Raw genomic sequence first — 58,507 nt, 5'->3', positions numbered from 1 at the left:
CCCGGGCCTGGCACACAGCACGCAGCAGTCCCCACAACTCTGACAACCACAGGCCTCATGCTCTCCAGTATCCTGTCATTTTCCCATCCCCGTAAATCAAAGTATTTCAGAAATTTCAACCAAGCCTCCCACTTGGAGGGATTCATATAATCCTCTCAGGCCACATGACCCCAGTTGGGGTTTGCAGAATAAACATGGTCCTGCAGCCACAAACAAATAAAACAGAGAGGACCAGCTCAAGGGCTGGGGCTCTGGAACATTCCACGGGAAGCCTGCGTCCATACTCCCTCAAGAAGCCAAGGGCTCAGGGTGCAACCTGAGGAGGACAGCCGTCCTCTATCTTGAAGGACATGGTAGCATGTACCCTTGATTTCAGTTCAAGTCAGTTTTACAAAGTACACACACGCTCCACTGGATTTCCAGTTTCTTTTGAAAAATGCAAAGATCTGGCCCCACTGGGCCCACATCCCACAGGCTACAGTTTACTTGGGTGAGGGACAACCTCCCCCTCTGGTTGCAGTGTATCTACCCCAGTTCACCCCAGTCCCCACCACCCAGGTGTCCTGACACCAAGGCAGCCTGACGGGGCCGCCCCGCAGGACGCATCCAGCCTGGATTCCCCTGTGTCACCTGCCTGGCCCCCGAAAGGCGCTGGAGCTGGTGACTCCAGCGGCAGGTCAACAGGCCCGTCAGGAAGGAGACGGTCAGAGGCGTCCGTCTGGTCCCTCTGGGAAGGAGGGAGAGACTGGTCCCTGCAGAAGAAGGCGTCCTGCCCAGGGGCAGGGAGAGAGGGGCCAGGGCCCCCGGCAGTGGACAGCCCCTCCACGCCCTCCTGGGTCAGCGGAGATGCCAGCCAAGAGGCACAGCGGAGGCAGGGAAGAAGGTAGGCCTGGCAAGGGGAGGGTGGCCCAGGGCTGCAAGGCACTGGCAGCTGAGGTGGTCTCTGTTTATTGTCAGTGAGGAAAACCCTCTCAAGTTAATACAGTGTGATCTTTCCCCAGAGGCGTGCTGAGGGAAGGGCCCTAAAGGCACCCCGGAAATAGCTTATGGCAACAGTGCTTTGCCCCAAGAGCTGCTGGGCACGTCCCCTGGGGCGAAGGTGCTGGTCCCCATCGGCTCCTCCTCTCCCACAGCCGTCTCGGGGTGAGCGGCCATTAGTCCTTCGGAGGCGACAAAGTCGGGAGGGAACAGACAACAGGCGCATGTGAGGAGACAGGCTGGCGCTGACCACCCAGGGGCGGGTCCGCCGCACCCCAGCCCTGGGGTGGCGGGGAGAGCCTACAGGAGGGGCCGGGGGCCACGGTGTGGGGTGAAGGGCCAGGGTTAGCACCTACAGGCAGCACGCCCGCCTGCTGCTGGTCTGGGGCCCGCCCGCCTCCCCCGAGGCCCTCCCTTGGGGGGCTCAGCTCTCAGGCACCCCACCCACCCCAGCACCCTGTCTCGGGCAGGGACACTTCCTGCGGAATGAGGGGAGGTGAGGGATGCACCTCCTAAGACTTCAAGGAACAAAGTGAGGGGTCTGTCCATCAGGCCCCTTCGGGTCTTGAGGACACAGTAACTACCTCCAACTTTAATAAAGAGACTTCATAAATAGAGCTCCTGAGCACGGAGAAAGAGAGGCAAGGCCGCCTGCCCTGACAGGACGACAGGGACTCAGACCCAGGACGGGGGGGAGCGGGAAGGGGCCAGTGTGGCCGAGCCTGGCTTGCTGACCTGCCCAGAGGGCAGAAGACCCAGGCCAGAGGGTCCACCACGGGCAGACCCCCATGGGCAGACAGACCCTCCGCTCCCCTCTGCACGTGGCACAGGAGCCAAGCAGGACCAAGGGCAGGGGCTCGTGGGATGAGACTCTGCTCGCTCCTGGGGTCAGTCACAGCATCTGGAGTCAGGGGAGCCAGGCAGGGGGCTCAGAGGAGAGGGAAGAAAAACTCTTTGGCTCAGACCAGCCAGAGGACCCTGAGGAAGGAGAGGCCATCACCCAGAGGCTCCCTCCCCTAAGTCATCTTTCCTCTCGACTGATCCTGAAGGGACACAGAAGCCCCACCCCCGCCCCACAGAGCGCAGCCAGTGGAGGGTGGTATCCCCGGCTGGCAGCCCTCGACGTTAGCTCCTGTCTCCGGGGCACTTGCTCTTGGTATCACGCTTGTTTCCTAGCAGCTTCAGCACCTTCATGGTCTTGAACTTGCCCTTCTTCTTGCCCTCGGGCTCAGTCTCCTTCTGGAACTCTGCAGAAGGGAAAGCGCAGTCGATTGGGGCAGGAAAGGGCAGTCGATTGGGGCGGGAAAGGGCAGTTGATTGGAGCGGGCCAGGGAGTGGTAGTGATGGCCAGGGAGTGGCAGCCAACAGTCTCAGCCCACCACCACCACCTCCACGTCGCCTGAAACTGTGGACCTGTCCCTTCATCCTTTTGCGTCTCCAGTTCTTCACCTCTAGGACGGGACCCCACCCCTTCCCAGAATTTCGGCAGGGATCGGGAGATGAGCACTCATGAAGGCATTTGGGGAGCCCTAGAGCACGGCTGATGTTTTATCTCTAAAAGCCTCTATTCCCCTATAGCTCTGTGGCTCACAACACAAACACTGACTGTCAGAGCTAGAAGAAACCGCAGAAATCATCTGGCCCAGTCCCTCACTTATTATGGACAAGGAAAATGTGAGTTTGAAACAGATTACCACCAACCAAGCTCTTTGTGGGTGCCAGGCCATGGCTAAGTGGTTTATACAGGTTATCTCAGTCATCCTCAGCACCCACCCAGGAGGTGGGTGCCTCTGTCACCCCCATCCTGCAGACAAGGATAGTGAGGCCTGGAGGGGTGAAGCGCTGGCACAAAGCCACCAAGCTGGGACGCGTCAGAGCTGGGACCAGAATCCAGTCTAACTGGAGCCCAGACGGAACCACAAGGCCGCAAAATGAGTCACTGGGGGAACCAAGATAAGGCCCAGGCCTCCTGACTCCCAGTCCAGTGCTCTCTCAACAATTCTGGGCACTATCTTCTCCAAGGGCTGGGGGGGCGGGGGGGTGACTGCTCTTTGAACCCACAGACCCCTCCTGAACCAGCTATGGATCTCAAAGAGGAATGCACAGCTCAAGGCAGACATGCCCTGGGAAATGGCCCTATAAGCCACCACCCTCCTTGTTGGTACCGTGGCATCCCACACCCATCTTCCTGGCCAAAGATGGCCTTCTTGGCAAAAGAAAGGCTTGCACACACTGTCCCTATGGGTGCCCCTTCCAACTCTGTGTTCAACCGGCTCCCCCCCTACCCTGCAAGAGTTCAAACAGGCCAGAGCCCCAGGAGGGGCCTCACCTTTTTTCTTGATCATGGCTTCCAACATCTTATCTTCCTCTTCCTCCCTGAAATGAGACAGGGAAGCTGAGTGTCCCACAGGAGGAAGGGCCAGATAATCTCTCAGGCCCCTCCAGACTCTCTGAGTCCACACAGGTTGAGCAAGGGGGAGCTGGGATGGTTGGCAGTGAAGGTTTCATCCCCAAAGAAGCCCCGGGAACCCCGCCCCCAGCCAAGTCACCTCTGCCGGTCCTCATCCAGGCAGTTGACGATGGCGTTGCGCTGCTCGATGAGGGTCACGAGCTCTTGCATCAGCACCTTCTCTCGGCCCCGGTCCTCCTCTGTCCAGTCCTTTTCTGCTCAAAGAGAAAAGCCGGGGACATGAGGCCCAGGAAGCGAGGAACCTACGCCTAAGTGCTAAGGTGGCTGCAGACCAGCCCCACACTGGACATCATGAGGACAAGGAGGAGCCCAGATGAGTGGAGATTACAGTTTTTGGAGAAATAGAGGTTGCTGCAGAAGAGACAAAGAATACCAGTCTGCCTACCAAAGAAACTCTCCCAGGGGGGCTCCAAGAGGACCAGTACAATACAGGCTCTGCGAACAGAGACCACCACAGGCCCAAGAGTTTCCCATTTATGTTCATGCGTTCATGCAACCAGTGTTCACCAAGTCGTTTCTTGGGGGAGGCAGGATTCAGGCTGGGCCTGCTGAGAGTTTCCGATGGCGGGCTGGCTGGAGTGGGGAGATATCAGGGAACCCCAGGGAGAACACATAGGAGAAGCAGTGTGACCCAAGAGGCATCCTCGGACACCCATCTAATGCCAGGAAGGAGGGTGGACTAGAACGGACCCTGGGGGTTGGGAGACCTGCCAGGAAGTGTCCCTGATATCTCAGACACCTGCTGCCCTCCCCGCCAGTCTCCTGATTTCAAGAACCCAGGCCATCCCATAGAACCACAGCCTCAGAGACCCACCTGCTCCTTGGTATTCCTCTGACCCAGCCTGCAGACTTCTGGGGGACGGATGCCCCCACATATGACCTTCCTTCTACAACATCTGCCACTACAGGCCTCCTCACCCCTCAGCCATGCCCCAAACCCACACCGCCTCCTCTTGCCAAAACAGACCAATGGCACAGCATAGTTCTGGGGACAATGTGGGTTTCAGAGTCATCACTCCAGTTCAAAACCTACTCTGCTGTTTCTCGAATCTGGGTAAGTTATGTCTGCAACCTACATGGGGGAAAACTGAGGCTCAGGGAAGCTAAGTCCTTGACCAGTGTCACACTGCAAGGGTGGAGCCAGTGCCTATTTCCGGGCAGCCCCATGTCCCCAAGCTACAGCCCTTACAGTGTCTTACGGATCTCCAGCCCACCTGGGGCCTTTAAACCAGTATCACCCTCCAAAGGCGACAACCAGGACAGGAAGACAAGCCCAGGATGCACTGCCGTCTCACACAGGACTGCAGTAGTAACACACACACAAAAAGCCCAGGGCCAGGCTGGCCTGGAGAACAGAGGTGCGGGCCCCTCTCTGGCCACAAGGTGTCGCTGCGGCTCCCTCGGCATGGTGGCCACGCCCCAGCCTCCGGAGATTTGGGAATGACTCACAGAGGGCAGTGGAGGGCTGGGACATTCTGTGACTTCCCCAGGGGCATTCCTGACTCTGGGTCTCATCCAGCCTCCAGAGCTGCCCAGTCAATGGGAAAGCAGGGCTACCATCCCAGCCAGGAGGAGGGACTGCGTGTGTGCAGGCACACGGCCAAGTCAGACTCGGAAAGAAGCCCGGCTTCCCCACCAAGGAGATAGACTCAAACTCTCTGGCTCTCCATTTCCTCATCTGTTCAATGGGAAACAATGATTCCTATCCACCTGGGCCAGAGGAAGTGGTCAAAAGCCCTGGCTCCTGCCTCTGAACGTGCCACAGTCCTGCGGTCTCTCTCAGCCCACATCAGTGCTTCACACCATGTCGTGGCCAGACCCCAACTTGGTCATGTAGTAAGCATCAGCCCCTCTGAGGGCGCAGTGCATTTCTACATCCCATCTTCTGGTCCTGAGAACACCCTCCCAGGTGGGCACCTCTGTTCCTGTGTCACACGTGGAGCCACTGAGACTGCGTGCCAAGCCTGGGATGTGCAGCCAACACACATCATAAGGGCACCAGCAAGTCCCCGCAGCGCACAGGACGGTGTGGCTCCACGCCCAGCCCCTCCCCCATCCCTCCCTCCCAGAGTCGCTCTGAGCCACGCTGTGCAGGGGGCCCTCCCACTGGCCCTCCCTGCACCAGCAGAGTCCTGCCACGCTCTGACCTAACAGCCATGAGCCCAGAGCTGCCCCAGGACAGACACATGCTCTCCCTCACCCATTGAGGCAGCCCAGGGCCCTGGAGGCTGACCGCCCCCAACCCTACACCCCAGGACCTACCCACCCACACCTTCCGGAGGGGGAGGGGGCCAAAAAAGGTCAGTCTGCTCCTGGCCTTGGAGAGCTCCCTGCAGGCCTGTCATCTGACACACAGATGTCACAGCCCCATGCGGGTCCCCTCTCCCGTCTTGGCTTGAGTCTATTAACCCCCTATTAGGACCCAGACAGCACCTTCTGCCATGTCCTCTGGCCCTCTCCCACAGTCTGCCCAGGCCTCCCCATCAGCGCTCTGTCCATCCTTCCCCAGCCCACGCCTCCGTGTCACCAGGCCCCAGGGCAGGTGACCGGGGTCGGGGAGTGGCCGCCATCACCTGGCTTGTTGAGAAGGCACCGGAGCTCGTACTCCACGTCGGCCTGCCGCTGCTCCAGGTTCTGCTGCTTGAAGCTGGAAGGTGGGAAGAAGGTGACTGTTAGTTCTGCCCTGGCTGCCTGCCCTGCCCTGAGCTGATGCGGCAAGAAAGCGAAGATTCTCAGTCCTGAGCTCTGTGGATTCAGGGTCAGGAGAGCCAGGCAGGGACGGAGGGGAGGCAGGACTCACACGTAGATGAGCTCGGACTCCCGCCGAACCAGCAGGTGCTTCTCGTGGATGAGCTTGAACCAGTCCACCAGCATGTCATCTTCACGGCCCTCTGCAAGCCAGGTGCTCACTGAGGCCAGGGCTGGCAATCGTCCCCATCCTCGAAGGAGCCATGGAGGCTCCCACCCTGGGGAAGAGGCTTCCCCCACCTGAGTGCCCCCCACCCCCTGCCAAGCCCCCCACAGCCCCCACACCGTTCACTCCGCCACGCAGCTTCTCCTCCAGCAGGACCCCACGGTGTTCCAGGGCATCCAGCTGGCGCTCGATGGTGTCTATCTCTCCATGGATATCCTCCTCGGGGATGTACTGGTCGGACTGGACCTGCCCAACAGTGCCCAGTCACCTGCGATCAGCCCGCCCTCCCACCTGTCTGCCACCAGGAGCTTCCCTCTGGCCAGTGCTGGCCTCCCAGGCTCTGTCCCACACCCCATGCCCTGGGTCCCAGTGCCATCAGGCATGCCCAGAGGGTGACACAACTTTCTGCCTCTCTTGGCAATTTCCTCCCCTCCTCTGCCACTCCAGAAAGGACATCATAATATGAGAAAGTGACCCAAAGGAGAGAGAAACCAAGAACACTCTTAAGCTGTTTAAGTAGAAGTATGTCATGTGAACGCTTTGATCCTTGCACTATTATTAGTAACCATTTAAATGGATCACCCAGTGCTTTTGGTCAGAGCAGGTGATGTGCTCAAAATTCTCCCTGGCTGCAAGTCAGATCTCCCACCTGGGCCTCCCAGGCACGCCCCCTCCCACCTCTCAGGGAAGCTGCCCAGACGGACCACCCTGTCACAGGGTCCCACAGGAAGCCTGAGGCCGCCAAGGCACGGGGCCAGAGCCCAGGCAGACAGGTATCTGGGGCTCCCAGCAGATACCTTGCGTTTGATGAGTGGGAAGCCATGTCCTGGGGCAGGTGGTCTCGCTGGCTTTGAGCCCTTGGTGGCCTTCTTTACACTTGGGGATGCTGTAGGTGATGGTTTCCGGTTAAAAGGATTCTCCTTGCAAGAAGACTAAAGGCAGGGAAACATGACAGAAGATATTAATAAGTCAGGAAGGAGCAGTAGGACCCTGGGAGCTTGATCACGTGGGACCGTGGAAAGCAGGGCGGGTGGGAATCAGGCAGAATCTCCCAGCATCCACTCTGAGGCTCCCCGTCATTCAACAAAGACTTCCACTTCCCAGCACCTCTCACGTGCAGCTGCCACACTGGGTACTTTTCTCCATGCCTGTCTAATTCCCACAACCACTCCACAAAGTGGGTCGTGTCTGCCCATCTTACAGGTGAGGAAACTCAAGTTTGGAGGGGTTAAGTAACTGGCCCATGGTCATGTTCTTCCCAAGGGCCCAAGCTGGAGTGTGACTTGGTCTGTTTCAGGCCAGGCAGCCCTCCGGCACTGAGGGCAGTGGTCAGGACGTGCAATTTAGGGCAGGACGAAGCAACAGTAGCTCACCCAGGCCTCACAAACACCCCTTTCCCAGCAGGGATTATGGGGCTCAGCGCCTTGCCCAGGGTCGCCCAGCCAGGAAGTACAAAAGTGGGATCCCACTTTCAGTAGAGGGAGGCAGCCTCTGTCCTACCCAGGAAAGGCCCCCATCCTACACTGCTCCTCCCCAGGGAGATCTCTGTCCTTTCTGAGGCCAGCAGAGCAGGCAGGCCCAGCACAGAAACAGGCCCTGCCTGCCATGAGGGCAGTGCCAGCATCTTCCCACCACTTTCCCCAGCTCATCGGAAACAGGTGTCCCTGAGGCCACGGAGTGCTCCCAGGAGTGCGGACCTGGCTTTCCAAGAGCTGGGGGAGGAGGGGGGAGGGGAGAGCTGCTCACCTCACCTGTGCCAGCCGCTCAGGTGGGGGACGGGGAGTTCTTTGAGGCTGGAAGTTGCTCTGGGAGCTGACGCAGGAGTCCAGGTGCGGCTGGGAGGAGACAGTCTGGTCCCCACAGGGTAGCACCCACCCAAGGGCCTTGTCTCCTGCCCTCACTGTCTCAGATTCCCTCCGAGTCCTACGGTGAGGGTAATGGATGGGGCACCCCAGAAGGACGCCCCCCTGGGGCTCTGCCCTCACCCTCCACAATCGCACCTGGAGCAGCTCAGCAAGGTCAGACAGCCCGAAGGCCCCAAGTCCCTCAAAGGTTCTCGGCCACAGAACTTCAAACCAACCCTTCACACACCCCAGGGCAGGAAATGGGCAGCTGCCTGTAGGGGGGATGGGGGGATTCAAAATCAGCTCTCTCCTCCACCCCCTGACCAAAGAACCCTGGGACCCTTAAGAGCATATGGAGGCCCAGAGAAAAGGCGGGACCTTGTCCAAGTCACACAGCAGGTGGTGACAGTTGGGCTGGGGGTGGTCACCCAGACCAAAGAAGGGTAAATGACATTTGAAAGGTGCACAAACCAACAGCTCAGGCTCCTCTGCAGACTTATCCTGTCAGGCTGGTCAGATCAGGACTACAGCCGGCCTGGAGCCACCCTCCATTCAGGGCGGGTGAGCCCCGGGCCCTCAGAGGACTGCAGAGTGCGGGAGAAAGTGCAGGATCAGAACCTGCTGGTGGACTTCCCCGGTGGTCCAGTGGTTAAGAATCCGTTTACCAATGCAGGGGACTCGGGTTCGATCCCTGGTCCAGGAAGATTCCACATGCCTCGGAGCAGCCGAGCCTGTGCACCACAACTACCGAAGCCCACACTCTTGGGCCCGCGTTCTGCAACACCTGAAGCCCATGCGCCTAGAGCCTGCGCTCGGCCACAAGAGAAGCCACCGCACTGAGAAGCCGGCACATCGCAACAGAGTAGCCCCCGCGCCTGCAACTGGAGAAAGCCTGGGCGCAGCAAAAAAGACCCAATACAACCAAAAATAATTAATAGTTTTTTAAAAAAGAACCTGGTGGCTCCGGGACTTCCCTATTGGTTCAGTGGCTAAGACTCTGCAGGGGGGCCCAGGCGCGATCTCTGGTCAGAGAACTCGATCCCACATGAAGCAACGAAGAGTTTGCATGGCGCAACTAAAGACCCCACGTGTCGCAGCTAAGACCTGGCACAGCCAAATAAATAAATATTAAAAAAAAAAAAAAAAAAAAGACCCTGGTGGCACAAAGGGACTCTGGTCCTTTAATAAATATTAAAAAAAAAAAAAAAGAAAAGACCCTGATGGCGCAAAGAGAGACCTCTTGGTAAACTAGGTGCCCAGAGGAGTGTCCTGCCCCTGGTGACCCCTGGTTCTTGGCAGGGCTCTGAGAAACAGGTGCTCCACCAGTCACAAAGGTCATCTGGAAAATGAGCTGCCAGGGGTGGGTGCCCACTGCAGCCCCCAGAGGGGACAGAGTGTGGGGCCGGTCTGGGAGGGGGCCTGGGAAGGGAGCGGCAGCAGGGGTAGTCTGTACCCCCGCAGTGGCCACCGCAGAAGCTCCCAGTAAAGCCATTTCCTGGGCCCTCTGCCTGTTGAGAGCTGACCCCTCCTCTACAAGTCCATCCCACTACAAACTCCATACAAGGCACAGTCGTCTCGGTAGCCCACCCCCAACTTGGCTGTGAGCGCCTGGGGACAAGGACCACCACAACCATCACCCCGGGAGCCCAGGCCAGCCCATGCACACAGGAGCCACTCCATGAACACCATCAGCCCCGTTCTATAGGAGGGGAGACTGGGGTCTCTGGAGAAGGAACACCACCCCAAGAAGAGCATCATCCCCTCCCCTCTGTGCTCTCTACCCCAGGTGGATGGACAATCGTCTAGGCCTGTCCCCCTGAGCAGAGGGTGAGCCCCTGGAGGGCAAGGACAGGGTCTCAATGATGCTGTGCCAGGTTCTGGCACAAATAGGGCTTCAGTGAATGGAAAGCAGACAGAGGATGTGTGGGTGAGTGGAGGCTGGTGTGCGTGTCTCCAACGGGCATGTGCATGGGCTCGGCAGGTAAATTAGAGCTGGATGCCTCAAGACATGGAAGGTCGGGCAAGTGGACAGCTGAACAGATGAACAGGAGGTCTGGCCAGCGGATGAAAGGATGTTGAGAGGGAGCTGTGCCTCAATGCATGGAGTGATGAATGGCCAGATGGCAGAGCCAAGGTCACCCCACACGTCAGGGCCAGCGACGATGGCCAGCCCTGGACATTCCTGCCCCGAGACCAGGCCCACATCCACCAGACAGGACAGCAGACACTCACCTTCACCTGCAACTGCGGGGATGAGGTTCCAGGGGAAGGTGCAGGGCTCTTGTCTCCAACCAGCACGAGGCGGGTGGGGGCAGTGCCACTGCAGGGCTTGGCTGGCGGGGGACCCGGGCTGCCCCTGCTATTGGGGGCAAGCCCAGGGCTGGCTTGAGGCGTCCGGTCCATGCTGGGCTGCACCAGCTCCCCGGAAGAGGACAGGGAGGAGTTGGCAGAGAGGCTGGCAGAGGTCCCAGGGGTGCCAGGGGCGTGGACAGCAGGCTCTGAGGAGCTCTTGGGCACGACGGGCGGTTCCAGGAGCTCCTCACTGGGGGCCTGGCTGGAGCTCTCGGACGACAGGCTCTCCACGCTGAGGGCTGGCGACGGGGTAGCCGAGGGTGGCTCCGAGCGGGACAGGCGGGAGGCATGGAGAGCTGCACAAACCAAACCGCAAGTGGGTGCCGAGCGAGGGGCCAGAGACAGGCCCTCTGGCCTCGCCTGACACTTCGCTCTCGACGTGAAGTGAGAGGTGGCCCAGGAAACCCAAGTCCTCCACATCCAGGCAGGCAGGCCGGAGCCTCAAGGATAGCAAAGGTGGGACAGGACCAAGGTCACTGGCAGGCAGATCACCCAAATTCATCCCGCACACTCTGGGCTCTGGCCTGTGCCTCGTGGTGCAGCTGTAGCCCTGGTTTCCTTATGGCTCTTGCTTCTTTCTCTAGCGTGGCTGCAGCCTCCGCTTCCCCTCCCACGTCTGATCTGACCCAAAGCAAGCCGAATTGAAAAGGCAAAAAGGCCTCGCACTGAGCAGAGGTGGAGGGAAAGCAACAGGGGAGGAGGAGCAGGCGGCTCCCGGCCAGGCACTGCCCTGCGCCACTTTCAGCCTCAAGGATGACGGATGCCACACTTCAAAGTATCATCTGTGCTTTCCAGGTGAGAGGACAGACTTGGAGAGAAAGGCTGGGATTGGACCCAGCTGTGTCTGACTCAGAGCTCATCCCATTGGCTGCCTCCACCATCCGCCCACCACCTCCAATCAGCCAACCCACCAGGCTCAGCTGGAGGGTCCCAGGGCCCTAGCAGGGGTTGGGGGGGGCCTGGACCACTTGAGCACCGGCCTCCTGTCATCTCTAGAGTGCTCTCGGCCTCACTGTCTGAGGAACTCCCACTGAGGTCTCCAAGGCAGCTGGAGCCCCGCCGTGATGGAAGGGGACCGGCACTGGGCCCGAGAAGACTGCAGGATGGTGAGAGGGAGGGCCAGGCGGAGGGCCAGGCTGGCCCACCACCTCCATCTTCCGGGGAGGCTGAGGACACACACAGGGGACGAACCGCTCAGAGTCACTAGCGCCCGAGTCCCACAGCCAGGTCAGAGCCTCAGGCGCCTGGAACTGGAGGGCAGAGACTGGACGGGCAGGACTGGAGCTAACCCTGTCGCGCACCGTCCCCAAGCCTGACTCTGTGTTAATAAGCACATCAATGGCTAACACAGTTAATTCTCACAACCGTCCTACAAGGTGGGTTATGAAGGGTTTAGAGTAGAGTTGAGAGCCTGGGTTCAAATTCTGCCTCCACTGCTTAAGTGCTGTGCGGCTTTGAGCAAGTCACTCACCCTCTCTGTGCCTCAGTTTCCTCACCTGCAAAACAGAGTACGCTACCTACCCCACGGGTTTGCTCTGATTAACTGAGGGCACACACGGCGCCTGACCTGGACGGGGTGTCCCACAGCACCCCTGCCCTTCCCGGGCCCTGCGCTCACCCAGGTGCCCAACCCCAGGGTCCCAGCTCTCCGGGGAGCTCCCAGGAATGGCACTCACTGAGGGGGGACGTGCTGGGTGCTCGCGGGGCAGGGCGCTTCTTCGTCTTGGGGCTGCTCGTGGGGGTGATGCCATACCAGGGGTGCAGCGACTTGGGTGTGGACTCCGGGGGGGTCGGGGCAGGGCCGGGGGCCGGGCTGGGTGCAGCGGGGGGCTCTTCCTCCTCTTCCTCAAAGGGGTTGTAGGGCTTGGGCTCCGGGCCCCGTGGGGCTGCTTTGTCCACACCCCCGTTCTCCACCTGCCTGCCTTCCTGGCCCGGCGGCGGCCCGGGGCTGCTGCTCGGGGGCAGGGGGGCTGGCTTCTTCTTTGGCTCTGCCTGCACCAGTGTGATCCACGGCGGGTCTTTCCTGGGGGCTGGCGTCCTGGACGGAGGCCAAGAAGAGGTAGAACCCATGAGCAGGCAAGGAGGGGCAGCGTCCTTCTCTCCCCAGACAGTGCATCCCACAGCAGGTGGGTCAGACATGGCACCCTTCCCCTCTCCCACCCCAGCCTGGTGGGGCCTGTCTGGGCCCAAAGCCCAAATGGAAAGAGTGGGGGGCCCTCTCTCTTCCCCTCCCTCTGCCTCTCTTTGTCTCTCTCCACCCCCTGCCCTCTTGTCCAGGGACCATTCAGGGAAAGCACAGCTCCCAAAGAACTGGAAATCGAGGTTCCTCGCCTGTGACATGGGGTTCCAGGGGGTGGAGGCTCTGAGTCTGGCATGCAATGGAGCTTTGCTGGGCCTTTCTATACTCTGCTACTGACTCTTAAAACTACTCTAGGAGGCCTAGGCCTCCCACACTCCAGACGCAGTGGAGGCTTGGGGAGATTAAGGGACCCCCGAGGCAGCCTGCTACCAGGCCTTGCCACCCACAGGGAGAGGGTCCCGGGGGAGCCACACAGGAAGGGGGTGTGGCCACAGGCTCCTGCCCACCAGAGAGGAGCACCCCCCCCTTTGCGGGAGGGGGCGCTGGTGGGTCACATGGCCTTATTGCCGACCCAGACCCCCAAGGGGTATTCCCACCCCCCCTACCCCACCAGGGCCCTAAAGCCCTCGGAGCCAGCGTACCTCTCTGACAGCTTGGGGGTCCCTCTGGGCTTGGGGATGGGGGGTTCTTGCAGCTTCCCTAGGTGGGAGAGGAGAGTGAGACAGGCCTTCATGGGCGGCTGTGAGCCAAGTGGTAGAGTGGAACAGTCAGGGAGCCAACCTCAGTGCCTGCCTCAGCTAGGAGTGCCCTTCCATCCCACCCGGCAGGTAGTGGACTCCAGGTGGCCATGGCAACTTCCCCTGCACCCTTGCGCCTCCCCAGCCCAGCGCTCGGGGAGATTAGATAAAACACCAGAGGTAACAGGTAGAGAAGGTCAGAGCCACAAGGCCAGGACACCTGGAGAGTGTATTTCAGTTAAGGAAGGGGAACCCAAGTGCCCCTCTGACACTTCTCCAAAGTGGACAGGAAATACTGTCTCAACTCAGCGCGAGGTCACCTCCTCCTGAAAGCCTCCCCTGACTCCCCAGTGTCCTCCGTGAATTCCACAGTAGCCTCTGCTCCTCTGTTTTTTTTCCCCCCTTAGGAATGTTTGACTCTCTATTCCTTCATGTAATACAATTTAGAATCAACTTCAATTTCCTCAAAAAAAAAATGTCTACCAAAAACCTCACAGTTAAACAAAAGGGTAAAATAAATATAACATGAAGTAGAACAGGATTCCACAGCGCATGTAACTTTTTAAATAAAGTACACAATTCTGTGACATTGAGTACATTCATCTTATACTTGTGTGATTCTTTTAATATTTTCTCATTAGACAATTTTATTACCTGAAAATAACGTTTTCTTTCTTTCTCATTCTTTTTTCTCGTGTTTTGCAGCTGACTAGGGCCTCCAGTACAACAAGGAGCAGAACCACTGACACTGGGCACTGTCGTCCAGGCCCCAGACATTCCTTACTCCTGTCTCCTACTCCTTCCTAGTCCCTGGACCCTTCATCAGTGAAATAAATCACTGGTATCCTGAATGCTCCCTTCACAGTCTGGTGCTAGCAACCTGACTGTCCCCTGAAGACACAGTTTTCCCTGCAACCGCTCAAGTCAGGCTGTGTCTTCTCCCATGGCCCTAGTGCCACCGAGTGTGGGGATGGGGCAGGGTCCTCCTTGCCCCCCACTGCTTCTTTCTGTGCACCCCCTTTTCTCCCCTCAAGTTTCAGCTCTGAATCTCCTTTCATCAGATCATACCACCACCCACTACCCCTCATTATTGCTGTTGCTTAGTCACTAAGTCGTGTCCGACTCTTTGCGACACCATGGACTGTAGCCTGCCAGGCTCCTCTGCCCATGGGATTTCCCAGGCGAGAGTACTGGAGTGGGTTGCCATTTCCTTCTCCATGCTCCTCCATCTAAAAAGACTTCTTACATTCTACTGAAATCCTTGTGTGTGTGTGTGTGTGTCTGTCTGTCTGTCTGTCTGTCTCTCCCTTGAGACCGGCAGCGCCTCCGAGGCACAAATAGGTCTGAACGCCCAGCTCAGGAACCAGTCTCCATGAGCGTGGAACAGAATAAGCCCCAGAGGGAGGAAACCAGGGAGCCTCCCTCCCCCAGGCCTCTACAGATAAGAGTTGCCCAGCATGTCTCGGGTTGCAAAGAACCTTGTTCCTATGAGCTCATGAAGCCCAGGGAGGTCACGTGGGAAGATTCTATGGGGCGGGGTGGTGAGGCAGAGATCTCTACTGCAGGGCAGGAGGTCAGGCTGGGGAGCACCCCAGGGTACACCTGACCAGGGGACACAGCTTCCCCCGCCCCCCAGCCCCTGAGCAGCCCCTGCCAGACACCCAGATGTAGACAAACACACAGGCTGGGCATGGGGGGAGGTCACCTAAGTGTGGACACACAGAGTCCCAGACACACTGGGGACACAGGCACTGTGGTGTGCACTCGCTACACGCCCCGAAACTGAAGCTCACAAGACAGACACAAAAGAACACACGCCTGGGGCACACAGAAGGGGGCGGTCCAGGCCGGAGGCGGGGTTCTACGTCCCATCCCCCAGCACGGAGAACAGAGTGTGCAGAGGGGCCTCGGTGACAACTTGCTGCATGAATTAGTAACCTCAGTGCCACAGCCGCCCCCGGCATATCCATCACACACAGGCACAGACAGTGTGGCCCCACGGATACTCCCCGGCACAGGGACATTTAAACAGCAGCCACACCGCAGGGAGCACCCAGCCCCAACGGGATCCCCGCTCACCGTTCACCAGGCCGCTGCTGCCTCCCTGCTCCACCAAGTTCTCCTGCTGCAGACTGGACCGGGGCCGGGGGGTGGGGGGCGTCGGGGCTGTGCTCTCGGAGGCCTTTCTGGGGGCGGGTGTGGGGCGGCTGGCCGGGGGGCTGGCCAGCTCCTGTGGTCTGCCGGGAACCCGGGGCTTGGTGGGGACCTGGGGTCGGCCCTCGGGGCTGGCCTTGGGCACGTCCGCCTCGGCTCCTGCAGTCGCCTTAGGGCTGGGGCTGCCGCCCTCCACCTCCTTGGCTTCTTCTGTAAGTTGCTGCTGCTCTGGCTGTGGCGGGGTTCCAGGCCTGGCCCCTGACCGCCCACTGGGGCCCAGTCTGGCACAGTGCTCTGCACACACGAAGGTGCCCTCCTCTGGCCCATTCCTGTAAGCTCCGGGGAGCAGGGTGCTGGAACACCGCCGACACCTGCCAGCGAGAAGAGGGGTGGGGGGGGGCGGTCAACATAACCAGCCCAGGGTGCTGGCTACCCCTTCTCCAGCAGCCAAAGCTGTACCTTCTCCTCCTCCCGGCTGCCAGCCGGATCCTGTCTCAGTACTCATAACTTGCCCGCGGAAAAGGAAAAAGGTAACTGTCAGAATCAGAGCAGAACAATAAAACCACGTGAAAGCAACACCATAGTTGTGAAACATGCCTTCAGTTTCTGCTGCAAGAGGAAGCAAAGGTTCCCCCCTCGAGGTTCCATCCAGTATGCAAGCCACCGCTCATTAGTGCCTCAAAAAATCACTTTAGTGGTTTGCAACCAACCATTTGTTTTGTTTTTCTATGAAACAGAATAAAGTACCATGTAACAGAGTGCATCACACTTGTTTTATGAACCTAATTCCGGTTGTGTATCTATTTACGCAAATTTGATTTCACAGATGTACCTACGACTGGTCACGGTGTCAAACGTGCCTTACTGATGGTTACCATAGAAAGATTTTAAAACACTGTCCTGACAGCCAGACATGACAGCGTCAATGCAGTGGTTCCTTCTCTCAAGATTTTGGCCCTCATGACACCTCAGTTCTGCAATCAGGTACCTGGGTTTCAGGTCCAGCCACTACACCTGAACGTACGGGCACGCACACACACACACACACACACACCCATAGCTGAATACATGCTATAACTCCCGTTCACTGGTTTTCATTGAATACATGCTATAACTCCCGTTCACTGGTTTTCACTGAATACATGCTATAACTCCCGTTCACTGGTTTTCATCGAATACATGCTATAACTCCCATTCACTGGTTTTCATTGAATACATGCTATAACTCCCGTTCACTGGTTTTCATTGAATACATGCTATAACTCCCGTTCACTGGTTTTCATTGACTATTCAGCTGTAACACGGTTTCCATACATTCTCCAAGCTATTTATATATTCCCTGCCTCTTACTCAAGTTTCTTTAAACTGTCACTTCCCCCGGGAACCACACATTCAAAGCAAGTTGTTACTATGATTTTTTTAACTGCTTTCTTTTTAGAAAACACAAAAGCAAAATAAAACAGAAGAAAAAACTACAAGTAAAATGAAAATTTTAAAAGTGCTTTCTTTTCTCCAGGCTTTTAAAGCCTATTCTGTACCTTGATCAGCATCAGGTACTTAGTCTCGAAGAGCTCTGGCCCCGTTTCTGTCTCTATTTCTGGGACTGAGCCAGTAATGCTCTCCCTTCACTAGTTTGTTTGTTCATCAGTAAAACAGCGATAAGAAAGATGCTCCAGCACGAAGAGCGTGGCGAGGGGCCTGGCAGCCCGCGGTGCTGACTCTCGGGGCGCCCCCGCCCCGCCCGCTCACCGGAAGCAGTGCCGGTGGTACAGCTTGCCGTCGGCCAGGTAACGCTGCACCAGGTGCACGTGCTGCTGGCAGGCAGCGCACGTGCTGCTGGGGGTCCGGTGGGAGCCCTGCTTCGACAGGCTGCCCGAGGAGCACTCCTCACCCTGCAGGGAATGGGGTGGGGTTAGGGTCGCCAGCCCTTTCAAGAACACACCCTGTTTCCCCGCTCTAATGGTGGCCGTCCCCCGAGTGTGCACGGTGCTATCCGCTCCACTAGAACCCCGGAGGGGCAGAGGGTGGGAGACTGTCACTGTTTCACCCCTGAGGAAGCCCAGAAAGGGAAAGACTTGCTCAAGCTCACTGAGTCAGGATGGAAACAAAAAAAGCTTGGCTTCCAGTTTCTGGGGCTCTCTCTGCAGGAAGGCAGCTTCTGGCTGTATGAGCCTTTCTCCCGTCCCTGCAGGTGAACCTTCCCTGACAGATGACTGTCCTCCGAGGCCCACCTTGACTGCCTCTGTCTCCCCAACCAGAGCCAAGTAGATTTAAATCTGTTTCTCAGCTTCTAAGCACCGTGACCTTGAGCAAGCTGCTTCCATCTCTGGGCCTTGGGTCCGCACCTGCCCAGTGGAATTCTATAACCCCGCCTGTCTCAGCCCCGCACATGCTCACTGGGCACCCACCCTGGGCCAGGCTCCCTGCCCCTTAGGAGCTCCTCCAGCAAGCACTAGATGGGAGCAGGTGGGGAAAGCCCTTTGCATGCTGGGAAGTGCTGTCCAGATGTGAAAGTCTGGGATCACCCCATGAGATCTCGGAACTGACAGCGTGACCCGCACTTCCCAGCTGAGAGATCTTGGACAAGAGGCTAAACCTCTTGGGGCTTCAGTGTCCTTCTCGGTACATCAGACACAATACCCGCCTCCCAGGGTTGTTGGGAGGAGTAAGCGGAATCAGGTTAGGAGGTTGACAGTTCAGTCTCCTGAGAATCAAGGGAAGACTCTGCTGTATGGTATGTGTCAGTCTTGCCAGTCCCATGATGGAGGGTCAGTGCCCTGGATGCTCTGTGCCCCTGCCGGGTCTGCCGTCTCCTGCCCCTGCCCTCTGCCCTGACCTATGAACCTCTACTTCCAAAGCCAGTGGGAAAGGGCCTGAGAACACCCGCTGAACCTGGCAGTGGCAGCTGTCCCCGCCCCCACCCTCACTTCCCCAGCCCCCAGAAACTGCCTACCTGAGCCCTGTCTCCTGGGTCCGCGGGAGTAGATGCTTCGGATGGCGGGGAGGACAGCACCAGGCCCTTTCTGGGTGATGAGACACCGGCTGCTGAGAGACCAGAGAGGGGCCTTGAGGCAGCTGGAGACTCTGGAGGCCCAACCTGGCCTGAGCTTTGGGCTCCCCGGCCACCACTTGAGGGTGAACCACCCGAGGCAGTGGGACCAGGCTCCCACTTCACACAGACACAGGGGACGCCTCTGCTGCCAAGCTAAGTGCAGAGGGCAAGGTACCCAACCTCGCCGAGCCTCCACAGAGTGGGACGTGCATCCCACCACCCAGAGCAGTGTGAACAGTAAGCCATGAGGACAGCACAGGACCAACGGTGCCCAGTATGTGAAAGGACAGGTGGCTTCCTTCCTACCAGGCTTAGCGGGTGAAGGAAAGGAGAGGGGAGGAACCACACAGTGCCAGCCTGAAGCTTCAGGAAGATGGGTTGGCTCCCTGGGAGCTCCTGAGGAGCTGCCCTGCCCCTGCCCTGGTGGCCAGTTGCAGCCCTGAACCCTGTCTGCATGCCCTCCAGTTAGAAGAAACCTAGCCCTTACCCCACCCGCCTCCTCCAAGACTGCCCCGTCATTACTTCGGCAAATCTCCACTGAGCACCTACTCTGTACCCAGGGATTAAAATAACCCCCACAAATTCAGAGAACTGTATACAAAAAGAAAACAAAGTCAATGCTGCTATATGATAATTCTTAAAAATAAAATCCAGGTAGTTTTCTGGTGGTCCAGTGCGCTTTAGGACTCTGTGCTTCCACTGCACAGGGCACAAGATCCATCCCCGGTTGGGGAGCTAAGATCCCGCAAGCTGTCAACCAAAAAAAAAAAAAAATCCAACTTCCTTACTGGGGTCATAATCCATTAACAGACCCTGAAATCAACTGAGTGGACTGTAACCAGCATATTGTAAAGATGAATGAGAAGAAAATATCCGCAGGCATCTCGTATTGTAAGGGGAGAATGTGTACATGAACATGGATTCTAATGGGAAACACATTGCTCACCATGAGTCATGGTCAAAAATTTGCGGCCCACTCTATCTCCCACCGTACCCCCTACCGTCCTCACCTCCTCCTTCCCCCTCACTCCCCTGGAGCACACAGGCCCCTTGCTTCCCCCTTGCCTGGAATATTCTTCTCCAGATCTTCACACGACCTCCTTCTCCTCCTTATTCAAAGCTGAGCTCAACTGTCACCTCCTCAGAGAGGCCCTCCCTGACTACTCACCAAAAATAGCCACTTCCTCCTCTCATTGCTTTCTATACCATTACCTTATTTTGTTTCCTTATCCGGCTCATCTGAAATTACATTCACTACTTTGTTCTCTCTCTCCCTCGCCCATCCTTTAGACTGCAAGCTCTGAGTCTGTGTCATTCTCAGCTCTCTCCCTAGCACCTCACACGGTGCCGGGCACACAGTAGAAGTGAAAGAAATATTTGTTAAATGAATGAGTAAGTGCCAGGTGCTGGAGTCAGGCAGCTGTGGACTCAACAGAGATGGTCTACAGGGGAAAGAAGAGTAATCGAGATACTGTGACCAGAGTCTTATGCGTTCACCATGCGGTATGGAGCTACAAGAGCACCTGGAGTACCTCAGGACAGGCTGCTTGGAGGAGGCAAAATGTGGAGATGAGAGGATGAGTAGGAAAGAATGTGCCAGGGCACGGGAGGCAGGGGACAGGGACCAGAGGATCACCACGATGAAAGACTTGAGCAGTAAAGGAATGTGATATACTCAGAGCAGCACAGGAAATTCAGTATGACTACAACCCGGGGCAATGAGTGGCTTAAGCTAAGTGGGGAGAGGCCCTCAGGAGCCTGGCTAAGAAACTGGGCTTCATCCTGATAATACCGCCCTTGTCACCCTAGGGTGGGGCAGGTGGGGGGTACCCCTCCTCTGATTCCCTCAGCCACTGGGCTTCCTTCCCTCACACACTGGTTCTAGATTCCACGGCGGCTCCTGGAGGTCAGGGGTCAGCTGATGTGCCCAAGATCACCAGCAACCACAGAGCTCTGGCATGAGATGAACAGGCAGCATGGCATGGTGGTATCTCAGCTACGGCCAGCTTCCCAAGGTACCCAGTGCAGAGACAGTCAAGCCTGGGCAAATTTACCCTTGAAGTCCCTTCCCTGGCCCAGAGAGTACAGAACACGACCATCTGGTGGAGGCTAAATGCCAGCTTCGCCTCCAGGGCTGGAACACCTCCCTGCACCTCCTCTGGTTGAGCAGCAGGTGGGATAAAAATGTTCTGCATTTAGGGACCAATTTGCATGGAAAGCACAAGCTGTGCCTTTAGTGACAAGAAATCTCCGCAGGCCCACAGGGTGCTCTCATCCAGGCACAGCTGGGGGAACTGGGTCACCTCAGTGACCTCACCCCCAGGATGCCTGGTGAGGCATAGTATTACCAAGGGTCCTCGCCACCCACCCACCCACCCACAGGGTCCCAGGAGGTGGCCCTCCAAAGAAGAGCTTAGTAGAGGGAGACTGGGGTTCAGCCACCAGGAACACTCCAGAAGAAAAGACTGAACTGTGATTCTAGGTGAGCAAGCTAAACTCTAACCAGTGGATAAAAATAATAATAGTAACCTTGGGTCCTAAAGAAGGGCCAGGCACAGGTTCACGCTTCCTCGCTTACTCTCATCAACCCTGTGAGGTGGGCGCTGTTCTTTCCTCTTTTTTAAATTTATTATTTACTTATCTGTCTGTGCCAGGTCCCAGGTGGCTCAGTGGGTAAACAATCTACCTGCAACGCAGGAGATGCAAGTTTGATCCCTGGATCGGGAAGATCCCCTGGAGGAGGAAATGGCAACCCATTCCAATATTCGTGTCTGGAGGATTCCATGGACAGAGGAGCCTGGTAGGCTACAGTTCATGGGGTCGCAAAGAACTGGACACGACTGAAGCGACTGAGCACCTGGATTTTAGCTGTGGTACACGGGATCTTTAGCTGGTGACATGCAAACTCTTAGCTGTGGGAGCGTAGAATCGTAGCCACTGAATCACCAGGGAAGTCCCCTGGGCGCTATTCTGTCCTCACTGCAAAGGGAACCCTAAGCTGAGAGGTGACCACGTGACCCACTGTCACCCAGACAGTAAAAGGCACCAGGCTGCCTCTCATCAAAGACTCAGCAGTTGAGAAATACTTTCATTTTGATTTCTAGTCAAATACACAGAATGTTATTTGTTCAATTATAATATTAATCCCTAGCATTATGGGAAAGATGGGGAGTAACAGAGTATTTTAATTTTCAAATTGTTACGCTTTTTTCTATGTTCCAAATTTTCTACAGTAAGCATGTGTTACTCCAAAAAAACCAAAAACACCCTGACTTTTTTTTTTAAGAGATGGGATAAGACTGTCCACATGGAGAGCAGAGGCAGGAGGAAGGAATGACATGGCAGGGCCCACAGGACCCATGACAGCCGTGACACAGTGCAGGAGTTAGGACACCCGGATTTGGTTTTCCAGCTGTGTGACCTTGAGCTCCTCGCTTCCCCTCTCTGAGCCCATGTCCTCTCCACGGAAGGTTAGGGTCTAGGAGAGATTCTTGCATGGGGACGCTCCATGCAGAAGATTCAGTAGCCACCTGACTCAGGGCAGAGAAATACCCTTGTATCCCCCACCCCCATTCCTTTACCCCACCTCCCACAATTCCCCAGCTTCTCAGTTCTCAGCCCGTGAAGGTCACTGCTGGGAAAGATGAAGCCAAATAGCCCCACAGGATCACTGCCTGGCTGGAGAGAAAAAAACCCAGGGAAGTGTCTGTAAACAGGAAGTGAGGGTAGGAGCCAGCGAGGTGAACTCCCAGACAGCGGATAAACTTGCCCTGCTTTGTCTCCTCTGACACTATTGTTTTGTTTTGCTTTTTACTTTTTTGCCAAGACCACATGGCTTGCAGGATCTTAATTCCCTGACCCAGGATGGAACCCAAGCCCCCAGCAGTGGAAACTAGGGGTCCTAGCCACACGCCCGCCAAGGGAAGTCCCTCTTCTGCCATTATTTTGCTCAGTGACTAGCTCACGTGTTTGTGGTCTGTCTCTCCCACCAGACTGTGAGCTCCTTGAGGGCAGTGATCTCCTTCACAGCTGTAATCCCTGGGGGCCCAGCCCAGTGTTATTTTACTCATAAATATTTCAGTGAGTGGATGAATGATGGTGAATGAATGATGGGCTGCCTGCCTGCACCCTGTCTTCAGCTCAGAAAACAGATGATACACTCCCAGGGCCCCGCCCCTAAGGAGGGTACCCTCTCACCTGGGGCACCCTCTCACCTGGGCCGGAGCCAGCGAAGTGGTTGTAATACTGGGACACGTAGGTCATGATGCTGAGGCAATCGGGGACACTCATGGAGACCATGTCATTGGGATCCAGGAGGGCAGGGATGCCCAGCTCCTTCTCGGCCACTTCAAAGGCCTGGGGTGGGGGCAGATGTCAGGGTCGGGGAAGGTTTGGGGTAGGGGAGAGGGGTGGGGATGGGGGCAGGTGTAGGGGAGGGAGAAGTTGGGCAGGGTGGGAATCAGAAGCAGCCACAGCAGTAAGAGGAAGAGGAGGCAGGGTCAGGGAGTGCCACCCTGCATAGGCCCAGCCTCATTCCGAGGGATGAGGGGGCCAGGGCAGGGGTGACTGGGCTCCCCGCAGCTCTGGCCCCACACTGTGACCTGGAGTGGGGAAGGGCTGGTGTTCCAGGCACAAGCCAGACAGAAGGGAGCAGGGGCTGGGGAGAAGAGAAGCCAGGGCCCCAGGGCAGGACAGCTGCTCCAGGAGCCCCTTGATCGGCTCCTGTTCCGCAAGACCCCTGCCCTCCAATAAACACCCCCCGCCCCGCCCCTGCCCCGCACAACACACAGCCTCATCGTGGGCTTCTATCTGCCTGGGGGACTCACCAAACGGTTATTCTCGAAGACATTGTCCTTGGAAAGTGAATCAAAATCTCTGCAAGAGAAAAGGGGTCGGGGGGGAGGAGCACTGAGCAGGGGGCAGGGCCATGGGTGTAGAGTGACCAGGGGAGGTGACCTTATCCCAACTAGCCTGGGCTTCAGCAGGGTTCGGGGAGGCGTCCGTGGGCTGTCGAGGAGGAAACTGAGGCAACAAGCACAGGCTAAAAGAGTAGGGGTGGCCAGGTGGGAGAGAGGAAGAGCTCATTGTCCCAGGAGGCCTCCAGGTAGAGGCTGGAAATCCACGCGGAAGGGGTGGGGCTGAAAAAGTCCCAGCTTCAAGTTTATCCCCCAAGAAGCCATGTCCTGACTCGGTGGCAAACATAAACACTAAGACCAAGTCCAAGGCTGGTCACGAGAGGGACAGCCATGGATTGCTGACCTCACTCTGGGCACTGGGCTGAGCGCCTGCCTTCAATTTGTCTTCAGCTCTACTTGGCAGGTATTCACCCCACTTTACAGATGGGGACACTGAGGTCCAGAGAGAGGAAGCCACTGTGGGGAGAGGTAGCCACTGTGGGAATCTGCATTTCTCATCCTTCCACTGCATGCCACAAACCTGGAGAAGCCACCCCAGCTTCCTGAACCCCTAACCCAGCCCAAAGAGGAATGTTGTTTTAATGGGGCCAGGAATAGAACAAGTCTGAACCAGCCTGGAAATGGTATATTCTCCAGAGCTGCCGGCACTAAATGGCTGGCTGACCCAGCTGGGCCGCTCCTGGGGGAACCCTCCGTGGGGGAGCAGCGAAGGGTGTCCCAGTTTCTTAGCTGGGACAGGTGAGAAGTGGCAGGGCCTGCCAGGGGACCCTAGCTGTGGGTATCCCCACTCCCCACCTGCCCGCTCCAGCTGCTGGAGCGGCTGAAACCGGTGGAGGAGGCCCAGCCTGCTTGCTCAGCAGCCTCCTGGGTCTTGTCCTTCTATGGCTGAAAACTGCAGCCTGACTGCTTGAGAGACGTGGGCCCAGAGGCCGCAGCGGGCCAGCGCGGCCTCCCAAGTCTGGGTCCTAGGCCCTGCTCTTCCAGGCCAGGCCTCGTGACCTGGGGCGAGTCAACAGTCCTTGCGGCCTTTGTGTTCCCATCTGCAAACTGGGGGAAGCCTCATACCACCTCCCAGGTTGGTGGGGAGGACCGGGATGGGTGGAGGCAGGCCTTGCAGACGCAAGAGAGCCCTCGTCCTCCTGCTCACCTACAGGCAGAGTCCAAGGTGCCGTGAACCCTGGGCCGAGATAGGAGGGGGTCGCTTGCAAGCTGTCCCAAGGCCCAGGGTCGGGTGGGCTGGGAGGCGGAGGGGGCTGTGTATGCACTTCAGCTCCATTTTCCACCTCTGGCCAGGCTGCTTCCTCCTCCCCTCAACTGGGTCCCTAACTCCTCCCCCTGCTTCGCCACTGCCTCAGAGTGTGACCCTGAGCAAGCTACACACAACCTCTCTAAACCTTGGGGTGAGGGTTAGGGTTGTGATACCACCCCAGCTCCCAACAAAAGCCTGTTCTGAGACCAAATGAGACAAAAGCAACTTGTCAGGGCCCTGGACTGCAGTCTCCCCAGCAGTGTTCCTTCAAGGCTGGGGTCACATTTTTGTTCACCCCATGCACCCAACACTCTCCACACTGCCTGGTACTCAGTAGGCGCTCCATGAATGTCTACTGAATGCGTACATGATGGCAACAGCGTGAAAACTGTAAAGATCCCCAGGATGCTACAATTTTTCCTCTGCTGCTTCTCCCTCCCCCAACTTGGCCCCTAATCAACACCTGGGGTTGGGAAGCCTATTTCCTGAGAGTTTTCAAAGGCCTGGGAAGTTCTATTTGGCAATGGGGAGATGAGGAGCACAAAAATGAAACCCACCTGGTCCTGCCCGCAAGGGAGCTTAAAGATGCCTCAATTGGGAAAGGGTGGATGGGCCAGCCACCCCGCCACCCCCAGCAGAGGCCTGGGCCCACCACTCCAGCAGCCTGAACCACTTAAGAAGATAGTGCTTGTCCGCACCCCTACCCCAGCCCTATTCTCACGGAGATCCTCCCCTACCCATCACTGAGGTCCTCTCTGTGCCTCACGTAGGACCTGGGCCTCAAGTTTTTATCCTGTGCAATGCGCTGGCAGCCCAGATGCTGGCCTGCCTTGCAAATGAATGATTGGACCTGATTCCGGATCTCTTCTCAAGAGGGAAGCCCCCCTCTGCTCCACACTAATGCCACGTCCCTCCCTGTGGCCCCACCCACCCTCCTTGGCCTGCAGGAGGCCCTAAGCACTCTGGCCCAGCCACATGTCCTGGTTTTCCCCGCCCTGTGCTACGGCCTCCAACAGCGCTGCCTGTATCTCTGCTCAGGATATCCTCTCTGCCTGGGAGGCCCTTCCCTGGCCCGGCTCCTGCGATCTCCTTGAAGGTGAGGTGACCAGGCCACCCCAGCCTGGCCCTCTGACACAGCACTTCCCACGTGGACTTCTCAGCACTGCTTATATGTCTATCACCCCCACAGGCCATAGGAGACTGTGTAGGGTTTGTCTCTTGGTTGATTGGAAACTATTTCCATTACCAGGTTCAGTGCCCAGCACAGAGTATAACTCTGCAGACACTTTTGGGAATAAATGAAAGAATAAGACACTTGCATCATCCCTTCCTGCCTAATAACACTACTTACAATCACTAATGTTAACTGAACGTTCATCCTCACAACAATCCTGGGAGGTTAGGTCTTATTGTCAAACCCACTTTACAGGTGAGGAAACTGATGCCCGATGGGATCTACTAGTTTTGCCACACCTAGGACACGGAGGAGCTGACCACAAACCAAGCAGCCTGCATTCTGTGGCTGGCAGGCTCAAGTCCATGATGTAGCTTAGCTTGACACTTGAGTCGTTTCACACACTGGCCCTGCCTCACCACCTGCCCTCCAGCCAAAACAGAAGACCCCTGCAGGCCTCCACTCTAATTTGTGGGTCCAGTCTGGGTGCCCTTCTTCTCCATCTTCAAGCCCTGGCTCCTAAGCCCCCTTACCCCATGTCACATACCCCACGGCAGACAGTGGCCCACCTACATCTCCATCTCACTTCTACACCCACACCCTCTCCTCCAGGGCCCACCCCAGGGCCTGATCCACCACCCGCAGACACGGTACCACGTGGTACAGAATACACTAAGGGCACCTGCACTATCGAACCTTGAGGTCATCCTTCCCTTCCTTCTCTCCTTCATCAAAGCCTCCCAGGTGCTGTCTTTGGGGAGCACAGGTCTGAAGGTGGAACAGACACACAAAAGGTTCCAGACCCTGCCAGGGAAGCCCCATCCGAGGGGCTGTAAGCAAGACAGGCAAGGACCATGACTCTTGTCCCCAGTTTGCAGATGAGACCAGAAGTACAAGGAACAGCAAGTGCCAGATAAGCATGTAGTGTTTTATGAATGAACGAGTGGAAGAGGTTCCAGGGCCCCAGGTAGAGGGAGCAGAAACCCCAAGTCAACTTCTCCAACGGAGCCTGGGAACTGGGCAGCTGAGGGCAAGAAGGGGCCATTTCACACCCTGGAGCAGCCCTTTAGGGGCTGCTCATTCAGCCTCCCTGCCCCATGGAGGACAGCTGGGTCAGGAGGCACACGCCTGGGAGGCAGGGCTGTGTCCTGGGGGGAGGGGTTTTCCATCCATTCATCTGACCTCTGCTAACGTAGGGACTCCTCTGTGCCAGGCACTGTGCTAGTGCCCTGGAGAAGAGATGGCCCAGGGGAACCAAAGCAAGGGGGCCCCACAAAGAGAACGGGAACCTCAATGCCGAACGGGTAGGGGGCTGCTCAGAGCTCCTATTTAGTGTAAGAAAGGCCCAGGGTCCCGGAGGAGGGCGCGGGTGCCTTTTCAAAGAGTCAATGCCTGGGGGGCTTCGGTGTCCCTTTGGCGGAAATCAGTGCCCTGTGGGCGGGGCCAGGCCTCCGGTAGAGGGACCAGCACGCGGGGCGGGTTCAGTGTTCCAGTGGGCGGGGTCAGGGGCCAAGTGGGGGAGGGGTGCCCTGGATCGGAGGGTCTCGGCGTCCCGCAAGTCGCCGGGGGCCCGCCGAAGGGTGGGCGTCTCGGCCTCTGGGGGCGGCGTCTGCCACCGCCCCGGCTCCGCGTCACTGAGGGGGGCGGGGGGTCCCCAGCAACGAGCCCGCGCCGCCCTGCGCCCCGGCCGCCCGCCCTCCCGGCACTCACAGCAGGTCGGGCCGGTGCCGGTGCAGAATGGCGCAGAAGGCCAGGCCGTCCCGGAAGGAGCTGCTAAGGTCGCGGATGTCCACGCCGCGGTAGCCCTCGCACTGGCGGCGGCACCAGGCCAGAAGCGCACCCCGCGGCCCCGCCATGAGCTGCGCGGGGCTCGGGCCCGGGGACTTCACCCGCAGACTCGGCTCGGGCCGGTTTCCGGCTGCGGCTGCAGCTGGCTCTGCCCCGGCGCCGCTAGGAGCTCGGGGCGCGACCCGCGGGCGGCGGGCTCTAAGGCGGGGAGGAGGCGGGGCCGCGGCCTGGGAGTCCTCGCTCGGGCTCCCGGCGCAGGGTCCTGGCTCGGCTGCCGGCTGCCCGCCCGGACCTGCCCAAGCGGCCGCCGCCCGCGTGGCCCGGCCCGGCCGGCCGCCGCCGCCTACTCACCGCCGCCCGCTCCCCTCGCTGTGGGCCGGCCCTGGGCGTCCTGATCTCGGTCCCGCCTGCCGCCGCCCGGGAGCGGGGAGGGGGCGGTGGCCTGGCGCCCCACCCAGCGGCGGCTCCGCCCCCCAGACGCGGACCCCCCGCCAGACCCCCCCTCCCGCACACACAGGCCAGCACCCCGCCGCCCCTCTCCTTGGGGATCCCGGTCACCCACCCCCCCACCGTAGGTCCCCCCTCTTAAAGAGCTCTGAGATGGCCCCTGAACCCATCACCCACCGCAAACTAGCCCTTCCCCACAATGACTTCTTCCACCTCCACCACGCTGCCCACTGGGAACTCTCTTTCTCCCATCCTGAGTGCTTCCCACTCTTTGGCCTAAGAACCTGCAAATCCTTCACATTCCCCTGGCCTGAAGTTTGAGAGGAGGCATTCCCCCCACCTCAAGTCAATCAGGCAGTTCCTCTGCAGACCCCAAAGCACCCCCGGATGACCACTAGCTTTGTTCTCACCACTCCAAAGCACCCTTGACTTCGAGGTAGTTCTACCACCTCCCCCTCTTCCCCAGAGCCTGAGGCGTAGACTCCATCCCCCCCACCCCACCCATCACCAACCCTGGCATCGAACCCATCACCCATCACCCCCCATCACCACTGTCAGTCCCGTTGTCTACTCAGTGATGTTCTGAGCCTCACAATGGGTCCTGCAGAGTTTTCCTTGCCCCCTGTGTAGGCTCTGGGATCTCACCCCTCCCCACTGGGGCATCCTGATTGGAGTGGTGGAGGATTGGGGTCCCATGGGAAGGACCTATGGGAAGCAGGCCCTTGTCTGGTGGGGCCTTGGGTGTCTGGCCTTGGAACCTCTGAAGCCTCATTCTCCTGCTCCCCCATCAAGACCTGGGTCCACCCTCCCCAGAAGCCTCTAATGACCTCCAGGAGAGATGAATCAGCTTCCACTAGGCTGCCGTGGCGGTGACATCACTTTGAAGCCAGGATGAGTCTGTCTCACCACTCCCCAAAGGAAGGAGCAGGGCCCTAATCATTTCTGTCAGCCATCAGCCCTGGGAAGAATGGAGAGAATGGGCTTGGGAGTCATATCCACTCGGGCTTGAATCCTGGCTTTTCCTGCTCACTCAGCCATGTGATTTTGTGTCTCCATGAACCTTAGCTTCCATATCTTAAAAATGGGGTAATTCCTGCTTTACACAGTGGCTGAGAGGAGTAAGAGGTGCCTCACCATTAGTCATCACTCATAAATTCTAACTTGATACCCAGTGCCTGATAACAATGCAGTAAAATGGATTGTAAACGTTTTGTTACCCAGCTTGTCTCCTGGACTTTTTGAGTAAACTATGGAGGAAAGACACTGATTTGGGGAATCCTTCCTCCTCAGGACTTCCCTGGTGGCTCAGACAGTAAAGCGTCTGTCTACAATGTGAGAGACCTGGGTTCGATCCCTGGTTTGGGAAGATTCCCTGGAGAAGGAAATGACAACCCACTCCAGTACTCCGTCCAGAAAATCCCATGGACGGAGGAGCTTGGTGCAGGCTACTATCCATGGGGTTGCAAAGAGTTTGGCATGACTGAGCAACTTCACTTTCTTTCACTTTCTTCCTCAAAGGTTCACTGAGTTCCAGCCCAGAATACAATTATGACTCAGGGTGGGGCACCCCAGGTGGCCCACCTGGGGGAACCTCACACCCTAGATCTGTAACAAGACTGGAAGGCCACCATCTTTGCCCAGAACACAGACTCTTAGGTTACCTAGGAAAGGGCCGCTGTGAGCCAGGCTGCCTGGCCAGCCCTCTTGGCCCCTCACCAGCCTTTCCCTGCCACCTCCGGCCCTGTCGCTGTGGGAAAGCAACTCTAAGAAAGGAGGGTTCCAGGTATTCTCACTAAATCAGAGACCTGGGCTCAGGACTCTGATACCAGCACCCTCCTTGGCCTTCAAAGACCACCAGTATTCTTCATTAAAACCCAGGAGGGATTATATCCTGTCCTCACCGGCCTAAAGGGCTCCCTTCAAGTCCCTGAAGACAGCTTCAGATCTAACCTTGATCCCATTGCCATGATAATAGCTCACCCAGCCCAGCCTCTGGGTCCTAATTAGCCTTTGTAGGGTGTATAAACTCATTATCTGAGTCAGCTCACCATGATAGGAAGTAAGGGCCTGCATGACCACAGCCCAGACAACTCACCCCTCTGAACCCCAATTTCTTACCCTATAAAATTGACATAATAATCTTTGCCGTGCCTGCATCCCAGGGTTGTGGGTAATCAGGTGAGATAATGAATGTAAAAATGCTATGCAGACTGTCAATCCAGGATTCGGGTGAGAGATGGGACTGTGCTTACAGGTGAGGTCAGAAGCCACAGATAGTTACACAAGTCAGGTCATGGGCCCAAATCATGCCACAATTTCAGGATTAGGACTGAGGGATTTGGGCCCTTCATCTGGTGTATTTATTTTTTTAACTATCCATTAAGTAAATACATTCTCCTTATCAAAAACTTTTAAAACAAAATAAAGCTAGAGTTCCTATTTGACTGACTCCCTCAACCCCAGTCCCCTCCTATGATGCAGTCACGGTTGTCAGTTTGAAGCCAAGCCTTCCAAACCTTGTGCATGCTTTTATATTCAAACATGGATCCTACAGATTTTGACCAAGCACCTGCTTCTTGGCTGGGGAGCTCAAGGGGAGGTGGGGTGTTAACAGATCAGGATCCCTGTCCTCATGGAACTAACGTTCTAGAGGGCCAGCCAGGCAGGGAACAAGTAAATCAGCGAAGATCATTTCAGATGGTGAAAGGGGCTTAGAAGAAAATAAAGCAAGACAGTGTGACTGAGAACCATGGGAACAGTCAGGGCAGCCAGGGAAGTCCTCCTTGTGGTGGGGACATTTGAGCTGAGTGATACCCATCCCCCTAAGAAAGCAAGTCAAATGCAAGCCAGTGAGAGATGTCACTGCAGGTAGTTTGACTTCTTCTAAAAATTCCCAGTAACAGTGCCGGGCAGGATCTAGGTAAGGAAGCGCTGACTGGTGTGATGAGTGAGACAGACTAGTGAATACTCTTTGTCCAGCATAAGGGGCAAGGGAAAAGGAAGCCCTAAGGAAGAACAGGCGTCTAAGGAGAACCCTGACTAGTCTGGGAAAGGGTGCAATGCTTTTTACTTCCCATTCTTCCTTCCAGCCTGCTTTGCAGGAGGGCTGTGAAGGAGGAAGTGTAAAGGGAGGATGAAAAAAAGCCCAAGGGGTAGGGAGCTAATGTAGACTGAGCACGGATGGGAATGGCTGTGTGAATGCATGACCAGGACCTATAGTTTACATTTAAAATATATATATATTTATTTCATGTATTTGTTTATTTGGCTGCTCTGGGTCTTTGTTGCAGCACTCAGGATCTTCCCAGCGGCGTGCGGACTCTTTAATTGTGGCAGATGAACTCTTGGTTGTGGCATGTGGGATCTAATTCCCTGACAAGGAATCAAACTCAGCCCCCCTGCGTTGGGAAGTTGAAATCTTAGCCACCAGGATCACCAGGGAAGTCCCCTAGCTTACATTTATTTTCACATGCAAATCTCAGGGTAAATTTCAGAAAGATGAAGGGGAGAGGAACGGCCATAGAGGGGACCTGGAGCATCTGAAGGGAAAAGAATATCATTGCCTCTGGGGAACCTCTTGTGCTGTGCTTAGTCACTCAGTCATGTCCGAGACTTTGTGACCCCATGGACTTTAGCCCACCAGCCTCCTCTTGTCCACCAGGATTCTCCAGGCAAGAATACTGGAATGGGTTGCCTTGCCCTCCTCCAGGGGATCTTCCCAACCCAGGGATCAAACCCAGGTCTCCCGCATTGGAGGCGGATTCTTTACCGACTGAGCCACCAGGGAAGCCCATATAATATATATATATATCATATATATTTATGTATATAAATGTATATGTATCTGCATATTTATATATGCAGATACATGGAATTTTAAAACATCAAGAAGAAAGGGAAAAAATCTAACCAAATGCTGTCAGTGGTTCATTCTGGGAGTGAGATAGGAGTGTGGTAGACTCACTTTTTACAAGTCATTATGGTTTGAATTTGTAACAACAGCAGGCGTAACTTCAAAATGACAGCTTAGAGATATAATTCGTATACTATAAAATTCACTCTTGTGAACTGTACAATTCAGCGAGTTTAAGTATATTCACAGAGTTGTGCAACCATTATCATTATTTTATTTAGAATATTTTCATCACCCCAAAACTTGGTACCCATTTAGTACTGACTCCCACTACCCTTCCCCCAGCCCCTGCCCAGCCCCTGGCGACCAATATTTACTTTCTATGTATTCACCTCCTCCTTGTTGTTGTTCAGTCGCTAAGTCGGGTCTGACTCTTTTTGCAACCCCATGGCATGGACCGCCAGGTCTGCCAGGCTCCTTCTGTCCATGGGATTTCCAAGGCAAGCATACTGGAGTAGGTTTTCATTTCCTTTCCTAAGGAATCTTCCCAATCCAGGAACTGAACTCGAGTCACCTGCGTTGACAGGCAGCTTCTTTACCACTGAGCCACCAGGGAAGCCCTCAAATCCTCTGAAAATGAAAGTGAAGTCGCTCAGTCATGTTCGGCTCTTTGTGACCCCATGGACTATACAGTCCATGGAATTCTCCAGGCCAGAATACTGGAGTGGGTAGCCTTTCCCTTCTCCAGGGGATTCTCCCAACCCAGAGATCGAACCCAGGTCTCCCACATTGCAGGCTCATTCTTTAGCAGCTGAGCCACAAGGGAAGCCTTCAACTCCTCTAGGTACCTCCTATAAGTGGAATCATTCAATATTTGTTGTTGAGTAATGTTTAGATTCTTGCTCCGGTCATAATCTTAACCAGTCATTTGAAAAAACAAGAGAACTTTCCCATACCAACACAACATTATTTGCAGTTTAATTAATGGTGCTAGAAACAAATGGGGCTCGAATTTTAAAATAAAATCAGCCCCAAATGAGCAAGAGGAAATTTGTTCACACAGCACCAGGGCCGCAGAAGATCACTGGAAGACGAGAAATCCAGGTAAGTCAGGTAGAACAAGCATAACTTCATCATGAAAAAGTGAACTGATGACAGAGCAGAACTTTAGGAACTGGGCCATCCCTCCAGTCTAGGCAGCCCAGAGCCCCGGCACCTGTGAGCTTCCAATTCCAGGATTTCATTTTTCTAAGCTTCTCCGACTCCAAGATCCATGTGGGTCTGACCACACTGTACCCCAATCCAGACTGTACCCCAGGCATCAGGGCCCTGCCCAGGCCCTTGGCTCTGAGCTGCTCTCCAGGGGGCAGCCTGGCAGAGCTGCGGACAATAGGAGCATTGTGGGACCTTGGAAGCTGGGGCCTGGGGGCAGCGAGAGGCATGTGGGAAGCTCTGGAGACAGGAGTGGCAGCCGCTTCATAGCTCTCCTCATCCTCAGTGGGCCAGAGGCATGCCCTGATCACGTCAGGACAGCACCCTGCGTCCCCGCCCCAGCCAACCTGGGATGAGTCGAGTCCCATAGATTCCCAGCAATGTCTAGGATAGGCAGTTATTCCAAGCCATTCTCCACAGGCCCTACTGCTCCCCACATAGACACATTCTGGAAAATCTGTCTGGGATTGTGCAAGTGAGTTTGCATCCTTACTCCAAAATGAAGCAACTCTGCAGCTGAACCTTCCAGAGTAGAGAGAACCAGAACTGCCCATCACTGGGAGGGTTCTCTCTGAGCCGGGAAATACTTTGCCTTCTGAGTCTGTCCCAGGAAGGGAGACAGGTCAAAGCAGCCACTGAAATATCCAGGCTGGAAAGGACCCCTAGGGAGTATCTAGCAAAGCCCTTCCGAGTATGGGAGACTGGAGCCAAGGAGGGAAGGTGTTCATCTAAGGTGGTAGAGGCCATTGAGGAGAGGCTGGGGCTGAACCCCATACCCCTGACCGTTGCTCTCCAAGTTACAGACTGCCTGTGAGGTCTCAGCCTGCCACACTGTCCCTCGCCCCTTTTGGCTTCCCCTGAAATGCCTGTTGCTGCTTTTCCAAATCCTACACAGCCATCAAGGTCCAACCTAGATGTCACCTCCTCCCTGAAGGCTTCCCTGATAGACCCAGATAGAAGCCACAACTCCAGGTCTTCTTACAGAATCCCACCCTTGAATTGGCGTTCTGCGATTCACAGGGTTGCAAAGAGTCGGACACAACTGAGTGACTGAACTGCACTGAAAGGGGATATCCTTGCCAGTATCAGAAAGGACTTTCCACAGGCCTACCCTGGAGACACTGGCAGGCCAGTGTGGGAGACAGAATGTAAATAATCACAATAAACAGTCACAGAACGACAAGACAAGGGAGGTGATATAGAAATGGACAAAGCGCCACAGTACTTCCACAAGGAGCCTCTCCTCTCCTGTCCGGGGGTTGAGGGTACATCCTTGAAGGCTGCATGGAGAACGTGGCATTTGAACAGTGGCTCCTGTTATGTGGCATTTATTTGTGTATATGTGTCTCTCCCCATTGGACTGTGAGATCCTTGAGAATATTGATAGCTAATCTTTATTGAGCATGAACCTTATGCTAGACATTGTGTGTGTGTGTGTGTGTGTGTGTTGTTGGGGGGGATGTTTTCTTATTGATGTACATCCCCTCTTTGATTTCTCACAACTCTGTGAACGTCACGTGATCCCCATTTACAATGAGGGTAAGACTCTGAGACGTAAATTCTGCTCGAAGCCACACAGCTGTCAAAAGGTGGTCAGGACTCTGTCTGGCTCTGACTTCAAAAAAAACTTTCACCACAAGGATGTGCTGCTGGTGGACTGAGGCCTGCCTTGTGTCAGGTTCGCCTCTGCACACGTTATTTTCACTGAAAGTTCGTTCACTGCTATGTACCAGTGAGCTTTTTGAGCAAGAACCCTCCCAGGGACCCCAGGTCCACAGCCCCCAGCAGCTGTTCCAACTCACTTCTGACAGCAATAAACGGGACTGGTACTGGGGTTCTTCCTGAAGGCTAATAAGTTTGGTGCTTGGATGCAAATGGAATGTTCTAGGCCCTAAAAGTTGGGCTCCTGTGGCTCTGCAGTGGGGCTTGGGGACAGAAATTTGGCAGGAAGGAGGGGGTGGGAGATCAGAGGGCCTGACTTATAGTTGGGTCTGCAAAGCCAGTCCCCGTTTAGGTTTGGACTCTTTAGGGGTGACTGGGGGTTACAGTAGAGGTCATGGGTGCTGGAGCCCTCTCAACTATCCCTCAGAATCAACCCGGCCAGCTTTGCTAGTGAAAAGCAGGCAGGGTGGGAAATGGTTTCTGAGACTTCCTGACCTTGGAAGGTCATCTCCCCTCTGAGGACCGAGTGACAAGGAAGGGGCTATCAGGCTGGAGAGATTTCAGTCAGCCAGAAGGTCAGATCCCCTGCCAAGGCTGTCAGACACTAGAAAAGAACGGTTTGTCTCCTGCTTACCTGACTGTCTACACCAAACTGTGAGAAAGGCAGCTCTTCCCGTCTGAAACAGAAAGTGAGACTTTTCTGCAGAAGCTCTGAGCAACTTGTTTTTCCTGTAAGTAGAACAGATGTGAGCGAGAGCACACCTCATCTCCAGATGACGCAACACAGCAGAGGTGGGACGGACGAGAGAAACAGCCAACACGGGTGTTGGCTCCAGCTCCATGTGCTGAGACTTAGCCTCCCGGGGAGGCAGGTGGGGGGAACTATTCTCTCCATTGACGGATGAGGAAGCAGAGGCCCAGAGAAGTTAAGCAACCTGCCTGAAACCTCCCGGCTTCTAAGAGGGCAGTGTCAGGACAAGTTCAGCTGGGCCCCCTGCCTGACCAGACAGTGGAGAAGTCCACGCTCTAGGTCCACTAGCCCCAGGGAGAGATATAGGAGTGGGGGTGGGAACAGCAGGGAGGTATCCTAATCAAGGGCGAGGCCGGAAATACAGAAAGCTGGGTTTTTCAGCTGCAGATTTGACAGGAATGTGAAGCCGTAGGAACCGGGCGGACTTGCTGCTTTCCTAATCCACCGCCTTCTGGAAAAGTCGGGAAAGTTGCTGGTCAGACTTTGGATTCTTGACTAAAAAGAACATACAACTTCAGAGTTGTGAGTTAAGTTTTATTTGGGGCAAAATGAGCACTGCATCCCAGGAGACAGCACCTCAGATAGCTCTGAGAGTCTGCTCCAAAGAGGTAGTGGGGCAAGGTCAATATATAAGATTTTGGTGAGGGTGGAGTTCAGTGCAATCAAGTGCTTGTTTCACAAGGGGTTTTCCGCCAGTCACCATTCTGCTGATGTCGTCATGAAGGGATTTAATGCTTTTCTAGGTATGAAGAGATGTAAGGATTGGGATCATGAAATCAGTTCCTGAAAATATCTGTCCACCTGAAAATGTCTCACTCCACCCTGAACTCCCTCAGGGGATCTTGAAGGTCAGCAGCTGCAGCAGCAAAAGGTTCAGTCTCTGCAGAGGCAGATGGCAAATGCTCTTGTTGTTGTGGTTCAGTTGCTGGAAAATTCTCTTGGCCAGTGCCAATTTGTAGTTGATAGGGCCCCCTCATGGTCATAAATCCAACTATACTTTAGGAGGCATTTCATGACTATTTTGTCCCACATTGCTGGGAAGGCCCATTCCTAGTTCTGGAGAAGATTTTGCTGATGGACTACTCAATGTGTTATTACTGGACTAGGTCATAATAGTCAAAGATCTCTGGACACCTGTCTTCTAGTTATGGTTCAGGAAAGTATTCCCTCTCAATGCATCTTCCCATATCCAGAGTTACACTATTACCATTGATCACATATCAAGCTATGCATTTGTCTAGTTATCATTATTTTCATGGGAGGCTCAGTTATACACTTGATAAAACAGGAAACAATAATCTTGTAAATCAGGCAAAATACAAACAGTTTAGCTAATAACATTAGTGGCCTTATAAGTAAATATTTCAGCTATGAGCCTCCCATACCAAGCCAGTTTTTTTGTTTTTTTGTTTGTTTTTAAAGATCTTCAAGACTAGGGAATGGGTCACTTAAGGCAGAAATCTGATTTTTCATATGGTTCATCAAATGTGTTATATCAGAGGACTCATCAGGTATGAAAACACCGCATTCAGTTTGAATTATGGCACAGGTACCTCCCTGAGATGTTGTAAGGTGTCAAGGGCCTTGTGCTTCTGTAGCACCACCTTCCTTACCATAGAGACCTCAGAGTTCAATAAGCTAATAGCCTGGTTACTATCATGTAAAGCTTGTTGAGTGAAAGTTTTTAAGACTTCAATATGGCCAATTATATCCTCTAATCCTATTGAAGGCACAAAAATAGCTGTTAAATGGTCATACCAATAGAATACAGATCTCTTGACTCATCAAGCTCACATTAATGTTAGATTGGCTGGAGTTGCCTCTAATTTGTTGCGTATACAACCTTGAGTTCATGGGACTCCCAGGCTATGCCTTCCTATCCACCCCAGTAGAAGCCAAGGCCAGAAATTAGTGCCACAAATGTACTGAGTTCCATTAGATACAATCCAGTGAATCTCTGGTCATCTGACCTAGTCAGTTCCATACCAATCACTGTCTCTAAGGGTAATAATATGCATAGTTCATAAGGCACCTAGCTTCGTTTCCTAATGTAACTAGGTTGATCGTCCTTAGTATGATTTAATTGTTCCCAACATACAGGAGCTTTTAAACTTAAATGATCATAGCCTGGTGTTAACGATATAGATCCATCCCATAATTGTGGAACTTTTCCTTTTAATAGATGACAGGTTACAGTATTGATTGAGACTTAGTTCATTGCTCTGACTGAGTCTGAGTGATCCTAAGAGAAAACTTAAATTTGTGGCCAGTGTCAGAGCAGATGTTGTTAATTTGCCAGATGACAGCATCCCATCTAATAATATCATGAGTACACAGAACAGGACCTAACTCTCTTCTAAAATAAATTTCCTAGGGGGCATCCAATCAGAGCCTTAGAGGGCATAACTCCACCAAGCCTTGGGTAGTTCTAGTACCCAGAAGAAATCAGTTCAGTTCAGTTCAGTCACTCAGTTGAGTCCAACTCTTTGCGACCCCATGGACTGCAGCATGCCAGGCTTCCCTGTCCATCACAAATTCCCGGAGCTTACTCAAACTCATGTCCATCAAATCGGTGATGCAGTCAAACCATCTCATCCTCTGTCATCCCCTTCTCCTCCCACCTTCAATCTTTCCCAGCATTAGGATCTTTTCCAATGATTCGGTTCTTCGCATAAAGTGGCCAAGGTATTGGAGCTTCAGCTTCAGCATCAGTCCTTCCAATGAATTTTCAGGGTTGATTTCCTCTAGGATTGACTGGTTTGATCTCCTTGCTGTCCAAGGGACTCTCAAGAGTCTTCTCCAACACCACGATTCAAGAGTATCAATTCTTTGGTGCGCAGCCTTCTTTATGGTCCAACTCTCACATCCATACATGACCACTGGAAAAACTTTGACTATACAGACTTTTCTTGGCAAACTAATGTCTCTGCTTTTTAATATGCTGTCTAGGTTGGTCATAACTTTCCTTCCAAGGAGCAAGTGTCTTTTAATTTCATAGGTACAGTCACCATCTGCAGTGATTTTGGAGCCCAAGAAAATAGTCTGTCACAGTTTCTGTTGTTTCCCCATCTATTTGCCATGAAGTGATGGGACCAGATGCCATGATCTTCGTTTTTTGAATGTTGAGTTTTAGGTCAGTTTTTTCACTCTCCTCTTTCACTTTCATCAAGAGGATTTTTAGTTTCTCTTCCCTTTCTGCCATAAGGGTGGTATTATCTGCGTATCTGAGATTATTGATATTTCTCCTGGCAATCTTGATTCCAGCTTGTGCTTCATCCAGCCTGGCATTTTGCATAATGCATTCTGCATATAAGTTAAATAAGCAGGGTGACAATTTACAGCCTTGACACACTCCTTTCCCAATTCTGAACCAGTCTGCTGTTCTGTGTCCAGTTCTAACTGTTGCTTTTTGACCTACATACAGGTTTCTCAAGAGGCAAGTAAAGTGGTCTGGTATTCCCATCTCTTTAAGAATTTGTTGATTCACACAGTTGAAGGCTTTAAGATTCACATAGTTGAAAGCTTTAGCGTAGTCAGTGAAGCAGAAGTGGATGTTTTTCTAGAATTCTCTTGCTTTTTCTATGATCCCACAGATGTTGGCAATTTGGTCTCTGGTTCCTCTGCCTTTTCTAAATCCAGCTTGAACATCTGGAAGTTCTCAGTTCATGTACTGTTGAAGCCTAGCTTGGAAGATTTTGAGTATGACCTTGCTAGCATGTGAAATGAGGGCAATTGTGCACCAGTTTGAACATTCTTTGGCATTGCCCTTCTTTGGGATTGTAATGAAAACTGACCTTGTCTAGGTGGGATTATAGGTCACTGTGAAACAATAGCTTATTCACTTAGCCAAAGTAACAAAAAAGGATTTCAAAGGCAAATATAGAATAGATCATTTAAGAGGTAAAGAAACTTAAATCTATTATCAAAAGAAGTCCAGCATCTGAAGAAAGTGTGTTCCCTTAACAAGAGAAAAGCCAAATTCAAGTTTTAAATTCATTTAAAAGTAAGCTTAAGTAAATTTATATTCAATTTAGTCAGTCCTGACCATGCACAAAACTCTTTTTGCAGGGTCCACTTTCCACAAAACTTATTACTTTCTGTACCCATTACTTTGTTTTCCCATCCTGAAACAGCCATCTGTAAGTCAGACCTACTTCCTTTTCCCTTCATAAAATGCAATTCCATTCCTCATACCTTCTTTACTGAAAACACACATCCTACTTTTCCTTAAGCAGTGAAGAACTGACCTTTATATTAGCATTCTATAGATTGGTGGGTGTAAATACCAGGGATAATTTCTAAAAAACCTTTGCTTTCTTAAAGAAAGCATCTCAGGATGGCACCAAACCTTATTCGTTAATAGTCAAAAATCTCTTTCATTTCTCTTTAAGGGGAAATTAGTTTTCAGTAATCAGTGTTTCAGAATCTTATTTCATTTGGAAATAACCTAGCTATTCAATAAACTTCCATCACTTCATTTAGCACAATGCTAGAGATTCAGGTTACCAAAATCTGGAGAGATTATTTTAGACATTCCTAAAGTATAACCATTTTTAATAGAGTTTTTCTAAAGGCTTCATATACATTTTCTTTCCTTAAAAATTTCTTCACTTGAGTTTACTTTCCTTGCTGACAAACTTGTAACAGATATAATAATATTTAACTTACATTAAACCTAGGCACAATGAAAATATTATGCTTAATGTTAATAACTCTTAAACTTGTCTATATTATATCACAAAGATTAACACCAGGTGTTTAACACTGAGTATTTCCCAGTTCTCGTGTACCTGAAATTCATTTAGGTTGATTTCTCTTGTATTTAGAATTGTTTGATTTGTAAGCACTTTTCTTTCTAATGACAGAGTTCCTCTTCCTGGGCTCCAAAATCTCTGCGGATGGCAACTGCAGCCATGAACGTGGAAGACAACTGCTTCTTGGCAGGAAAGCAGAGTCAGACAGGACTGGGCAACTGAACAGCAACTTTTCTTTAGGCCAATTAGATCAGAGCTCATTTACAAACTAATCTCAGCAATCAGCAATATTATCCAAAGACAAAGACATATACCGAGACATACATGTATTCAAATAGACACAAGAGATCTCAGCTTTGCTTTCCTAACTTAGTTATGAATCAGATTTCACCATATAAAGTTCACTAATTGTAAATAACAGTTGGAATAAGAAATTTTTTAAAAGGCTTCTTTCCCTTTTTTCCCCTCTTCAGTTTTAGGAATTAGAGATAGTCTAAATAAGTGATTCAGAGAGCTCTGGTCTCAAGGCCAAGGCATAAGAGGAGCTATTCCCACAGGGCAAGAATTCTAAAGAGATAAGTTCTTTCAAAATTTAGACCAGATAGTGCTCAATGCAGAGTTCCACAGAATAGCAAGGAGAGATAAGAAAGCCTTCCTCAGCGATCAATGCAAAGAAATAGAGGAAAACAACAGAATGGGAAAGACTAGAGATCTCTTCAAGAAAATTAGAGATACCAAGGGAACATTTCACGAAAGATGGGCTCAATAAAGGACAGAAATGGTATGGACCTAACAGAAGCAGAAGATATTAAGAAGAGGTGGCAAGAAAACACAGAAGAACTATACGAAAAAGATCTTCAAGACCTAGATAATCACGATAGTGTGATCACCCACCTAGAGCAAGACATCCTGGAATGCAAAGTCAAGTGGGCCTTAGGAAGGATCACTAGGAACAAAGCTAGTGGAGGTGATGGAATTCCAGTTGAGCTATTTCAAATCCTAAAAGATGATGCTGTGAAAGTGCTGCACTCAATATGTCAGCAAATTTGGAAAACTCAGCAGTGGCCACAGGACTGGAAAAGGTCAGTTTTCATTCCAATCCCAAAGAAAGGCAATGCCAAAGAATGCTCAAACTACCACACAATTGCACTTATCTTACACGCTAGTAAAGTAATGCTTAAAATTCTCCAAGCCAGGCTTCAGCAATACGTGAACTTCCAGATGTTCAAGCTGGTTTTAGAAAAGGCAGAGGAACCAGAGATCAAATTGCCAACATCCACCGGCTCATCAAAAAAGCTAGAGAATTCCAGAAAAACATCTATTTCTGCTTTATTGACTATGCCAAAGCCTTTGACTGTGTGGATCACAATAAATGGTGGAAAATTCTGAAAGAGATGGGAATACCAGACCACCTGACCTGCCTCTTGAGAAACCTGTATGCAGGTCAGGAAGCAACCGTTAGAACTGTACATGGAACAACAGACTGGTTCCAAATAGGAAAAGGAGTACGTCAAGGCTGTATATTGTCACCCTGCTTACTTAACTTACATGCAAAGTACATGATGAGAAATGCTGGACTGGAAGAAGCACAAGCTGGAATCAAGATTGCCAGGAGAAGTATCAATAACCTCAGATATGCAGATGACACCACCATTATGGCAGAATGTGAAGAAGAACTAAAGAGCCTCTTGATGAAAGTGAAAGAGGAGAGTGAAAAAGTTGGCTTAAAGCTCAACATTCAGAAAACTAAGATCATGGCATCTGGTCCCATCATTTCATGGTAAATAGATGGGGAAACAGTGGAAACAGTGCCAGACTTCATTTTTCTGGGCTCCAAAATCACTGCAGATGGTGACTGCAGCCATGCAATTAAAAGACGCTTACTCCTTGGAAGGAAAGTTATGACCAACCTAGACAGCATATTAAAAAGCAGAGACATTACTTTGCCAACAAAGGTCTGTCTAGTCAAGGCTATGTTTTTTCCAGTGTTCATGTATGAATGTGAGAGTTGGACTATAAAGAAAGCTGAGCACCGAAGAATTGATGCTTTTGAACTATGGTGTTGGAGAAGACTCTTGAGAGTCCCTTGGACTGCAAGGAGATCAGTCCTGGGTATTCATTGGAAGGACTGATGTTGAAGCTGAAACTCCAATACTTTGGCCATCTGGTGTGAAGAGCTGACTCATTTGAAAAGACCCTGATGCTGGGAAAGATTGAGGGCAGAAGGAGAAGAAGGCGACAGAGGATGGATGGTTGGATGGCATCACCAACTCAATGGACATGGGTTTGGGTGAAATCCGGGAGTTGGTGATGGACAGGGAGGCCTGGCATGCTGTAGTTCATGGGGTTGCGAAGAGTTGGATATGACTGAGCAACTGAACTGAACTGAACTGAGTGCTCAAATTGGCCCTGATAACCAGGGTAGATTAGACCCAGCAGGTATTGTCCCTCTGGGGATATGGGGGTCTTAGTTTGATCAGCTCCAAGCTGTTGATTATAGGAGAAAAGTCCTGGACATCAGGGAACTTCAGTTCATTTTTCCATCCTGTGGCAATAGAGATCTAATATTTTTAGGCCATTTTCCTTTGTCATTGGATCATAGCTATAGGTTGACCAGTCATTTAAAAATTTGTTGCAAGGGATTCCCAGGTGTGGTGTGGAACCTTAGAAGAAGCGCTTCCCATTTTAACTTGAGCAGTTTGTACCAGATGTCTGTGCACTCAAACCAAACCAGAATCTCACCAGCCAGAAGTCACATTCCAAATAAAACAAAAGGCAGAGAGATGTCCAGAAATCAAAAGCCAAATGGCAAAAATGTCAAACGTGACTTCCCAATCCCGCTAGACCTATAACCTGGCAGAGTCGGTGCTAGCAGCCTTTTTTGGTTCTGATATACTTCAAGCAATTTCTTGTTGGCTTCCTGCAAAGAAGTTACCCTATTGCTTCCTCTTTTAGAAACTTCTAGGTACCAAAGTAAGCATTCCATTCAGTCTGCTTGATCTTACACCTGGCTTTATCTAATGGTGCATGCAAAAATATCAATTTTGGAATATCAAAAGAACTCCAATTTGGACACTTTTGTTAAGATCTTCTTTAGTGTAATTTCCCCAATTAACTAAGTACTTGCAAATATGAACTCCGTACATACTGTACATGAATCTGGCTAGAGTGTTAGTTAGAGGTTGGCTTTCTGACACCCCTCGTTTCTGTTTTTGAGATGCTTCCCATTTTAAGCTGAATCTGTCAGGGATAAAAATCACTAGTGAAATTGTGTGATGGGCCTGTGTGCTGTTTGTGAGCTTAACTCCTCCAGGAGTCACCCCAGAGTCATTTCAGCTCCTCTTATGTGTCTCAGATTCTGCCTCCAGCAATCTAAGACCGCCATGGCTACTCAGGTCACCGAATGGCCGATACTTATTGTGACCCCGGACAAGCAAGTATTTTAATTAATGAGTGAGACTTCCCTGGTGGCTCAGATGGTAAAGCGTCTGCCTGCAATGAGGGAAACCTGGGTTTGATTCCTGGATTGGGAGGATCCCCTGGAGAAGGAAATGCCAACCCACTCCAGTACTCTTGCCTGGAAAATCCCATGAACTGAGGATCCTGGTAGGCTACAGTCCATGGGGTCGCAAAGAGTCGGACACGACTGAGTGATTTAACTAACTTCCCTAGGGGTGGAGAAGGAAATGGCAACCAACTCCAGTATTCTTTCCTGGAAAATCCCATGGACAGAGGAGCCTAGCAGGCTATAGTTCGTGGGGTCACAAACAGTAGGACATGACTTAAGCAACTTAGCATGCGTGCATTCTCTATGGGACCACTGCATTGTGTAAGGACTTTGCCTCCACCACTCCTGTAAACCACTCCTGAGAAAACCATAACTGGCTGGGAGGAATCATCCCTTTTCTTTGGAGCAAGGCTCTCATGTAATCTCCTCGCTTTTATCCTGACAAAGTCTACAAAGAATTGAGGGAAAGTGTCAGATCAGCTCTTACCTAACCACTCAGCCAAGACCACTCAGTCCCCTACAACAGAGCAACCTCGGTATCTTCCAGCCAAGCCCCGGGTATTCCTGGATTTCTTTCAGTCGAGCCCCGCCCACCCAGTACCTTTCCACTGGGTGGGTGTTGTTGCCCTGCTATCTTTTAGCTGAGCCCCACTCAGTGTCTAGTGCGTGGGGTATGCCCCAGCTTATTTCAATCGCCCCCCTACCCCAGTATCATATCTTTCAACTGGGAATGGGCAAGTAACCTGCTCCACCACCAAATAAAACCCACAATCACAACCAACACAGGAGATCCGAGAACCAGGACCAACTTACCCAAATTCATCTGCGCTCCCCAAGGAGGCGGATGGGCGCACCACTGCTGGTATCAAAGCTCTGGTTCCTCATGGAGTTCAGGCGAAAGAGGGAAGTCCACTGGGTCACTTCGTCAATCGCCGTAAGTGTCTAAACTGACAAAAAAGATGCACAACTTGAGAGTTGCAAATTAAATTTTATTTGGGGCAAAATGAGGACTGCATCCCAGGAGACAGCACCTCAGATAGCTCTGAGAGACTGCTCCAAAGAGGCAGTAGGGGAAGGTCAGTATAAAAGGTTTTGGTAAAGGAGTTCAATGCAATCAAGCACTTACTTTACAAGAGGTTTTCTGCTAGTCGCCAGGAGCTGATATCATCATACCGGGATTTAGTGCTTTTCTACATATGAAGGTACTGACTGTGGGGCAAACTGAGTCTTGCTCTGGTGGGCAGGGCTGTGCTCAGTAAATCTTTATCCAATTTTCCGTTGATGGGTGTGGCTGTGTTCCCTCCCTGAAGTTCCCTCTCTAAGGCCAAACTATGATCAGGGTAATGGTGACCTCCTTCAAAAGGACTTAAGCCAGCACACTGGGGCTCCCAGGACTGTTGTATTCAGTGCCCCTGACCCTGTGGCAGGCCACTGTTGACCCACGCCTCTGCCAGAGACACTGGGACCCTCACGGGCAAGTCTGGCTCAGCCTCTTGTGGGGACCTTGCTCCTTTCTCCTGGGTCCTGGTGCACACAAGGTTTTGTTTGTGCCCTCCAAGAATCTGTTTCCCCCGTCCTGTGGAAATTCTGTAATCAAATCCCACTGGCCTTCAAAGTCAAATTCCCTGGAGGTTCTCATTCCCTTTGCTTGATCCTCAGGCTGGGGAATCTGTTGTGGACCCTAGAAGTTTTGCAACGGTGGGAGAGCTTCTTTGGTATAATTGTTCTGCAGTTTGTGGGTCGTCTGCTCAGCAGCTCTATGATGGGGCTGATGATGACCTCCTCCAAGAGGGCTTATGCCACACACTGTGCCTCCCAGGTCTGCTGCAGCCAGAGCCCCTGCCGACCCATGCCTCCATAGAAGACACTCAAACACAGGTCTGGCTCAGTGTCTTGTGGGGTCCCTGGGTCCTGGTGCACACAAGGCTTTGTGCCCTCTGAGTGTCTCTGGCAGGTAAGAAGTTTGATTCTAAATGTGATTTCTGTGTGGATCACAACAAACTGTGGAAAATTCTTAAAGAAATGGAACTACCAGACCACCTTACCTGCCTCCTGAGAAACCTGTATGCAGGTTAAAAAGCAACAGTTAGAACTGGACATGGAACAATGGACTTGTTCCAAATTGGGACAGAAGTACATCAAGGCTGTATATTGTCACTCTGCTTATTTAACTTATATGCAGAGTATATCATGAGAAATGCTGGGCTGGATGAAGGACAAGCTGAAATCAAGATTGCCAGGAGAAATATCAATAACCTCAGATATGCAGGTGATACCACCTTTATGGCAGAAAGTGAAGAGGAACTGAAGAGCCTCTTGATGAAAATGAAAGAGGAGAGTGAAAAAGTTGGCTTAAAGCTCAACATTCAAAAAACGAAGATCATGGCATCTGATCCCATCACTTCATAGCAAATAGATGGGGAAACAGTGGAAACAGTGGCTGACTTTATTTTCTTGGGCTCCAAAATCACTGCAGATGGTGATTGCAGCCATGAATTTAAAAGACGCTTACTCCTTGGAAGGAAAGTTATGACCAACCTAGACAGCATATTAAAAAGCAGAGACATTACTTTGCCAACAAAGGTCCATCTAATCAAGGCTATGGTTTTTCCAGTAGTCATGTATGGATGTGAGAGTTGGACTGTGAAGAAAGCTGAGTGCCGAAAAATTGATGCTTTTGAACTGTGGTGTTGGAGAAGACTCTTGAGAGTCCCTTGGACAGCAAGGATATCAAACCAGTCAATCCTAAAGGAAATCAATCCTGAAAATTCACTGGAAGGACTGATGCTGAAACTGAAGCTGAAGTTCTAGTACTTTGACCACCTGATGCACAGAGATGATTCATTAGAAAAGACCCGAATGCTAGGAAAGATTGAAGGCAGGGGGAGAAGGGGACGACAGAGGATGAGATGGTTGGATGGCATCACCAACTCAATGGGCATGAGTTTGAGCAAACTCCGAGAGATGGTGAAGAACAGGGAAGCCTGGCGTGCTGCAATCCATGGGGTCACAAAGAGTCGGACACGACTTAGTGACTGAACAACAACAATAGATACGAAGAAATGCAAAGATTGGGATCATGAAATCAGTTCCTGAAAATATCTATCTAAAGACCTGTCCCACCAGATTCCCTGGAACACAGAGGGCCTCCCTCCACCCTGAACTCCCTCAGGCGGTATTGAAAGCCATCAGCTGCAGCAACACAGGGTTCAATCTCCTCTAGGCAGACGGCAAATGACCTTATTGTTCTTGTTCAGTTACTGGCAAATTCTCTTGGCCAGTGTCAATTTGTAGTTGACAGAATCTTCAAATTGGCCGCCCCCTGCCTCCCTCACAGCTTCTTCCTGATGCCCTTCTGCCCTCCCAAAGCCTGGCTCCTGACTCCAAGCAACAGCCTATGCCAGCCCCTCTCCAGTGCGCAGGGCGGAAATGCCACACAGAGAAGGAGACAGTGCAGGCCCACCCACACTCTCCGTTTGCTGAAGAGAGTGAATACATTCAGCATTTATTCATCCTATGCCTCTGCCTTCTAGAAAGGATTTAAAGCACTCCACTTATTGACACACTCATATTGTTTCGTTTGATAAGCCTCATTCACTCGCATCCTTGTGTATTCATCATTAGTTCATTCATCCAACTATTTCTCTTTACTGCAAAGCCCATTGCTGCCCCCTTTTCTCTGGTATTCAGGGGAGGTCTTGGCCCATTAGATGCCACAGTCTTACCCAGAATTCTAAAACTGTAGGGCTGCAGCCTTTGGACAACAGCCGGTCCCACTGACTTTGCAGATGAGGAAATGGTCAGCATCCACCCGAGGTCAAGGCCATTCTGTGAAGAGCAGCCCCATCTCAGGCTTGTGGTCCAGTCCACGCTGTGGACAGGGAGCCAAGGCCACCAGAGGCTGGTCTGTGTGGCGAGGAACCAGCTGCAGCCTTGGGATCTGACCATCAGGGTTCCAACCCCAGCTGTTCACGGCCAGTGCCCAGCTTCTTATGCCCTGGGCATGTCCACCTGAACGTCTCACAGGGCCTTGAGCACATGTCTGAACCCAGTTCTCTACCCACCTGCACATGCTTCCTGTTTCAAGCTGCCCCATCCGCCCGCATCTCAAGGGAGGTTCCACTGTCTCCCCAGCTGCAAAAGCCAGAGGACTGGGCATCTCCTTCCCTTCCCCTGCCAGCACCCTGCAAGAGCTCTTCTATGGCTGGGCTACTCTAGACAAGCACCTCAGCCTCTCTGTGAACTGGCCTCTACACTGTCTCGACACAGACTTGCCTTGAGTCCATCCAGGAATAGGGAGTAGAGAAAGCCCTTGGGTGAGTCAGTAGGCCCTGAGTCTGAGCTCCACCAGGAAACAGCCTTGCTTATCCATATAATCTATGACTCTGAATTCCAAGGTCATGGCCAGCTAACAACAATGGACTTCATTTGTTCATTGCACATGATGGCCAGGTGCTGTGCTAAGTACTTCATATAATTTAATTAAGGGAAATGCTACTACCCCCCCCCCCCCGTTTTATAGATGAGCAAATAAAGCATTGAGAAGCTAAGTAACTTGGCCCACGGTTACACAGCTAGTGTGTGGAGTCGGGATTCAAACCCAGGTCTGACCAAGCCCGAGCCCACACACCTTGCTGGGCTGCTTTCTGTTTCCAGCACAGGAAGGTTTGGTAAGTGGCACCACCCAGAGCTCCCCATTCCCAGCTAATAAAACCATAAAACTGGACCATCAGGACTTCCCTGGTGGTCTGGTGGCTAAGACTCCACGCTCCCAATGCAGGGGGCCAGGGTTCAATCCCGGGTTGGGGAACTAGATCCCACATGTCCACAGCAGCAGCAAAAAGATTGTGTACGCTACAAGTAAGACCCGGTGGAGTCAATTAAACCTAAAAACAAACTCAAAAATCCTCACTCCCATTACACGTGGGAGGATTATGAAGCTGCTGCTTCCACTCCAGACAAGCTGGAATAAAGGTCTTGCTAGCTGACTGCAGCTGCTTGGTGCCCTGCATTCCTCAAGCGGTACCAGGCGGAGTTCAGCTGTGCCTGCCCCCTCACTAGGCCTGCCGGCTGGACGTGGGCCAAGACACTGGGAAGCAGCCCAAGCCAGGCGCTTACACAGTGGCTCTGTGTGACCTTGGGCTCCTGAAATGGCCTGTCTCCTGGTAAGAAGAGTGCTGAGGGGCTGGGTCAGACACGGCACACCTTGAGCTGGCATAATTTCAGTGGTGGAGACAGGAGACTCCAACATGAACCGTGCATCTCTGGTGGTGAATTCAAAACAAGTTAACGCCAGGGCCGCCCAGGTGGGTCTGTATCCTGCGAGCCACCATTGCCCAGTGTCAGGACGGGTGGTGGGCACAGGAGAGATGACACTGCATGAGCCCTCCTTAAGAAGGCCAGGGAACCAGAGAATGGACAGGCCCCGGGGAGGGGCTGCTAAGCAGGCCTGGCTGGCACTGGATCCCAACTCTGCCACTTGTTAGAATCCAGCAAGCTAACAGATGAAGTGTTTGGAAAACTACCAAGAGCTCTCTGAATGTTTGGACTTATTACATATTAACAAAGAGCCTGCCTTTGGTTTTCTTTGCGTCTCAGAGACAGCACAGGCTTTTGGACTGGGCTGACCTGCATTCTGTCCTCGGTCCTCTTTAGCTCCTGGAACTTGGACAAGTCATGTAACTTCCCTGGTGGAGAAAGGCCTCCCAGCTCGGACTCAGTCACAGCCATAAGTCTCCACAAGGCGTATATATGACCCAGAACCTCTTCCTCCCTCCCGCTTGCTAGCTCTGCTCCAACTGGCCTTCTCACTACGTTCTCTCAACATACAAAACATGCTCTGGCCTCAGAGCCTTTGGACTTGCAAGTTTTCTCTTCCTAACACTTTCTCTATCTCCAACATTGCCTTCTTGCCCCCTGGGTCTCTGCCCAAATGATACCAATTAGGGTGATGACCATCCAGTTCAAAACAGTAACTTCTATCCCTGATTTTTCTCTGTAAGATACATTACCATCCAACATGCTCTGCATGGTTTATAACCTGCCTCCACCCATTAGAATCTAAGATGAGGACAGGGACTTTATTTTTTTCTTTTTAATTCAAAGTAATTATTTGTCTTTTATGGGTTTTGCTTTTTTACCCACTTCCTTTCCTTCATGCCTAGCAACACCTGGCTGGCTCACTTGTAGGAAAAAGGATCCAATCTTCTGTGGGTGAAATCCTACAACAGGCCTGATACACAGCAGGCATTGTGTTAGACTCCTAGAGCTGCTGTAACAAATTACCACAAAGTTGGTGGTTAGAACAGAAACTTATTCTCCCAGTTTTGGAGGCTGAAAATCCAAAATCAAGGTACCAGCTCTAGTGGAGAGGGCTTCCTCGCCTCTTGCAATTAACAAAGAGCCTGCCTTTGGTTTTCTTTGCGTCTCAGAGACAGCACAGGCTTTCGAACTAGGCTGACCTGAATTCTGTCCTCGGTCCTCTTTAGCTCCAGGTGTCCCTTAGCTTGTGGCTGCCTTTCTCTAATTTCTACCTTTCTGTGGCCCCCTTCCTCCCTGTGTGTCTCTAAGGACACTTGTCACTGGAATTAAGGGCCACATGGATAATCCAGGATAAGTCATCTTGAGATACTTAACTCACATCTGTGAAGACCTTTTTCCAAACATCACACTGATAGGTTCCAGGGGTTAGGACATGGGCATATCTTTTTGGGGACCAGCATTCAGTAACTACCAAATGAACTACCAGCATTCATATCAATAGGAAACAAGGACACAGAAGAGTTTATGAATTAAAAGTGTGTGTGGGGGGAAATAACAGCATCTCATTTAGTCCTGCTGCTGCTAAGTCGCTTCAGTCGTGTCCGACTCTGTGTGACCCCATGGACCGCAGCCCACCAGGCTCCACCGTCCCTGGGATTCTCCAGGCAAGAACACTGGAGTGGGTTGCTATTTCCTTCTCCACATTTAGTCCTGACTCCCCACTAAAGCAGATTCTATCCTCATTTACTTCACTGGTGACTCAGATGGTAAAGTATCTGCCTGCAATGCAGGAGACTCAGGTTCAAGCCCTGGGTCAGGAAAATCCCCTGGAGAAGGAAATGGCAACACATTCCAGTATTCGTGCCCGGAGAATCCATGGACAGAGGAGCCTGGTGGGCTACAACCCTAGGCCATGGGGTTGCAAAGAGTCAGACACGACTGAGCGACTAACACACAACATCCTCATTTACAAGCAAGGAACAGTGTGCAGTGATGAACTGATCTGCGAGCAGGAGCTTCCACCCCAAGAGCCATACAGGTATCCACCCCAGGGTGACAGGTGACATCCCAGATAAGGAAGCCAGTTGACCAGTTCCAGCTACCGCTGTCCCAACACCTAGGCCATGGAACAGGCCCAGATCTGCCCAGCTGCAGACTCTAGGGATCCTCAGGTGGGCTGCACAGCAGGGAGCAACACAGCCCAATCATCATTTCATCTCTCAACAGAGAGATGGCAGATGCTCTCTCAACAGAGGGCAGGCGGAGCTTAATTTTCCGCTAAGTCTACCAGCTAAGAGGTTGCACAGTAGTGACACAATTCAGACTTGAATCCAGGTGTGATGCCTTCCAAACAGTGGCTCTTCCATGTTCTCTAGCCTCCTTATAGCCAGAAAACTCAGAAGAAACCAGCCATGTACCCAGTGAGCACAGAGCCTAGCCTCAGAATTCACCAGCACCTTGTCGCTGGGTGGCAGCCGGGAGCCTCACCAGCCACCCCCTCCCAAGTTCCAGGAAATTGCTTTGGAGGGGATATATAGACCCTGCAGATCTTGATGGTATAGCTACTGCTATTTAACCTCTTGCTACCAGTCTTTTTTTTAAAAGGATATGATGCTCTATAATTATTATTGGTGGTGCTGGGTCTTCGTTGCTGCACAGGCTTTTCTCTAGCCGTGCTGAGTAGGGGCTGTTCCCCAGTTGCAATGCCAGGGCTTCTCTTGCAGCAGCCTCTCTTGTTGCAGAGCACAAGCTCTAGGTTGCTCGGGCTTCCGCAGTTGTGGCTCCCGGGCCCTAGAGCACAGGCTCAGTAGTTGTGGGGCACGGCCTTAGTTGCTCTGTGGCATGTGGGATCTTCGTGGACCAAGGATCAAACCCGTGTCTCCTGCGTTGGCAGGCAGACTACCACTGAGCCACCAGTGAAGCTCTTCTTGCTACCAGTCTTAGGGTAGGACTTTCTAAGATAAAAACACAAGTTTGGGAAATTACAGACCAGTCTTCATCTACCTACCATCTTTGACTTGGGCAAGCTACTTAATTAAGCCTCCTTCCTTGAGTTTCCCTGGTGGCTCAGACAGCAAAGAATCTGCCTGTAGTGCAGGAGACCTGGGTTTGATCCCTGAGTTGGGAAGATTCCCTGGAGGGCATGGCAACCCACCAGTATTCTCGCCTGGAGAATCCCCATGGACAAAGGAGCCTCATCAGGATTCCATATGTTTGGGTGAGATAATGCATAAATGATGTACAGACCATTCTGAGGGCTTACCCCTGAATACAAGATTTCTACAGATCCAGGAACAAGGTTGTGTAGGTTAGGTGAGCTACCTGAGACAACTTCAATGAAGTTTTCAACTATTACAGATCTATATGATCTGTGCTTTAACTGTTAGAAGAGATAAGATTAGAAATCGGCTCTGATAATAGTGTAGGCTGCTAGGTTTTGAGGTGAAGATGCCATCTGAAAGAAGTCTCCAAGATAGCAGATCCCATAACAGGAGGGATGGGAAAGAATGTGAAAAGCAGACACGGCTTCGTAGTGACTGGCCGTGATGGTTCTGGCAGACAAGCAGTAGTTCCAAACTCACTGAGGGTGGGAGAAGCTGCCTACTGCACAAGTTTGTTGGTTTTTTTTAACATAAGTTTTCAGTGTGAAGAATCACAAGACCTTAGCAGCATAACACAGTAGAATTTGGAGCCATCTTATAGAAAAACCCAAACTTTTTGCTCAACACAATATAACTGCATGACCTTGATTAAGTCACTTAACTCCCCAGGTCTGTTTCCTCAACAAAATGGGGCCCCTACTACTGAACCCGAGCTGTACAGCACAGGCAGTGTACCTGGACTCGTCAGCACAGTCCTGGCAGTACGTGCTCAGCAGTTCCTTCCAAAAACACAGCACTTGCACAAATATGCATGCAAATTTCGGCAGGTCATCAATGCTCACAGGATTCCTTTGAGATGCAGATAAGATACTAAATATGGCACTGTCCTGTATATTGTATAATGCTTTATGAATACAGGAATTAAGTAATTCAATTTAAACATCAATAACTAAGGCATCAGGAAGTAGTATCTCATGACACATGGGAAATTACATATAGTATTCTTGTTCACAGAAGCTCCCCAACAAGAAGAAGAAGACAAATCTGACTCCAAAGAAGATCCTTTATTAAGAACTACTTAAAACATTTCAGTCTTTGATTCAAAAAACTTCAACCCAGGTGACTGGCCAATGGCTGAGCTGGGTAAAGGCTTCATGGTGGAGGAACACCCCCTACAATGACATCAAAATAAGCTCCTGAGTAGTGTCAAGTGTGAATATACTCAGGGTCTCTGGCCCATCTTTTTCAGGGTTCGGTTAAGCTGGAAGGGAAGGAAAAGCAAAGTCAGATATTGGCTTTTTCACCAAACCTTTTCCTACGGTGTGCATGATCACCAGGCCACACTCCCAAGTAGACCCGTCACAGTGTCTACTATCACGGCATCACTACTAACAGTGTCTATTATCACAGTGGTGAGCCCTCCACCCCACACTCTCATAGTGCTGCACAGTTCATGCAGCTTGTTCTATCTGCCTTTCACACTGAACACACAGCTTATACTGCTCTAATCATTTTACAGATAAGCAAGGGCCTCAGGGTGGCTAGACTTGCCAGGACTGTGTTACTGTCCTGCAGGAGTCCAGCAGCATGGCCCACAGCACAGCAGTGACCTCTGCTGGAGGACTCAAAGCACCAGGACGCTGTGGCTCTAGCTATGGGCACAAAGAGTGACCCACAAGGCCTCTCTGAGGGCAGGATGTGGAATGCTCCAGGTCTGTCAAAACAGAGCTTCAGGGTATCTGCCTGCAAAGACTGGCCAGACCTGTCTAAGTTGAAGAGTAACTAACTGCCAGATGGGGAGGGACGGGTAAGAGCAAGCAGTGAATCCACCCATATTAGGAAATAACAGGGAGGGAGGCAAGAGCCGGCCACCCGCAGAGAGAGATCTTGGGAAGAGATGCTCCAGAGAAGGCTGACGAAGCAACTCCTACAGGCCCAGCCCCACCCCCCGACCCCAAGGAGCCAGCCAGTCTAGCTCAGAAACTTCAAAGGCCAATTTCAGGCTTTCTTGAAAATAGAAATGAAAAATAAAACACTTAAAAACTCCCCATTCCATTCCCAACTCCTGTCTCCAGCCCCCACACCACTCTCCACACTTCTCACCTCTTCAAATTTGTGAATCTGCCGAATGAAGAAATCCCCATAGCGCCGGGCGACCTTGGTGTCTGCGATGTGGATCATGTCCTGTGGGAAAAGCAACCACAGAGAAGCAGTGAGGAGGAGTCACTGACGGACTCTGCAGATACCAGTGGTGCTAAGTGCCAGATAAACCCCTATCTATGGGGGAGCATTAACAGCTAGGAGCCGCTCTTTATAGATGCTGAGTTTTACTTTCTTCATGTTAACTCATTTATTTTCTGGTCTTTTTAATGACCATGAATCTGTTGGCAATAGTAACATTTAAAACATAACATTTTCTCATATACTGTTTTTAAGTTCCAAATTAGTTTAGATTTTAAATGATTTTTTAGCTCAAAATATTTTGTTGAGCACTGTTTATTTGTAAATTCCTACATAATCTAGGTTAGGACCCAAGAACTTCCTGAATCTCTTGATTTTTTTCAAGTCAAGAATGGAAAAAAAAAATGAACTTGCTAACTCTTAGAAGAAGACAATCCAGAGATGGCTGGGACTAGTTCGTCTGCTCACTAAAAGGAATGTAGCAGGTGACTGATATGGCCCAAGAGTGTCAGGCATTGGGAATAAATTCAAACAGAATTTTAGGTAGCTGATACAACACTGCAGGGGGTAGGTGGTTTTGATTTTTAAAAACATGACTTGGGAACTAAGATCCATCAAGCTGCATGGCAAAAAGCACAAACAAAAAAACCCCCAAATTTCCCCCCACCACCACCACCAAAAAACAAAACCCACACAACTTAAAACTTTCACTACTGACACATCTCTACTTTTGGTGATTCTGTTCATGGCAGGGATAGCCAAGTTCTGCTGAATACCAATCCTCCCAAAAGCCATGAAGTCTAAAATGAGAGGATCTGGTTTAGCAAGGTAAGTTTCCAAAAGCAAACTACCCAAAAACTGTCCAAGCAATTCTAGAACTAGGTACATAAACCCAAGAGAACAGGTTCACAAAAATTCATAGCAGTGTTACCCATAATGACCAAAATGTGAAAACAGCTCAACTGCCCACGAACTAATGAATGGATAAACAGAGTGTGGTGTGTCCAAAACGTGAGATACTATTCAGCCATAAAAAGGAATAAAGCACTGATACCTGCTACAACCTGGATGAAACTTGAAAAGATGCTCAATAAAAGAAGTTAAACACAAAAATCCACACATTTCATGATTCTAGTTTTCAGACAATATTAAGAACAGACCAATCCAGAGAGAGAAAGAAAGCAAATTACTGATCTGCCAGGGGTTGTGGGGGCAGGAGAACTGGGGATGCTGCTAATGGACAGGGATTCCTTTTCGGGATGTCAGAAATGTTGTGGAATTAGAGCAGAGATGGCTGCCCAACATGGGAATATACTAATTAATCATGGAATTTTACCCAGTAAAGTTTGTTATTAATTTTAGCTTTAAAAACTGCCAGCAAAAAGTAGTATGTTTAGACCACCACACTTTCTTCCCTTTTCACCCCTCAAGCCCCGCCTCAGCTGTGCCAAGCTGATTTTCTGCCTTTTATAAGGATGAGTATCACAATATCCACAAAGGTGAATGGGTCAAACGACATACTAGTTTTCTGAACATGATTACTTTTTTAATCTGACAGTTTCAAAGTAAGTTTTGTGTTGTGTATTTTTGTTGGAACATGGGTCTAAGAGTTAATTCTAAAAAGCAGTTGTTATATTCACAGATACAGAAAACAGACTCGTGGTTGCCAAGGGAGAGGGGGGTGTGGGATGGATGGATGGGGAGTTTAGAATTAGCAGATATAAACTATTATATCCAGGATGGATAAACAACAAGGTCCTACTGGGCAGCAGAGGGAACTATAGTCAACATTCCGCGATAAACCATAATGGAAAAGAATATGAAGAACAATATATACATATGCGTAACGGAATCAACACAACATCACAACGCTGGAAATCAACTCTACTTAAATACATTATACTTTCTGAAAGCAACCAAAAATGTAGGATATTTTTTAAAAAATTGCCTCATAGCAGCAAAGAGCTGACAAGAGAATGAAGAATCATTTAAGAGAAAACAAACCATTCTGCGAGCAAAACACAGAAGCCCCTTCTGCACTGAGGGGATTTGTTAATCCTAGAAAACCTGGGCAGAAGGCCAGTCTAACAGAAGACCATCCTTGTAATGCTGAGATCCTAAAGAGCTGCATCCTCAGCTACAGGTGATCCAGAAGTGAACTGCCATCCCACTCCTGACACCAAGCAAAGCCTGCCAAGGGTGGGGGAAGAAGCATAAAAGAGACTCCTCTCTGAGACATATTCTTCTGACAGTCTACCGCCTGGCCTCATCACGCAGCTGGTCCCAGGAACCTCAGTCTGGTGAGTTCAGTCTACGGTGGTCCCAGACCAAGAATATTCCCAGGCACCTCGTGGAGGCAAAAACAAATCCCCTTCACAGGAACAGATGTTCATCCTTGGCTTCAAAGAATATCAACAAATATTTTTTCAAGGGCAATGAACCATATGTAGTAAAATAATAATAATAATAACCAAGCACATATGGAAACACTGCACCATTATTTTTTTTTTTTTTCAGAGAAAACTAGAAACAGAGCTGGAAAGATAGATGAACAGGTACAGAATGTTTTTAATCAAAAGTATCCAGAAGAGAGGAGACAAAAAGATGGAAGAAAGGTTTAAGAAACATGGACAGAGGTCTAACATGGATTAAAGAATTCCAGAAGGAGAAGAGAACAGAAACAATATCTAAGACTTACTGGCTAAGAATATTCCAGACGAGATGAGAGATACTGATCCACTAACTTTTAACAGATTCTTTAAGTCTTTATGAGGGTCCCAAACATGTCTGAATACAACGTTTCCTTGGGAGTTCCCTGGTGGCCTACCGGTTAGGATTCTGGGTTTTCACTGTCATGACCCAGGTTCAATCCCTGGTTGGAGAACTGAGATACCATGAGCCCAAAAAGAAAAGAGGAGGGGAAAAAAGAACATTCCATTCATTTTTGAGTATTATGTACACGGTGCAAACAAACAGGGGGAAGGTGGTATTTCATGCAAAGAACAATTTGAGAAGTCCGGAATATTTTAAGTCTGAAAAACTCACTTAAAACAACTTAGGGGAAAAAAAAAAAAACTCACAAGTACATTAAAATGTTCAACTTGAAGGTAAACTCTAACAGGGAGGGACTACCCTGGTGTCCAGTGGTTAAGAATGTGCCTTGCAGGGCCGGGCACACAGGTTTGATTCCTGGTCTGGGAACCAAGATCCCGCAACCCGCAGAGCAGCTGGGCCCACACACCACAACTACTGAGCCTGTGTGCTCCAGAGCGCCCCACACCACAGCTAGAAAGCAGCCCTCGAGCCACAACAGAAGATCCTGCATGACGCAAGGAAGGTCCCACAGTCTGCAACTAAGACCTGCCGTAGCCAAATAAATTACTATTAAAAAACAAACACTAACAATATTCCTCAAACTGCCTTTCTTTATGCACTATATTGCTTGTGCATCTTTCCAGAAATGACTCTTTGCATATACAAGCATATATATCATTAAAAAAAAAAACGTTAAACGGACAATTGACAGCCACTCTATAAAATCACATGTGTACTGTTCAACTGCCAAAACCACCCAAATGTCCGCCAGCAGAAGAATGGAAACGCTGCAGTCAATAACTGCAGTAGACGTTAGACCACCACAGAACAGGCATGACTGAAATGCTGCTGCATACAACACCGCTGGATGGTGATTTCTCTCAAATATAACGTCGAGCCAAAGAAGTCAGACAGAAAAGAGCACGTCCCGCGTAATTCCCCTAAAAGAAGTTCAAAATCAGCTAGCACCAAGCTAGGGTGGTACAAGTCAGGACAATGGCTTCCTATCCAGTGAGGTACTTCCAACAGTCTACAAAGCACCATCCTCCTTTCTTCTCCCACCCCATCTCCCACCACAGCCTCCTCTCAGCCCACTCCAAGCGCACTGCAGCTGTCTGGGCTCGCTCTGGCCTCAGGGCTTTTGCTCTAATTGCTCCCTCTGCCTGGAATGCTCTTCCTCCAGGTATCTGCTTGCTAATTTCTGCACCTCCTTCAAAGGCTCAGCTGCAAGTTCACTTTCCCAACCGTCTATCC

General features: G+C 51.7%; 2 protein-coding genes across 4 annotated transcripts in view; both read right to left on the bottom strand.

Annotated features, from left to right (window-relative positions):
* Positions 1–412: 412 nt before the first annotated feature.
* On the bottom strand, positions 413–28,144 carry MICALL1 (MICAL like 1). Of its 2 annotated transcripts, none has more exons than XM_061418483.1 (16): positions 27,631–28,144; positions 23,408–23,456; positions 22,796–22,937; positions 18,483–18,571; positions 17,279–17,421; positions 15,455–15,900; positions 13,280–13,337; positions 12,235–12,596; positions 10,439–10,854; positions 7,160–7,294; positions 6,482–6,608; positions 6,249–6,339; positions 6,022–6,095; positions 3,528–3,642; positions 3,308–3,354; positions 413–2,225 (listed from the first exon to the last, which is right to left on the bottom strand). In XM_061418483.1, exons 1-16 carry the CDS (start codon positions 27,774–27,776, stop codon positions 2,104–2,106), a joined length of 2,562 nt encoding a protein of 853 aa, XP_061274467.1. In that variant the 5' UTR covers positions 27,777–28,144; the 3' UTR covers positions 413–2,103. The 2 variants fall into 2 exon arrangements, with proteins under 2 accessions (XP_061274467.1, XP_061274466.1); XM_061418482.1 differs by having other exon boundaries at positions 18,483–18,574; positions 27,631–28,143.
* A 25,159-nt stretch (positions 28,145–53,303) lies between these two features.
* EIF3L (eukaryotic translation initiation factor 3 subunit L) overlaps positions 53,304–58,507 on the bottom strand; it is a 20,759-nt gene continuing 15,555 nt past the window's right edge. For both annotated transcript variants that reach the window (XM_061418479.1, XM_061418481.1), the window contains 2 exons: positions 54,362–54,442; positions 53,304–53,519 (listed from right to left, as the gene is read on the bottom strand). In XM_061418479.1, the coding sequence (XP_061274463.1) occupies positions 53,481–53,519; positions 54,362–54,442 (120 nt within the window). In that variant the 3' untranslated portion in view covers positions 53,304–53,480. The remainder of the gene's footprint in view (positions 53,520–54,361; positions 54,443–58,507) is intronic.

The sequence above is a fragment of the Bos javanicus genome, chromosome 5 (genome assembly GCF_032452875.1).
Source record: "Bos javanicus breed banteng chromosome 5, ARS-OSU_banteng_1.0, whole genome shotgun sequence".
NCBI classification, from domain to species: Eukaryota; Metazoa; Chordata; class Mammalia; order Artiodactyla; family Bovidae; genus Bos; species Bos javanicus.
This window is presented reverse-complemented; position numbering and strand designations above follow the sequence as displayed.

Excerpts from the sequence above, each read along its gene's own strand:
- MICALL1 (XM_061418482.1), bottom strand. The coding sequence starts at position 27,776 with ATGGCGGGGCCGCGGGGTGCGCTTCTGGCCTGGTGCCGCCGCCAGTGC. Across the intron at positions 10,855-12,234 it reads ACCCAGCACGTCCCCCCTCA|CTCTCCATGCCTCCCGCCTG; the intron begins GTGAGTGCCATT and ends TGGTTTGTGCAG. Across the intron at positions 6,340-6,481 it reads GCTGCGTGGCGGAGTGAACG|AGGGCCGTGAAGATGACATG; the intron begins GTGTGGGGGCTG and ends CCTGGCTTGCAG.